Here is a 72089-nt window from a genome sequence, read left to right as displayed (position 1 = left end):
TATAAATTTCCTTACTGTAACAGGGATACAAAGGATACACTACTTTTGTATCCCATAAATTTTGGTATGCTATGTTTTCACTTTCACTCATAAAGTATTTTCTAATTTCCCTTGTGGTTTCTTCTTTGTATCATTGGTTCTTTAGATGTAGGTTGTTTAATTCTCCCATATGTGTGAACTTTCAAAATTTCCTTTTGTTTTTTATTTCCTTCCATTGTGGTTGAAAGGACATATTTTATATGACTTCAATCCTTTTAAATTTATTGAGACTTAATGGCTTAACATATGGTCTATCTTGGTGAACATTTCATGAGTACTTGAGAAGAATGTGCATTATGTTGTTTTTGCATGGAGTGCGCTACAGATGTCTATTAGAGCTAATTGGCTGATAGTGTCATTCAAATCTATTTCCTTGCTCACCTTCCGTCTACTCATCTATTCATTATGGCAAGTAGGACATTAAAGTCTTATTATCAAAGTGTTATTAAAGTATTAAATTAAAATTTTACTGTGTTGACTATTTCCCTGTTTAATTTTGTCAGTTTCTGCTTCATATATATTGAGTTTCTGTGAGGTACATGTATGTTTGCATTTATGACATTTTCCTGGTAGATTGACCTCTTATCACTATAAGATATCCATCTTTGTCTCTAGTAATACTTTTTGTCTTTGAGTCTGTTTTGCCTAGTTTTAGTCTCAGTTGATTACTGTTTGAGATATCTCTTGTCCACCCTTTTATTCTCAACCTATTTAATATCTGGATCTAAAGGGAGTCTCTTTAGGCAGCATACTGTTGGTTTATGTCTTTTAAAATTTTATCTGCCAATCTCTACCTTTAAATTAAATTAAATTAAAGTATTTAATTCATTTACATAATGCAATTATTGCTCAGATAGAATTTATTATCTAGAGATGTCTAATATTCTATGCATAATAAAATCTATCTGCTTTGCTATTTGTTTTCTATATGTCTTATGTCTTTGGCGTTTCTCAGTTCCTCCATTACTGCCTTCTTTTGTGCTAAATAGATATTTTCTAGTGTAGTATTAAAATCTCCTTGTGGTATTTATCTTTTACTATATATTTCTGAGTTTTCTTAGTGGTTTTTCTGGGGATTATCACTGATATCTTTTTGGTTTTGTTTGTTTGCTGTTTGTTATTTGGCCATGCTATGCTGCACAGCATGTGAGATCTTAGATCCCCAACCTGGAATTGAACCCATGCCCCCTGCAGTGGAAGCACAGATGTGTAACCGCTGGACCACTAGGGAAGTCCCTACCATTAACATCTTGAGGTCAGCTAATTAACAACCTTAATTCCACCTGTAACTTTAATTCCTCTTTGCCATGTAACATCATTTATTCACAGGTTCCAGAGGTTTGGATGTGGAAATTTTGAGAAGACCATTAGTTTATCTACCACTGAAAGTCAATATATCCAAGACCTTTTCATTAAATGTATGCCCACAAACATATACACTAACAGACTCCACAAAATAAACAACTAGACAACAAATTCCTGGTGTTCTTCCAGTGCTTCCCAGTCGAGTGGCTAGCTGAATCACCTGTGTTGTTGTGTAAACTAGACCTTCCCCTCTCTCCTCTTCAATTTATCATTGAACCCTAGAGATTCCCCATCCCCCAATTTCCTATATTTCTGCATTTCTACTTCCATCACCATAATCTAAGCCACTTTCATTAACCTTTATTTTATTATTATGTTTCAAGAAGACCGATTAGGCATTTTTTTCTAATTTTTTCCGATTGTTCCACCTATGAAATGTAAATGCCACAAATATACTGGACAGCTGTGATCTATATATAACAAGAGTAATTATAAAGCTTACTCTTTATATTCAGTAGAGGATTAAGAATGGCTAAGAAAAATGCCCAAGTTAAAAGGTCAGAAGGGCTATCATCCAAAAATCAACAAACCAAAAAGTTTGCACATAATAAATCATGGAGAGAGTGTGGAGAAAAGGGAACCCTTCCACACAGTTGATGGGAATGTAAACTGGTGCAACCACAATGGAGAACAGTATGGCTGCTAAGTTGCTTCAGTCGTGTCCGACTCTGTGCGACCCCATAGACGGCAGCTCACCAGGCTCCGCCGTCCCTAGGATTCTCCAGGCAAGAACACTGGAGTGGGTTGCCATTTCCTTCTCCAGTGCATGAAAGGGAAAAGTGAAAGTGAAGTCACTCAGTCGTGTCCGACTCTTAGCGACCTCATGGACTGTAGCCTACCAGGCTCCTCCGTCCATGGGAGTTTCCAGGCAAGAGTACTGGAGTGGTATGGAGGTTCCTTAAAAAACTAAAAATAGAACTACCAAGTGACCCACCAATCCCACTCATGGACATATACCCAGAGAAAACCATAATTCAAAAAGACACATGTATCCCAATATTCATAGCAGCGTTATTTTCAATAGTTAGGACATGAAAGCAATGTAAGTGTCTATCAACAGGTGAATGAATAAAAAGGATGTGAGATTACACATACACACATACACACATATATATAGGGGAATATTACTCAGTCGTAAAAAGAAATGAAATAATGTCATTTGAAGCAACATGGATGGACCTAGAGATTATCATACCAAGTGAAGTCAGTCAGACAAACATCCTATGGTATCACTTACATGTGGAATCTAAAAAAATGAGACAAATGAACTTATTTACAAAATAGAAATAGACTCACAAACATAGAAAATGAACTTGTTGATAAATCTCTTATTGTGCCTAGTTTATAAATTAATCTTTATCATAGGTATGTATGTATAGGAAAAAACTTAGCATATATAGGGCTCAGTACAATCTGAGATTTCAAGTATCCACTGGGGGTCTTGGGATGTAGTCCCCATCAATAAGTGGGAAGTGGTCTACTGTACCTCCTTCTTGCCTCTCTGATCTGTTCTCTCCTCACAGTATAGAATGATTTTCCAAAACATAAACCTTGATCACCCCACCTCCTTCAATGCTTTCAACAGCCCTCAGAATAAAGCCAAGATGCCTAACACTGCCTATAAATCATTCATGACCTGGTCTTAATTCACATCAATCTCATCTAACATATTCCAAACTTGTCCACACTTCAGCAACACTGATCTTCATTTCACTGAACCACTCTCTTGCCACAGGGCCTTTGCACATGCTGTGCTGCCTGAAAGCCCCTTCTCTGCTTTTTTCACTTATTTAAAGGCTATTTTTTCAGACTTTTGTTTAATTATTCCTTCCTCAAGACACCTTTTCTGTTATCCCCAATTTAATCAAATCTGCCTTTAATAAACTGTGATATCACCATACCCTCCCTTAAGAAGCACTCATCAATTGGTAATTTTATACTTATTTGTAATATAAGTCTCTACGTTTTATGTCTGGGTTTTTTGCCAGTAGCTAGCATAAATCTAGAGAAAGCACTGACAACCCACTCCAGTACTCTTGCCTGGAAAATCCCATGGACGGAGGACCTAGTAGGCTGCAGTCCATGGGGTCGCTAGGAGTCAGACACGACTGAGTGACTTCACTTTCACTTTTCACTTTCATGCATTGGAGAAGGAAATGGCAACCCACTCCAGTATTTTTGCCTGGAGAATCCCAGGGATGGGGGAGCCTGGTGGGCTGCCGTCTATGGGGTCGCACACAGTCGGACATGACTGAGCGACTTAGCAGCAGCAGCAGCAGCAGCATAAATCTGGCCCATAGTAAATGCTCCGTGAACATATTAAATGAATGAACATATGAAATGAATGATGAATTAATTATTTTAGTGAACTCAGTATTTCAAAGAAGTAAAAAAAAAAAAATCAAAGAGAGCCATTTATAATAGTCAACAAAGGCTTGATGAGGCAAAAGTAAAACTATTACAACAAGTATAAACTATAAAAACAAGCATTATGACTCTAGGCCTTTAGTCTTCATTTAAATTGTATTCCAGAAGTCTTCAAGTCCAATTAAACAACTTGTTTGGTTGTTGAGTTGCCATATTGTCACCTTAGAATGCTATCATATGTAGTAAATGCTACAACTGTTCCAAATATAATAACTCGTTGATCCTGCATATTGTATCCTGGAGAGCTGCAGTGCCTTGGGGACATCATTTGCAAACCACTATCATCACAGCACAACTCAGCAGTCACGGACAACGCGAGCTTTTTTCCAGGGATCTGTGAAAAATGCTGCAGCAGTATTTTGCTTCGCAGCCTTCTGCTGTGTCTGGGCTGACGACTGTGCCCTGGAGAACAAGCTCAAGCAGAAGTAGCTCTCACATGCCTTAGGCGGTGCAGACAGCCACTAACTTCCACCCACAGAAAATGACCTTCGTGCCATTTACGGCACAGCATTTAATGCTGTCCACTCTGAGGACAGCACTAATGACAAGCATGACAGGTTTTAGTTAGAAATTGGGAACTCAGCCCTGCCTCTGTCATTAACCAGTTGCATGACCTTGGAAAATGCATTTGACCTCTTTAGACCTCTGTAGAATGTTAAACCAGATAAACAGTTGAAATATTTTCACTACTGAGCTCTTCTGCTAATAATTTTTAACCATGAACTTTGTGTTCCAAAATATTGTGTCTAGAAAAATCACTTAGTGAACAATAATTAAATGTTTCATTTTCTGCTTTTTTTTAAAAATTCTGACAAACCTCTAAGGGGAATTAGAAATGGTGGTGACACAAAAATGGGTGAAATAGTAAGAGGCAGAGAGTAAGGTACGTGATTGGGCCAGAAGGACATGTCAATTTTATCAGGTAATTAAGCAACAATTTGATGTCCTGTTTTCATGGAAGAAAGACCTATAAAACTGTGCACATCAGGGCGGGGGGAGAAGCCCAGCAATATATGATTGCATTTTGCAGTATCGAAAATAGCTCATGACACCCATTAACTACTTCTGTAATTATTTAAAGATCAAAGGCTAGACCTCACTGCCCAAGGTGATCCCTGAAGTCCCTAGGAAAAGTGTGCTCCAAAATGAAATTTTATTAAATGAGTTTTTGGATCACTGACTTTTGTAATCAACTTAGGGAAAATTTTTTTAGAGGGGGGCAATTTATCCCTTGTGCATATAAACTACATACAAGAAGTCAAAATATTTTAAATTATACAGTTTAAGGGGAAATATGTCTTTCTTGCAAATATTCATTTTATAAACATTTTCTATGAGTGGTATAAGGGCTTCTCAAATGGCATAGTTGTTTACGTTTGTTTCTCATGCTCTTGTATGTGAGTTGGACTTTGAGAATTAAGTAAAAATACTTTCTCTTTCATTATTTAACTTGACAAAAATTGTGTGATACAATTTTAATGATGTCAAGTGCTGAAAAGAAAAATGTCAACAATCTTGGCATGAATATCCAGCAACTAAATTAAAAGTTATATTTTCAAATCAAGCAAAAGTCTAAGGTTAATTTAAAACAGCACAGGAAAATACAGCCCAGACAAGAATACTGGAGTGGGTTGCCACTTCCTTCTCCATATTATTTTTTAATAACATTAAATGGAGCATAATCTATAAAAGTAGTGAATCACTACATTGTATACCTGAAAGTAATGTAATATTACAAATCAACTATATTTCAATAACAAACTTAAATTTTAGAAAACAGTAAGTTAATGGGGGGAAGAGATAGGGAGTTTGGGATGGACATGTACAAACTGCTATATTGAAAATGAATAACCAACAAGGACCTACTATATAGCACATGGAATTCTGCTCAATGTTAGGTGGCAGCCTGGATGAGAGGGGAGTTTGGGAAAGAATAGATACATATACATGTATACAGATGAGTCCCTTCACTGTTCACCTGAAGCTGTCACAACATTGTTTGTTAATCAGCTATACCCCAATACAAAATAAAAAGTTAAAAACAAGTTTACTAAATACACACACACACACACACACACACACACACACACACACATATGTATGGGATTCCCGGTTGGCACAGTGGTAAAAACTTTACTTGCCAATGCAGGAGATGTGGGTTCAGTCCCTGGGTTGAGAAGATCCCCTGGAGAAGGGAATGACTACCCGCTCCAGTATTCTGGCCTGGAGAATCCCATGGACAGAGGAGCCTAGCAGGCTACAGCCCATGGGGTTACAAAGACTCAGACACAACTGAGCCACTGAGGGTGCACATGCACGCACACACACACACACACACACACAGACACACACACACAGACACACACACACAGACACACACATATATGTATACATTATGTACACATATTTAGGATCTGTCCCCTCTATGGAATTTAGTTTGTTTAAACTTCTTTGCACTCAACAACCATTTATCTTTTTAAAATGGTTTTCTTAGTTTATCTAATTTTTTTCTCTTTAAAGATGAAAGTGATTTTTGTCACAACTTTCTACATCTTATCTGGAGCAAAATACCATTTATTTTAATTTTGCCAGGGAAAAGGGGAAAAAATTAATACTATCCAGGGATTTTATGTTCGATTTAAGCCTTTAAGGCAGGAGGGGCATGCCAGCATCTGAAGTGAGGATTACTTCTCCAGCCTAGTAACACACTAGGAAGTTTACTGTGAAAGGGATCTCAGGACATGGAAGTATCCAAAATGAAATATTTATAAATGGGTTACAGAGGGAGGGGATATGTGTACATATATAGCTGATTCCCAGATGATGCTAGTGGTAAAGAACCTGTCTGCCAATGCAGGAGATATAAGAGATGCAGGTTCAATCCACAGGTCAGGAAGATCCCCTGGAGAAGAAAATGGCAACCCACGTGAGTACTCTTGCCTGGAGAATCCCATGGACAGAGGATCCTGGAAGGCTACAGTCCATAGGGTCACAAAGAGTCAGATACAGCTGAAGCAATTTAGCACACACGCATAGATGATTCACCTTGTTGTACAGCAGAAACTAACACAACATTGTAAAGCAATTATGAAAAGTGAAAGTGAAAGTCACTCAGTCCTGTCCGACTCTACTGGAGTGGGTAGCCTTTCCCTTCTCCAGGGGATCTTCCCAACCCAGGGATCAAACCCAGGTCTCCCACGTTGCAGGTGGATTCTTTACCAGCTGAGCCACAAGGGGAGCCCAAGAATACTGGAGTGGGGTAGCCTATCCCTTCTCCCGAGGATCTTCCCAACCCAGGAATCAAACTGGGGTCTTCTGCATTGCAGGTGGATTATACCCCAATAAAAATATTAAATGAAATAATAAATGAAAAACATGGGTTACAACACTGGGAACCATGGTGGTGCTCAGACTGTGGGGCAAAAGCTCTTCAAATCCTTCTTACGTAAAGTCACTTGATCCTCGGCTTATAACTAACATTTCCCATGGTTTCCTCTTAGGACCAAAAGCAGACGTGAAGCCTCTTGAGAGCCTTTTCTCTTTGGTCTAGTAAGAGATGTTGGTCAAGAGAGTGTAAATTGTCAAAGTAGATTAAAGATCTCGAAGGGGGTTTCTAATGTCCCTACAGAGTGGCCCTATGTGGAGCACAGGTTATAAAGGCCCAGAGTTAGGCAGAGGAGATCTCTTTGGGAAGTGGTGTGTTCTGATACGTGATCATTTCCCTGAAGTGAGGCATTCTTGTACTCCAAGTAAAGAAAGTGATGAGTTAGCTGAGAACTGAGTTTAAAAAACTCTGAATAGGAAAAAAAATACATAATCATTTTGCTACATAAATAAGATTTGATTTATTTATAACCTCATTCACATTAAAGCTTTAAAAATTTTGTTGGAAACTGCTGATCATTTCTCAAAGCTTCCCTTCAAGTCCAGTGGCATAAGTAAAGCTCTTATAAACTCCGATCCCCAGTCCTTTGGGAAACGGAGGCCGAATGAAACTCCCATTTTGTTTAGGGTCCAAAATACAACAAGTTCTTCTCAGTTCAGTCCCTCAGTCATGTCCAACTCTTACAGTCTCATGGACTGCAGCATGCCAGGCTTCCCTGTCCATCACCAACTCCCAGAGCTTGCTCAAACTCATGTCCATTGAGTTGGTGATGCCATCCAACCGTCTCATCCTGTCGTCCCGTTTTCCTCCTACCTCCAATCTTTCCCAGCATCAGGGTCTTTTCAAATGAGTCAGCCCTTTGTTCGCATCAGGTGGCCAAAGTATTGGAGCTTCAGCTTCAGCATCAGTCCTTCCAATGAACATTCAGGACTGATTTCCTTTAGGATTGACTGGCTTGATCTCCTTGCAGTCCAAGGGACTCTCAAGAGTCTTCTCCAACCCCACAGTTCAAAAGCATCAATTCTTCAGCACTCAGCTCTCTTTATGGTCCAACCCTCACACCCATACATGACTACTGGAAAAACCATAGCTTTGACTAGACAGACATTTGTTGGTAAAGTAATGTCTCTGCTTTTTAATATGCTGTCTAGGGTGGTCATAGCTTTCCTTTCAAGGAGCCAGCGTCTTTTAATTTCATGGCTGCAGTCACCATCTGCAGTGATTTTGGAGCCCAAGAAAATGAAGTCTCTCACTGTTTCCATTGTTTCCCCATCTATTTGCCATGAAGTGATGGGACAGGATGCCATGATCTTTGTCTTTTGAAAGTTGAATTTTAAGCCAGGTTTTTCACTCTCCTCTTTCACTTTCATCAAGAAGCTCTTTAGTTCCGCTTCACTCTCTGCCATAAGGGTGGTGTCATCTGCATATCTGAGGTTATTGATATTTCTCCTGGCAATCTTGATTACAGCTTGTGCTTCATCCAGCCCGGCATTTCACATGTTGTACTCTGCATAGAAGTTAAATGAGCAGGGTGACAATGTACAGCCTTGATATACTCCTTTCACAATTTGGAACCAGTCCATTGTTCCATGTCTGGTTCTAACTGTTGCTTCTTGACCTGCATACAGATTTCTCAGGAGGCAGCTAAGGTATGCCCATCTCTTTAAGAATTTTCCAGTTTCTTGTGATCCACACAATCAAAGGTTTTAGCATAGTCAGTGAAGCAGAAGTAGATGTTTTTCTGGAATTCTCTTGCTTTTTTTATGATCCAATGGATGTTGGCAACTTGGTCTCTGTTTCCTCTGCCTTTTCTAAATCCAGCTTGAACATCTGGAAGTTCTTGGTTCACATACTGTTGAAGCCTAGCTTGGAGAATTTTGAGCATTACTTCGCTAATGTGTGAGATGAGCGCAATGTGAGGTAGTTTGAACATTCTTTGGCATTGCTTTTCTTTGGGATTGGAATGAAAACTGACCTTTTCCAGTCCTGTGGCCATTGCTGAGTTTTCCAAATTTGCTGGCATATTGAGTGCAGCACTTTCACAGCAGCATCTTTTGGGATTTGAAATAGCTCAGCTGGAATTCCATCACCTCCACTAGCTTTGCTTCTAGTGATGCTTCCTAAGGCCCACTTGACTTTGCACTCCAGGATGTGTGGCTCTGAATGATCACACCATCGTGGTTATCTGCATCATTGAGATCTTTTTGTATAGCTCTCTGTATTCTTGCCACCTCTTCTTAACCTCTTCTGCTTCTGTTAGGTCCATACTGTTTCTGTCCTTTATTGTGCCCATCTGTGCATGAAATTCTTGTGAAATTTCTAGTCTCTTATTCTATTGTTTTCCTCTATTTCTTTACATTGATCACTGAGGAAGGCTTTCTTATCTCTCCTTGCTATTCTTTGCAACTCTGCATACATATGGGTGTATCTTTCCTTTTCTCCTTTGCCTTTCACTTGTCTTCTTTCCTCAGCTATTTGTAAGGCCCCCTCAGACAACCATTTTGCCTTTTCACATTTCTTCTTCTTGGGAATGGTTCTGATCACTGCCTATGGGCTTCCCTGATAGCTCAGTTAGTAAAGAATCCACCTGCAGTGCAGGAGAAAGTGAAAGTCTCTCAGTTGCATCCAACTCTTTGCAACCCCATGGAATTCTCCAGGCCAGAATACTGGAGTGGGTAGCCTTTCCCTTCTCCAGGGGCTCTTCCCAACCCAGGGATCAAACCCAAGTCTCCTACATTGCAGGCGGTTTCTTTACCAGCGGAGCCACAAGGGAAGCCCAAGAATACTGAAGTGGGTAGCCTATCCCTTCTTTAGCGGATCTTCCCGACCCAGGAATCAAACTGGGGTTTCCTGCATTGCAGACAGATTCTTTACCAACTGAGCTACCAGGGAAGGACCCACTCCAGTATTTTGGTCTGGAGAATTCCATGAACTGTATAGTCCATGGGGTCGCAAAGAGTCGGACATGACTGAGCAACTTTCACTGTCACTTTCTTTCACTTTCCTATACAATGTTATGCACCTCAGTCCATAGTTTTTCAGGCACTCTGTCTATCAGACCTAATCCCTTGAATCTAGTTGCCACTTCCACTGTATAGTCATAAGGGATTTGATTTAGGTCATATCTGAATGGTCTAATGGTTTTTCCTACTTTCTTAAATTTAAGTTTGAACTTTGCAATAAGGAGCTCATCATCTGAGCCACAGATCATGTTTTTGCTGACTGTATAGAGCTTCTCCATCTTTGGCTGCAAAAAGTATAATCAATCTGTTTTTGGTATTGACTATCTGGTGATGTCCATGTGTAGAGTCATGTCTTGTGTTGTTGGAAGAGAGTGTTTGGTATGACCAGTTCCTTCCCTTGGCAAAACTCTGTTAGCCTTTGCCCTGCTTCATTTTGTACTCCAAGGCCAAACTTGCCTGTTACTACAGGTATCACAACTAGGCTTTTTTTTTTGCTTTGGGTCAGCCTCTTCATTCTTTCTGGAAGTATTTCTCCATAGAATATTGGGCACCTATCAACCTGGGGAGTTCATCTTTCAGTGTCCTATCTTTTTGCCTTTTCATACTGTCCATGGGATTCTCAAGGGAATAACACTGAAGTGGTTTGCCATTCCCTCTCCAGTGGACCACATTTTGTCAGAACCCTCCTCCATGACTCGTCCATCTTGGGTGGCCCTACATGGCATGGCCTATAGTTTCATTGAGTTAGACAAGGCTGTGATCCAAGTGATCAGTTTGGTTAGTTTTCTATAATTATGGTCTCCATTCTGTTTTCCCTCTAATGAATAAGGATAAGAGGCCTGTGAAAGCTTCCTCATGGGAGGGACTGGCAGTGAGGGAAAGTGGGTCTTGCTTTGATGGGCGGGGTCATGCTCAGTAAATCTTTAATCCCATTTTCTGTTGATGGGTGGGGCTGTGTTCCCACCCTGTAGTTTGGCCTGAGGCCAAACTATGGTAGGGGTGATGGCACTTATGGGGACCTCCTTCAAAAGGGCTTATGCCAGGACTGTTGTATTCAGTGCCTCTGACCCCACTGCAGGCCACTGCTGACCCACACCTCTGCTGGAGACTCCTGGACACTCGCAGGCAAGTCTGGCTCAGTCTCTTGTGGGGTCACTGTTCCTTTCTCTTGGGTCCTGGTGCACACAAAGTTTTGCTTTTACCCTCCTAGAGTGTTTCCCCCAGTGCTGTGGAAGTTCTGTAATCAAATCCCACCGGCCTTCAAAGTCAAATTCCCTGGTGGTTCTCAGTCCCTTTGCCAGATCCCCAGTTGGGAAATTGTTGTGGACCATAGAACTTTTGCAACAGTGCAAGAACTTCTTTGGTATAACTGTTCTCCAGTTTGTGGGTTGTCTACTTGACAACTCTATGGTGGGTAACACTGTGTGACCCAGGTCTGATGCAGCCAGAGCCCCTGTCCCTGTGGCAGGGCACTGCTGTCCCATGCCTCCGCAGGAGACACTCAAACACTCAAAGGCAGGTCTGGTTCAGTCTCTTGTGGGGTCGCTAGGTCCTGGTGTGCACAAGTTTTGTTTGAGCCCTCTGAGCATTTCTGGACAGTACAGAGCTGGATTCTAAATGTGATTTCACCCCTCCTACTGTCTTACTGGGGCTTCTCCTTTGCCACTGGACATGGGGTATCGTTTTTTTGCTGGAATCCAACGTTCTCCTGTCAATGGTTGTTCAGTGGTTGTTCAGCAATTTTGGAGTTCTCACAGGAGAAGATGAGTGCCCATCCTTCTACTCCGCCATCTTGAATCGATTACAAAAGTCCTTCTGAACTTAACCAAAGTGTTCAAGGCTTTAAAACTTGTTATACTGTATCTAGTATTACATGGTTGGACCTGATATTAAGGAACTGTCCTGGCATCTGGTCCCCTTGGTAGCCAGAATGATGTATTTGTGTGACAGTTGGCCGTGGTGAAGGTCACTCTGGCTCTCGTACCTCAGTTTTGGAGAACTTTTAAACTAGGAAGCACACTGTCTAGCTTCCATGAGGTTGACAGTTAAAGCAAAACCCACCAGGGTCTTTGGGAAGCTGCCAGGCACAGCCCAACACCTCTGTTTCCATATGCCCAATTAATTACTAATCTTAAGGCTTAAAGAATAATCTTAGTAGTAGTTTAGTTGCTAAGTCATGTCCGACTCTTGCGACTCCATGTACTGTAGCCTGCCGGGCTCCTCTGTCCATGGGATTCTCCAGGCAAGAATACTGGAGAGGGTTGCCATGTCCTTCTTCAGAGGATCTTCCTGACCCAGGGATCGAACCTGAGTCTCCTGCATTGCAGGCAGATCCTTTATCCACTGAGCTATGAGGGTAGCCCTAAAGAATAATCTTGAGGCTTAATAACTATATCTAGACACATCTGGCTATTGTTAATTGCCAATGGAATTAACTGAAAGTAAATAAACGCCTATCAAGAATTTGGGAGAAATAGATTGTCAAAGAAAGAGCAAACTTAGAAAACCTCAAACTGTTTAATCTGCAGAGCAATCCTTGGGCACTCAAATCCATGCCAAGAAGAGGTGGGATACCAAAGTTTATTGTTGTTGTTGTTCACTCACTAAGTCATGTCTGACTCTGTGACACCATAGACTTCAGCACACAGGCTTCCCTGTCCTACACTATTTCCCAAAGTTTGCCAAAGTTCATGTCCGTTGAGTCAATGATGCCATCCAACCATCTCATCCTCAGTTGCCACTTCTCCTGTCCTCTATCTTTCCCGGCATCAGGGTCTTTTCCAGTGAGTCAGTTCTTTGCATCAGGTGGCCAAAGTATTGGAGCTTCAGCGTCAGTTCTTCCAATGAATATCCAGGGCTGATTTCCTAAGGAAATCAACTGGTTTGATCTCCTTGCAGTCCAAGGGGCTCTCAAGAGTCTTCTCCAGCACTGCAATTCAAAAGCATCAATTCTTTCCTGCTCAGCCTTCTTAATGGTCCAACACTCACATCCATACATAACTAGTGGAAAGACCATAGCTTTGACTATACAGCCCTTTGTCAGCAAAGTGATGTCTTGGCTTTTATGCTAAAGCTTAGCAGCTTCCAAATGGTATGAGCTCTTCAATGCCCACATAATATTGGCCCTGTAGGATGTAGCACAAGGAAGACCTTTTCAGAGGGCAGAGTCAGGGAGTATGTAGAGAAAGTGGGCATGGGAGATCCTTCTGGATATGAGACCTTGCCATCAAGGCTGCCAGATGAGTTAGTCAAAGAACTTAGGTGCTAGAGAATAAGCCTTGTCTACCAGTAGCAATATATCAGGTGTTTGAGAAGCAGGTAACTTGGCTACATCCAGACTCAATGGAGAGGACTGAATAGCTCCTGGAGTCTTGGACTTTGAGCTGGACAATGTAAATGGAAGAGATGGATGGAATTTGAGAGGCTTCTCCCAGAGGGTGAATCTGTTCTGTGTGTGAATAAAGCCTGGACACGGGTGTTTAGATGGCCAAAGGAGGGCATTGTGACTGAGATGGTTGTATGTTCATTTTCTATTGTTGCTGTGACAAAGTACCATAAGTTTAGTGGCTAAAGACAAGGAGATTATGATCCTACAGTCAGGTCAGAAGTCCAACATGTCTTGCCACTGCACTAAGATTAAGGTGTTCCTTTTCAAGGTTCTGGGGGAAAAATCTGTTCCCTTGTTTCTTCCAGTTTCTAGAGGCCACCTGCATTCCCTAGCTCATGGTACCCTTCTTCTTCAGAGCCTGGAAGGAATCTCTTTCACCTGCCTTCTGACAACAGCCAGGAAAAGTTCTCTGCCTTTAAAAAAAAAAAATTTATTTTGTTTATTTATTTTTTTACTGTGCTGGGTCTTGATTGCGCAAGGGCTTTTCTCTAGTTGTGGTGAGCAGGGCTACCTTCTAGGTGCTGTGTGCGGGCATCTCATTGCGGTAGCTTCTCTCATTGCAGAGCATGGGCTCTAGGGCAGTCAGGCTTCAGTAGTTGCTGTGGCTCCCATGCTCTAGAGTACAAGCTCAATAGTTACAGCACACAGGCTTAGCTGCTCCGTGACATGTGTGATCATCCTGGATCAGGGGTAGAACCCATGTCTCCTGCATTGGCAGGCAGACTCTTTACCATTGGGCCATCAAGGAAGCCCAAGTTCTCTGCTTTTAAGAGTCTATGTGGGAAAAAAAAAAAAAAAAAAGAGTCTATGTGATTATATTGTGCCCACTTGGATAATCCAGGAGAATCTCCACATCTTAAGGTTCCTACTGAAAGGTCATTTCTCCACAAACAGTAACATATGCAGAGGAACACCCTGAGAACTAGGATGTGGATATCTTTGGGGGATAATTATTCTGCCTACCACAGGCATATACCTCAATATCTATTTTCCACTTCAGAAGTAAGACTTCCATGTTATTTACAGAAAGCAGGGACTATCACTGCCCAGAGTAGAGATCATGTTGCCCAGTTTCCTCCAACTTGCTTGATGTGACTGAATTCTACCGTGTTAAGTGATATGTGCAACTTCTGGAAGCTGCCTTAAAGAGAGAGGGCGTGTCTTTCCCTTTCTCTTTATCCTTCCTGCTGGCCAAAACGCACACATGAGGAGTGAAGTTGGATCAGGCATCGTGGAATATGACAGAGAAGATGCATAATAAGGATGACAGAGTCATGGGAGTCTGCATCCCAGTGGATTGTGAGCTATCATATTGACCCTATGTCATTAATGCAAGGAGGCGGGAGAAATTAACATCTATCTTCTTAGCTTCTGTTACCAGAGGGTTTGCATGCTCAATCAAACCTGCTCCTATCAAAGGAGGCAAAGTTGCTGCCAATCCAAAGTACAGGAAACAAGATAAACGAATAGGAAATTAGAAAAAGGGATTTGAAATTTCTCCAGTCTCTGGCCAGCTGAAGAAGAAGTCATGAGTATGACAAAAACAAAACACAACCTCAAGAGGAAAGTGTAACTGAAGGGACACAACAGAAGGGCCAGGTTCAAATGAAGCTTCACTAGGAGAACCTCTGATCAACGTCTCTCTCCGCAAACTTGGCAGGAGTTAAATTTTCATCTTAAAAGTTAAAACCTTACCCGTTTTCACTGGGGGAAAAAAGGACCCAAGATCTCAGTGCCTTAAAACAACAAAGGCTTATTTCTTGTTCACTGCACGTGTTCAATGTGGGCCAGCACAGAGCACCACTCATTTTAGTAATTCAGGGACTCGGGCTGAGAAAAGCTCATCTTAACATATGCCCTTTTGCTTGTCACAGCAGAAAAAAAGGCTCTTAAAAAATGGTGCTCAGCAAATCAGCACTATTCATAATGGTGAAGAGGTGGAAGCAACCCAAATGCCCATTAATGGATGAATGAATAAACAAAATGCGAGATACACACACAGTGGAATACTATTCAGCCTTTAAAAGGAAGGCTATCTTCTCACATGCAACAACGTGGATGAACCATGAGGACACTGTGCTAAGTCAAAGAAGCAGTCACAAAAGACAAATACTGTACACTTGATTCCAGTTACATGAGTTACTCAGAGCAGTCAAATTTATAGAGACGGAAAGCAGAATGGTGGCTATATGGGGCTGGGGGGAGGGGAGGATGAGGAGTCGCTGTTTTGCAAGAAGGAAAAGTTCTGGAGATCTGTTTTACAGACACTCACGTGAGTATGCTTCACACCACAGAAGTGTACACTTCAAAATGGCAACGACGGTAAACTGTACACTACCAGGTTTTTAACCACAACTTAAAAAAGGTTGCTTAGGAAAGGTGTCGCTTCTGTTCACAATTAATTAGCAAAGTAAGTTACAGTAGCTGCACCTGATTTTAAAAGTAGCGGGAGGGGAGGTATAAACCTAGCACGGGCCCATTAGCAGTAACGCAAATCCATTTGGTGAACAGTTTTGTTTTTTTTTTAATAATTTTATTCATTTTTGGCTGTGCTGGGTCTTCGTTGCTTCACAGGCTCTTCTCTAGTTACTCGAGCGCAGGCTCCTCTGGTTGCGTGCACGGCTTCTCCTGTGGCACAGGCTCTAGGGCACTGAGCCTCGGCAGCTGCAGCTCCAGTCTGCTACAGCACAGGCTCAATAGTTGTGGCACATGGGCTTAGTCGCTCTGAAGCATGTGAGATCTTCCCGGACCAGGGATCGAACCTATATCTCCTGCATTAGCAGGCAGATTCTTTACCACTGAGCCACCAGGGAAGCGCTGGTGAACAGTATTAGTTATTATCACAAGCTCTTCTTCTGGGTATGAAATATTTCTTTTATCTTCCTTCCTGCATATAAAATGCATTCATTCATTCACTTTCCAGGAAGTCCCAGTGATGGCATCAAGCTCAAAGCCCACAATCTCTGGGTGATGCCTGGGAGTTTTTGTATCAGAGGGGAATGTGCAACCAGCATCTCTCACAGGTCCAACTGCACCTGCTCTTGATCTACAGACCCAAGCCTCCCCTAACTCCACACACACACACACACACACACACACACTCCAGTGGTAGAGCAAAATCAGGATAACTTGAATAAACGCTTACTGACACTCCCCTGGTGGTCCAGAGGCTAAGAGAACTAGATCCTGTGTGCTACTACTAAGGCCTGGTGCAGCCTAATAAATAAACCATATTTCAAAAACTAAAAGTAAAAATAATAAAGATGGAAAACACATGGCAGTCACTGGCCTATTACAATCCTGATGGTAGTCTGCACAGAAGGTGTAGGACCCCACTGGCAGGGTGAGGAATTTTCCCTGAAGAGGTTTCATTTGAGTTTCCTAGGAGGGAGTCCCCTGTCTGTTAATCTCCACGGGACCTTGGGAGTTTCCTTTTAGGAGGCTCTTCCCTTTCCATAATTTTTCTTCTTGGCCTTGTCTGAAGTAGGTATCACAAAACACAGTCAGCCCTCCATACCTGGGGGTTCCGCATCTGAGGGCTACAGGTACCACACCATTTTGTACAAGGGGTTTGATCACCGTGGAGTTTGGTATCCACGGGAGATGTGGAACCAGTCGCCCAGTGGATACCCAGGGACAACGATTTTATCTATTGTAGAGGGTGAGCTGTCTTGTCAGCATACTTCTTGCCCACTCTGATAGGAATCAAGGATCATTTTAAGTTTCAAGTAGCCCCAACTCCTTTAATCCAAGTTGGTATCTCTTTAACAGTAAAGCTGTTTTTCAGATTAAACCTTGTTTGACTTCTTACTTAGCCCCATGTTTCCTTTCTAGACATATGTCTTTGCCATATTTCCCTGCTCTCTCTCCCTCTTTCTCTGCCTCCCTCCCTAATTGGTGGTTCCTTGAGCTTAGCAGTGAGAGCAACAGCTCTTCTCCTGAACCGTGTTTAAGTCATTTTGGGCCATTTGGTCCAACTCAAGGGGATATCAGCCACTACACCCTAATCCATGTTCACTGTTCTGGTCCGCACTGCAATGCTGGGTTTTAATAGACTTCATGGCTCAAAGTATCAGTTTTATCTTTTATTGTTTGGGTTGAGAAGCCATTGCCTTTCCAACCTTGTTAAGTCCTTGAATTTGCAAACTCTCTTGTCTCTTTTATGCATCTTTACCAAAACTGACCAATCTTCTCCTCATATCTCTTTCTTGCAATATCTTGTCAAACGTAGTCAATAGCAAGCAAGTAAACAGTAATAATAATAATTTGCTTTCAGTCTCTTCCCTAAAGTTAGTTGTGCCTTTTACTTTCCAGTTTACCTCTGGTAACACTCTACTGACTATTTTCCCACTAGAAAACATGGATTTCCAGGGATTTCCATGGTGGTCAATTGGCTAAGACTCCACGCATTCACTACAGGGAGGCATGGGTAAAAATTTATTTAAAAAAACAAACATGGATAGATTTTCAGTCCTTCAGGAATAGTTTCCTCGATTCCTTCGACCAGCGGTTAAGCCAAATGCCACATATTTCAGGGTTTATTATTAAAGCAGTAGCTCACTCTTCCAAATTCTGTGTCATTTCAGAATAAGATAATCCCATGGTGACAAACTCCCCCCCCTACCAATATCAACAGCTTAAATAAGAGGTTTCTTTTCTCTTGTGTCCCATGTGCATTGGAGGGGTCTTGGGATGATTCTGTTCAAGGTGGTCCCTCAGGCACATACATGGCCAGTCTCCGTCTCAACAACTGCTCCCTTAAGCAGAGCTCTGGGGGGAAGAGAGGGCGCCTCTTAGAGCTGGAAATATTTGGTAAGCAGCAATCTGCCTGCCAGGGCAGGAGATGCAAGTGACACGGATTCAATCTCTAGGTCAGGAAGATCCCTGGGAGAGGGAAATGCAACCCAGTCCAGTATTCTTGCATGGGAAATCCCATGGACAGAGGAGCCTGGAGGGCTACACTCTATGGAGTCACAAAAAAATCAGACATGACTGAGCACACATACACAAGAGTAGAAGCTCTATAGCTCTGAGTTCAGATGCAGGGAACAGAACCCACTGTATCTAATTCAAGGAGGAAGAGAGAGATTCGAAGATTCAGTGGCTTGTGGACAGCTGGAGAAATAAAGAAGTAGATTGTAGGTTGAGCTTTCAGAAAATTCTCCCAAAGTCACACCGCAGAACCAGGTCATCAACGGAGCTGTCTCTCTCCTGCAATCAGGAGTCCACTAGCATCAGGACTCGTTGAGGATGAAAACTCTCTCTCTCCATCAGGGAACGAGCATTGCCATCAGTTCTAGACCACACCACACCGGGCACCGTCTAGGTCCACAGGCTGGGTGCCGGGAGGCCTGCCTCTCAGAACCCACAGAGCTGGTGCCTGGTATCTCTGCTGATACTGTCACAGGAAAAGACAAAGCAGCAGACAGGACAGACAGACGCAAGTGTGGCCTTCTAGTCTCGACTTTCTAAATCCATGCTAGTGCATCTGATTGGCCAGATTCAAAGCACGCCCAGAACCTGACCTGCAGTGGGCTCTGGGATCTGGTTTTTAGACTCTAGCATCTACAGACATGGAGGCCCACCACCGCGAAGATGAGGTTGTTAGGCAACACGTCTATCCTTTACCACTCGGCAGCAGGCCACAGGTAGGGCAGCAGGTGCTACAGCAACAATAAAACTTGTTTATAATTTTCACATACCCCCAGGCCCCACCTACTTTCAGAGGTTTACACTGAACATCCAAAGTCAGGCCCTTAGGGATTCTGGAAAAATTAAAATTTTTTTGTGTTATCTTTTACAATCTATGGGGAAAGATATGTACACTTAAAAAAAAAAAACAAAAAACAGGTTTTGTTTTGACCTAACGTCTCTATTGAATTTGTTACAATATTGCTTCTGTCTTTGTTCTGGCTTTTTGGGCATGTGGGATCTTTACCTCCCCAACCAAAGGTCAAACTGCTGTTCTCCGCCCATCACTGGAAGGCGAAGACCTAACCGCTGGGCCAGAGAAGACCTGATAATACCGTTTCATCGAACAAAATATGTGAAGGACTGTGCTTCAGGCTTTTACGCACTCCCATAGTTTAGTCTCCAATTCTGACACCAACTCTATGAGGTCGTGTATCAGCGAGGGATTGTGTTTAGCTATATGTCACAGGCACCCAGCTACAGTGGCTTGAACAAGCAAAGTGTTAATTTTCCATTTGTAATAAGCAGTCTCCATGTGTGTATGCTCAGTCATGTCTGATTCTTTGCCACCCTGTGGACTATATAGCCCACCAAGCTCATCTGTCCATGGGATTATCCCAGGCAATAATATTGGAGTGGGTTGCCATTTCCTCCTCCAGGGGATCTTCCTGACCCAGAGATTGAACCTACATCTCCTACGTCGCCTGCATTGGTGGATTCTTTACCACTGAGCCACTTGAGAAGTCCTAGTAAGCAGTCTGCTGGGAGCAAGCCAGGGCTAATACAGGGAGCCAAATGCCTGTCTTTCTGCTCTTTCTTTAGTCCTAATCTTCTGGCCCTGATCCTCACGGACATAAGATCACCTCCAGACATTACTAGCAACTTCCAGAATGGAAAGGGGAGGTTCAAAGGCAGAAGGCAGCTGTGGGGCTAGGTCTGCCCAGTTACAGGTGGTGTTTACACTACAACCTCTTAACTTCCACACACATCTCATTTCCAAAACAGTGTTACATAGCAACTCTCTTCTGGGGAACTGGGGGACTAAAGGTTTTGCTTTGGTGACATCTATTACCAAAATCAGAATTCTGTTAGAAAGAAAACCAGTTTGAATATTGGGCAGGTAACTGGTAGCGTCTGGCTCAGATAAACATTATTTTCATTCTACAACAAGGAAACCAGGGTTCAAAGGGGTTGAGTAATGTGATCATAGCTCAATGACTTGGGAATTCAAGCTCTGTAGTGCAAATTCAGGGCTTTCTGATAAGAATTTATTTATTTGGCAGGAGGAATTTTTTTTAATGAAGTATAGTAAATCTGATGGACAGAGAAGCCTGGTGGGCTAGTCCATGGGATCGAAAAAGAGTCAGACACGACTTAATGACTGAACAATTAACATAGTTAATTTATAATGTCGTGTTAGTTTCAAGTGTACAGCAAAGTGATTCAGCTGTACATATACATACATATTTTCTTTTTCAGATTCTTTTCCATTATACATTATTGCAAGATATTGAGAATAGTTTCCTGTGCTGTACAGTAGGAGCTTGTTGTTTATTTATTTTATATATAAGAGGGTATATCTGTTAATCTCAAACTCCTGATTTATCTATCCCCTCCCCCATAATTTCTTTGGTAACTGTTTGTTTTCCCTGTCTGTGAAAGAATTTACCTTTAAAATAGCTAAAACAAAAATATTTTGACCTATAAAGGGGTAAACTGAATTATTCAGAAAACAAACAAACAAAAAAGAAACTATCTGCAAAATATTCTGGAGAAATGAAAGTAGGAATGAGAAAGGGGGAAAGGATGAGATTTTCGGTAGGAATAGCACAATCTCATGCTTAAATGATAAAAACCCTCCATGCTTAAAAGCAACCTTAAAGATTATGGCATATTTTCAGGCTAGTTTCCCACTGCGGGTAAAAATTGTCTTGTGGCTAGAACTCATTGCCTCTATTAACTCTAACCTAATGCCTGAGAATTAGAGCAGCTCTTAACCAAGTTAACTTGAAGATCAACTCCAGTTGCTATATGGTGTTTTCCAGAATGATTCATTTGATTCTCATTTCCCTAAACCTAGATATTTTTGTTTGTTGGTTGGTTGATGTGTTTTGTTTTGTTTTGTTTTTGCTACCATTGAGGAAAGGAAATGGTTTGATCTGCCCTGAAAGGCAGAAGCTCTGCGAAGCTCAAGCCTGACGGGGGTGGAGCTATTGGATGTTTTGTACAAGCTTGCAAGGATTTTGAGGTTTGAAGAAAATGCAGAAGACATCAGAAATGGGTACCAAGATCCCAGCTGGGAGGGCAGAAGTGGGTCTGCTTGAGAGTGCATTGCCCTGGCCATAGTTTGCGAGAATGTGCAACTCAGGGGAATTCCCTGGCAGCCCAGGGGGTAAGACTCTGCAATCCCAATGCAGGGGGACCTGGGCTGGATCCCTGGTTGGGAACCAAGATACTGCACGCTTCACAGTGAGGCCAAAACAATAAATAAATAAAAATTAAAAGACACCAATTAAAAAAAAATAGTACAACCCTGCCTGGGAGCCTGACAACAACCCCTAGCTGGCCTTGGGCACCTGGCAGGCTGTGGCCTCTCCCTTAAAGGGATAGGATGCGTCCTTACTTGGCTGTGTCCTTGCCTTGAACCTTGGGGATTCCCCCACTGTCACCACCTTAAACTTGGCTGGCTCTCGGCACAGGACACGTGGACCATCCAGCCGAAAGGGATGGCTGAACGAATGCTGCCCAATCCCTGGTTCTAGTTACAGAGCATGGCTAATTTCTGCCCAAATAGTCTTTGGAGAACTACAAAGAGCAAATTAATTACACTCCTATGAGTTTAAGCAGCAACAAGAAGGAGAGGTAAATAACACAGACATTGAACCTGAAAAGGACCGGGGGCTGGGGGGTGGGAAAACTGTGTAAACCACATTTGTCCAAGGCTGGGAAAACAACAAGGGGGTTACTGTTGGAAGATCACAGAACGCCCTGGGCCTCCTCGTTAATGCAGTTACAAGGTGTGCTTGTCCAGTTGCTGAAATAGAGCCTTGGAGGGCATGGCTTGTGGGGTTTTGCTCAGGTTGGGTTCCCTTGGAGGATGCGGGGCCATGGAATTTAACCTTGCCAGAGACTGAGGAGCTGCCTGGGAACTGGGATGAGATGCTTTTCTAAGATCTCAAGGTGGGAAGTTTTTACTCTCCTTGCAACTAGAGAAGAAGGTAGGTAGTGCCCGGTAAAACTGGAATTGAGCAGGGATGAAGCCCAAGCACAAGATGAGGTCTGCGGGGGTAAGTTTCACGCACAGAATGAAGATGCTACTTTGGAAGTGTGTTAATTTTAGAGGCTTTCACAGATATACAATCTAAGTACCAGCATTCAGGCCCAGACTAGAAATCTCAAACTCTAATATAAACAACACACAAGAAGCTTGTTTGAAACATACATTCCCACATCCAGCCATAAAAGATTCTGATTCAGTCAACTGGGGTTAGAGTGGAGGAACCCCACAAACTTCACAAAGAACTCCGACTCTTTGTGACCCAGGAACTGTTGCCCACCAGGCTCCTCTGTCCATGGAGTTTTCCAGGCAGGAATATTGGAGCAGGTTGCCCTTTCCTACTCTACGGGATCCTCCCGACCTAGGGATCAAACGCAAATATTTTGCACCTCCTGCACTGGCAGGCAGGTTCTTTACCACTGCACCACCTGGGAAGCCATGGACTGTCCTGGTTACTTTGTAAAAACTATGGTCTCTTCAAAAAAAGCACTAAGTCCAATTAGAGACTTGACTGATACCAATACCAAGAACAACAACAACAAAGGAGTATTCTTCTGCCACCTCTTGTTCATTTACTTCTGGAGTTCTTTGGCCTATTCACTGAAGAACATTAACTTATCCAGGAATTACAGGTCTATCAGGAGCAACAAAATATGATTCTACTTCTGATTTCTCCACAGCTGCCATTAATTCGAGCAAAACCTGCCTGTGCCTGCCTGAAAGAGGGAAGAAGGGACAGAAAAAGGTGGTGAGCCTTTCAATTTCTTTCCAAGATTTGAAGATGAAGCATCTTTCCTCTAGAGGAAGAAATTGCTGGAGCCCCTCAAGTCCACAAGATTCATTAGGGCTATTATTGTTCAGTCACTCAGCTGTGCCCAACTCTTTGTGACCCCATGGACTGCAGCATGCCAGGCTTCCCTGTCCTTCACCATCTCCCAGAGTTTGCTCAAACTCATGTCCATTGAGTCGGTGATGCCATCAACCATCTCATTCTCTGTTGTCCCCTTCTTCTTCTCCCTTTAATCCTTCCCAGCATCAGGGTCTTCTCCAATGAGTTGGCTCTTCACATCAGGTGGCCAAAGTATTGGAGCTTCAGCTTCAGCATCAGTCCTTCCTGTGAATATTTATTAGGGCTATGCAGTAGCTTCAAGGTTTTTCACCAAGACCCCTCCTAAAAATACATTTCAAGTCACAACCTAGAACACACGCGCACACATGCACGCACGCACACACACACACACACATACACTCCACATATGTGTATCTATGTGTGGCATGTGTTTACATGAAAACATATGCAAAATGGAAACACTTTCTAAAACATGGCTTACCTTTATCATGTGAAGTGCACTCTGGTATTTTCTACCCTCTGCCCTTTTTTCTTTTCCCTTCTCCCTCCCCTACCTTCCTTAATGACAGTCACGGTACCAAACATGGTTTTATCTTGCTGTTTGAAAAGTGCTGGGGTCCGTGCAAGATTCCAACTGTTATGGGAAGGAAAGAAAGGGAGAGGAGTTGGAATTGGAAAAGAGGTCTGTTCACTCATTTTTCCTTCTTTCTTCCTCAGGCAGTAACCCTCTTCATTTATCCTTTGTCTATCTTGGCTAAAACAGCAACCACAACCTACAGAGAAGACTTTACAGTCTTAGAGGTTGATTGGTCAAAGTAAGTGAAACACTCAGAGGAATTTACTGATACATCAAGGAGTCTCTTCTTACCAGGTTGGCCTTCTCGCTGTCTTACAGAGGGCATGCTCACTTCTGCTTGGCTGTCTTTACCTCCTAATCTGACACCGCAGCTACCTGCAAAATCATCCTCCTTGCCTGCCCCTACCCCCAGGGCTGCCAGTGAAGGCTATTGAAGGCACAGGGTGAGCCCTTCCTTCCCTAGCATCCTGCTCAGGCAGGTACAAGTGCCTTCATAGTAAAAAGAACCAGTGCTGTTATTTATTTTTACAACTAAAGCCATTATTTTCATCACTTGTAAATGAATTCTGGGGCTCAAAGGACCCAAGGTCCCCACAGTCAACCTTTATCCAATTAGCAACGCTCATTTTCATTGAATGGCTATCCACTCCAGTATCCGGGCTTGGAGAATTCCATAAACCAGTGCCACTATTTAATTATATGCAGTAAAAACAGTCACAATTGTGTTTGCTGTTGTTGGTTGAGTGGTTAGTCTTGACAAACATCAGCTAAAGCAGCCAACTTCATGAATCACTTTTCATCACAGAGGGGAAAAAAAAATCACTCCAGTCCCACTTTTGTTGTGACATCATTTTATCTCCATAAAGAAAAACAATTCAACCCAGATTTCAAGTGCTACTCAGCATCCTTCCCACACGTACCTTATTTTAAAATGTTTTCATTGGTTTAAAAAGCACTTTGCAAGGACTTCGCTAACAGTACAGTGGATAAGACTCTGTGCTTCCAGTGCAGAGTTTCATCCCTGGTCAGGGAACTGAGACCCTACATGCTGTGCGGTTCGGCCAAAACAAAAATTTTTAACTGAAAAAATTAAAAAAAAAGCACTTTCCAAGTTAACTCTCTTTCAAAACAATTTCATTATAAATTAATTACCATGGTAAAATTATAAACAAGTTCCATCCAGTGCTGAAGCAAAGAACTTGTTTTATCCCAGTTCTTTTGAGTGTATTGTGATCCACTGAACACCCAAAAATAAGGAGTCTATCAAAAACAATTGGGATCATGTCAAAAGTATACAAGCACTAATTTGAAAAAAGTTTCTCACATTGGAGCAATATGAGTATCAAAAAAAGTAATAATGGCAACAGATTGAAGCATGCCAAAAAAACCCCATGCATTCCTAAAGATATTACAAAAAAAACCAGCCATTTGATCACTACTGCAGTTTTCTAGGATACTAATTCATTATTGTGAAAATTAACAAAGAAAAATGTCAAGCATTAAAATTAATTATATACTTGATGATGCTATTTAATACACATTTGTAGCCTTTGTGTAACTAAAGTGGATTTGGCCATATTTGTAGTATGAGGTCTCATTAGTGTTTTTCTGTAATGTGAACTTTTGCCTTCCAACATGATTATAAAACTATGTGTAATTTTGCTTTAAAAATTTTCGTATAAGTGGAATTATTCATTATGGCCTTTTATACTTGCCTTCTTTCACAAAGCATTTTGTTTTTGACATTCATCCAGGTAGGAATATTTTGTTCCTCTTCATCAAGTTGAGTAGTATTCTATTGTATATAGTTACTAAAGTTTGTTTAACCATTCACTAATGCTTTTCCTGTATCTGTTGAAAAATTGTTTTTTTTTTCCTTGATTCTATTAATATGTTGAATTACACTGATTGACTTTCAGATGTTAGACCAATTTTGCATTCCCAGGATAAACTTCACTGGTCATGAAGTCTTCTCCACTTAAATGTTTCTGGATTTGACTTACTAAAAATAACTTTTTTTTACTGAGGTAGAGCTGATGTAGAATATTATATAGATTCCAAGTAGTCAACATAAAGGCGATTCACAATTTTTAAAATTTATATTTCATTTATAGTTATTTGATTTACTAAAATATTATTCAAGATTTCATGTCTGTTTATGAAGGAAATTGCTCTCTAGTTCTCTTTACTTTTGAGGTTTATCACTGGTTATGGTATCAGGGTAAGAATGATTTCATAAAATAAATCCAGAGTGTTTATTTTATATTTTATATGAAAATACTTTACATTTTATTTTATATATTTTATATTTATATTGAATGCCTTGCAGAACTTAGAGAAACATTAAATTGTGCATATTTGAACTGTTATTTAAATACGTTCCAAAAAATAAAATAATCTTATCTGACCTTGTTCAGCCTTTTCAAAATTCCATAATAAACATACTCTATTCACCTTCGAGCCTAGTTTGCTGGTGACTGAATTAGTAAGCGATATGAAATCAGATTTTAGGAGATTATTCCTAAGCAGTTTTAGAGTTTACTGTCACTAGAAATCTAGAAGGGGAAATTGAGACCCTTAGAGATTGCCAGACTCTCAGAGCAGAGTACCTTCCCACTTTCAAAGCTCTGCACCACATAGCACTCATTACAAGCTTTTACAGGAAACATATAAAATGCTTGCTGTGTACACATTTACCTTATAAAGTTAATGTGTCCATCCTTACTCTTTTTCCTCCTTCTGAAGGCCCACACTTCCTACTGATAACAATCCAAATAGGGAGCAACAAAACAATGAAACTCCAGGATCCCGTGGCTTGCGAGGGTTACTAGTTGAACTGGGCATGCTCAGTCGCCAGGCAGATTTTTCGGTGAAGTGGAAACTACAACAGCGCGTACCGAGCGCGCGGAGGTGGGCGTGCCCTCGTGGAATTTAGAACGTTGCCGCAGCCAATGGGGCCTCGCGGCCGGCTGCCGGGGCTCCTCATTGGAGGAGCGGGGAGACTAGCGAGTAGAGGGGCCCTGGAGGGAGCCGCCGAGGTTGAGGTCCCGGAGGCCGGGCTACGCCAAGACCTGCGCGTGAGCAGCTGCGGCGGCGGCAGCATCCAGCGGCGGTGCCAGCAGTTCCAGCCTGTGGCTTTACTTTTCAGCTGCACGAATACAGTCATTATGCCGAAGAGAAAGGTAAGTCTTACCCAAAAAGATTTCAAAGGCCTTCAGACTGTGAGAAGAGCAAATCTTGCCATTGCTATGGATGGCGCGGAATGCACTCGGTAGTAACTCGGGGGCGGCGAATCTCTTCGCTCCTTCACGCTTGTTTTCAGGTGCCTGTTGCAGATCTTGCTCCCCCCGCTCTGTTCCTCATCGATCTCTTACTGTTACTTTCTTTCCGGCGACGCGACTTCCCTTCTTTTCGAACTCATTCTAGCCGGAATGGTTTCTACCTCGAACAAGAAGCAAAAGCGCTTTTCACCCCCCCACACCCCCCGCCGCTTCCAGAAGGGGAGTTTTCTCTTTGCAAAACTGCCAGGTTGAGGTTTGTGTGCAGGAAAAAGCAGCGAGACTGGGGGGAGGGTAACAAGTAACACGCACAGGGAGGTCGAAAATGAATCCAGTAAGTCCGGCAGATGTCGGGGTTATTCCCTTGTGGGCCGTGCCCACGCCGGTGCGCCGCGAAGGCGCTCAGGCCACGGGAGAGGGAAAGCCATCTTTCAACATAGCGCTCACCCCGCTGCCGCCCCCGCTGCAGACCCGTATGTACCAACTCCAGTGTCGGGCAGGGCCGGGCGGCTGGACCTGCGTGCAGTTGGCTGCGGGGACTCGCGGAGTTGCCTCTGCGCAGGAACGGGACGCCGCCGGGGGCGCGCGCAACTGTGGTTGCAAAGGGCAGGGGTCACCGGGTCCGATTCGGCGACCCGAACCCACACTCGGTCCGGGAAGGCGGGCTCCGCGTGCTCTCTCTCCCATGAGTGCGGAGGGGCGACCTGGGGTCCCTCCTGGAGGACTATTATGTGTCCCCTTCCGCGCAGGCCCCGGACACCCAAGTGACTCGCACCGGGGACGCACGTTTCCCTCGGAGTCCGGCTGCGACTTGTCATTGTCCCAGGGAGGGAAGGGAAGGCTTTCCTCCACCCCGAGGAGAAACTGCAGTGTGGAGGCTGTTTCTAAGAAAATACTTTGCACCCTCCCACCGCCTGACCTCACGTGTCCAACAGTGTTAAGCAGTGAGGGTATTAAATTGGAAGCAAAAGGGCAAATAGTATGTTGCTATATCAGTTAAAGATGGTGGAATGATTTGTGTTTGTAAGTGATAACATTATTTTCAAAATCTTGAAGCTTGAAAAATACAGAGGGTTTTGCCTTTTTATCTGTCTTTACTTAGAAGTTGGTGGCAACTTGTCTCCTCCATTTGAAAAAAAATATTATAATTAAAAGTTTAAAAAAAAAATCCAAGAGTTTATTGTGCACATACTATATGCTTCATACTGTGGGTGGAGTTTGATTTAACGTCGCATTTAATCCTCAGAACCCCTTGAGAGGTGGTACTGCCATTGAACTGGGGCTTTAAGACAGGAATTACCTAAGGGTCTCAGCAACCGATAGCTAGTACCAAAGGTTTAATTAGATGCTGTAGATAAAGACCTTATTTTCAGACATTGTTGACTCACTTTCTTTATTCACTCATTCATGGGTGGTTGAAGAGGAATTTGAAATGCAAAGAAACGCCCAGCCTGAGAAGATGAATGGCATATTAAGAGTACTAATACTTCAGATTCATTAGTTGAACTTATTATGAAAGTACGGTTTTTCCAGTACTACAATAGGGATATTGGAATGATGCCACCATTTTCAGCATTTTATCTTCGGTTTAATGATGAGGTTGGGAGTTCTAGTAGAGTCACCAAGAACTGGGTTCCAGAGTGAGTTGATATCATCTCCATTCTGAGAATTATTAACAAATGTAGACAAATAATTAGATTGTACAAATTCTTTATTATAAGAGATCCTGATGTGCTGGGATCCTGTTGTCCAGGAGTCAGAGATGGTGAAACCATTACTCCTACTTATTCTCACTGCCCTCCTCTCTTAAGGGAACAGAAGGGAAGAACAGAAGAGCAGTAGAGAAACTGGCTTTTGATTATTGTTTTATTTCCCTAGAAAGCAGAGAAGAAGATAGCCGGGCATCCTGGGACTCAGGGCGGACCTGTCTGCAGGCACCTGTGTGTCAGTCTTCTTCGGAGATAGGAAACTTCTCCTTGATTAATAGAAATTCTTTTCATTTATACATACAGCTCAAAGACCTGGGCTGTTACTTGGATAGGAGCAACCACAAGTTAAACTTGGCTCCCATGGCCATCCCGTCCACCAGGCAAACCTTGATGCTGCCTCGTGGAACCCTGGAACTGCCTCATGGAACCCTGGGGTTCCCTGAAACTTACACAGGAAACTATAGTCATTAGATAAAGCATGCCTAGGTGCAAAGAAGAGAACTGGAGACAATCTGTGCGTTGCTCTTGGAGATGTGTAAAGCTGGGGTATCTGCCAAAGCATTTACATACTACGCCACGATATTTTTCTTAGCTAAAGCACTGCCTGTTTTACATTGTAAGTTTCCAAAGTGCCCTCACAATACTTTATTTTTTTTTTTTTTACCTTCTTGGCCCCTTTTTTTTAAACTTTTTCCAGAAATCAAGAAATGTCATTTAATGAGCACTATTGAGGCTGCAGAGAAAGAAATGGCACTAACAAAGTCAGTAGAAGCATCTGGAATCCTAGCACTGCTTGAATACCATAGAAATACAAAGTTTGCCTTCGTGGAGCTTCTGTTTAATTTGATGAGTAATGGGCACAAAACAATTAAATAATATTAAACCTATATATAGGTCCCAGAATATATAGTATAGATTCTAAAAACTGTAGGATAGATAAGGAAAGAGGTTGAATTGAGGCCAGTCTTGAAAGTGTATGTGTGTGGGGGAGACTCAAATGTACAAAGAAAAAATCAGTCATTTTCTATTTTCAGGCATTTGAATGCCTCTTCTGATTGTATCTAACGTGACCGGGCCTCAGGTATATGCCTTGGAGGCCATAGTGTCCACATTAATATAAAACGTTTTTATGGCATTTCTTTTTTTGAAAAACTTTATTATTTTTTAAAAAATTTTATCCGGTTATAAAGGTTACGTTCCATTTACAGTTGCTGCAAAATATTAACTGTAGTCCCTGTGTTGTACAATACATCCTTGAGCCTATCTTACCTTTATGAGTTTTCTCATGAAAGCAAGTGGTTTTGGGAACTGGAGTAGTATTTTTTGATGAGTATGTCACTCAGTAGTAACAAGTTCTTCAGTTAGTGATACATCTCTTCCTGAGTCGGTGAGATTTAGATAAACTTGAGTTTCCTGTATTCATTACCTGATGGGTGGTGAGTGACCACCCACTAATTGTGAATGGAGCAGCCGGGAAAATGATAATGTTCCTGGACTCAGGTGGTGGTGGGACAGTGAGTGACTGAGTTCCAGACTGTTCCGTCAGACATCCACGAATGCCTAATCACATTGAATGCAGTGATCACGTTGTTATGCAATGACCTGATGGTCTACAAAGAGGCCTCAGCCAACGAGCCCTCGAGCCGTAGTCCTGGCATGACTAGCAGGCACATTTTCACATCCTTCTTTTTATTTTTCCAATTCCTCATCACTGGAACTATTGGAAATGTCAAGTGTTTCACATCAGAAGTTTTCTCTAATGAGACAATTTTCCAGGAATTTGGGATGTCAACACTAGTCCCTCTTTACCCATAAAGATTTAAGGCAGAAAAGTCTGTCTGCTTCCAGCTTTGAGATTTGAAATTATGTTTTACCTCTTTTCATAAAATGGAAAGTCCCAGTAATGCTGGGCTTGGGACAGGGGATGCTTCCCTAACAATACTCAAGGTTTCTGACTAATCTTTCAAAAGGAGATTGCATAGTATAACACCAGAGACAGACTCTGTAAATGAAAATACAGATAAATTTGACTACATGAAAATGAATATGTCAATATGGCAAAGAAAAAGAAAACCCTGTTAACAAAATTTTAAAACTCATGAAAAACTGGGAAAAAATATTTCTACCACATACCACTGAAAAAAGTGTGCTACTTTAAAAAAAGATGAGAAGATGTCCTTATGAAACAGATGTATATCTCTATAAGAAAATAACAGACCCAATAGATGAAAACGTTTAGTTTGACTAGAAATCAAATAAATTATATTATTAAGGATAATAAGATGTGCGTTTTTAAAAGCAGTCTGGTTTTTAAAAAAAGGTTGACTGTGTCACTGTCCAGTGTTGAGTGACACTGACGGTTCAGCAACTCTCAAGCAATATGGATGGGGCTGTCATTTCCTTAAAAAAAGAAAAAGCTTTATTGAGGTATGATGTACTTAACCATAGAGTCCATTTATCTATACAAAGTATACAGATCAGTGACTTTTAATACATTTGTAGAGTTGTATAACATTTACTATAGTCCAGTTTTAAACCACTTACATCACTCCAGAGAGGTCTTCTCCATTGTTTGCAGACAGTCCCTACTCCCACCCCAGTCCTAGGCAACCACTGATTACTCTCTCTATAGATTTGCTTTTTCTGGAAATTTTATATAAAAGGAATCAAACAATATGTAGTCTAATTGTGTGGTTTCTCTCACTCAGCACAATGATTTTGAGGTCCATCCACGAAGTAGCATGTATACAGTTCTCCATTCTTTTTTATTGCCTAATAATAGTCTGTTGTATGAATTTTTGACTTTTTGTTTATCCTTTCACAAGTTGATAGACATCTGAATTGTTTTAACTTTGCATTGTTACAAATAATGCTGTCATGAATGTTTATATGTAAGTCTTTGCATGGACATAGTTTCATTTTCTCTTGGGAAGTTTCCTGAGGGTGGAACTTACAGGTGGTATGAAAGTCTATCTTTAATGTTTTAAGAAGCTTCCAAACTTATTTGATGGTAAGGTAATTGTATCATCATTACATGAGGGTTCCAGTTTTCTCTGCATCTGTGCTGATAGCTAATATTGTTGGGGTTTTTTGCTTATAGCTCTTTAATTAGCCTAATTTACATTTCCGTAATAAATAATGATGATGAGCACCTTTTCATGTGTTCACTAGCATAATAGATACCTTAGGTGAAATGTCTATTCAAATGTTTTGCCCATTTTTAGATTGGATTTTTCGTCTTATTATTGATTTGTAAGAGTTCTTCATATATTCTGGATACAAGTTCTTTATCAGATATATGCTTTATAGATCTTTCCTTCCAGTCTGACTTTTTAAAAAGTATTGTCTTGATGTCTTTGGAAGAACAGAAGTTTTTTTAAATTTTGATGAAATCCAGTTAACGTCCTATCTAATAAATCTTTGCCTAATCTGAGGTCACAGATATTTATTTCTAGAAGTTTTATAATTTTAGCTCTGATATTCAGGTCTATGATCCATTTTGAGTTAAATTTGTAAACAGTGTGAGATAAGGGTTTCAATTTTACTTTTTTTTGTTTTTGGTACATGTGGATATCTGCTTGTCACAGCACCAATTGTTAAAAAGACCATCCATTTTCCACTGAATTGCCTAGACACCTTTGTAAGAAATCAGTTCATCATAAATGTAAAAGTTTGATGTCTGTGCTCTGAATTGTGTCCATAACCATATGTTAATACCACATTATCTTGATTAGTGTGGTTTTATAGTAAGATTTGTTACTGGTAATGTCAGTCCCTCACTATGTTCTTTTTCAAAATTGTTTTGGCTTTCATATAAATATTTGAACCAGCTTGTAAATTTCTACAGCATGCCTGCCATGAATTTTGATAGGGCTTGAATTGAATCTATAAGTCAATTTGGGCTTCCCCAGTGGCTCAGCGGTAAAGAATCCACCTGCAATGCAGGAAATGCAGGAGACATGGATTCCATCCCTGGGTTGGGAAGATAACCCTGGAGGAGGAAATGGCAACCCACTCCAGTATTCTTGCCTGGAAAATCCCATGGACAGAGGAGACTGGCGGGCTGCAGTCCATGGGGTCACAAAGAGTCAGACATGACTTAAGCAACAGAGCATGCACACATGCCATTTTGAGCTACCCAGTCTGAATATGAAAGGGCTTGACATGTAGTATGTAGTATGCCATCTGTAAATACTTGCTGAGTTTAATTGAGTTGATACTTATATGAAACCTGTACTTGAGTAAAGGCTTCAAAATGTCAGATACATTTTATTCAGCCCTTCACTCACTTCATGTGAAATAAACATTCATCAAGCATCACCTTAATGCAGCGTACCATCACCTTGGGAAAGTAAATGAATTATTGACATTACAAACTCGCTGAAAGGAATGAGTACAGGCCCTTGTTTTTAAGGATCTTTCAGCCTGACAGGGTAAGTAATGTAAATATGACAGTATTTATAATTCATGGCAAGAAATGATAATGAGCCACAAGAAAAACTATGAGCTCTGAACATTCTCAAGTTTGGCCAGACTGCATATCCAAAGAAAAAACACTGACAAAAAGTTGTTCCGTTAAAAGGGTTGGGGGTTACCGCTTTGTTTTTCTTAATCTCAAGGGGATCATTGCTAGTTTGTTAATAGAGGTGGTCTGTGAAGTCTTGCTTTGTTTCAAGTAGAAGGAAGTTAAATTCAACTTGTTACATTAATAGCAGTTGAGGTTAGATTGTGCACAGTAGGTACCCTCCCTCATTAGTGAAGATTTAGTGGCTTCCTGGCCCAATGCTTTTCTTGTAACCACCCTCTGGTGTTTAAAAGGTAAGGACTATGTTTTTAAATTGACATTTTATTGATTACCTAATTTTGAATTAATTTTGTAATCCTTCTAATTTCACTTGACCATGAAGTCTTGGATGGCTCTGGTCTTTTTTTAATCCCCGCCACAGCACTTAGCACAGGTGCTATAACTGTTTGTTGAACAAGTGCATGAATGACTTGTTTTCAAGAGAAGAAAGTAGTAACTTGAATTACTTCATGTCCTTGTTGGGGAGATTGTCCAGTTTGACCTGACTTTACTGTTTACTAGCTGTATGATTTAGGGCAGGTTGCTTAATTCTGTAAGCTTCTCAGTTCTCAGGTCTCTGAGACTCAGATTTCTCATCTGTAAAACTGGGCTAAAGATATATTCTACCTTGTTGGGTTATTGGAGATATTAAACAAGATGGTTAATGCGAAGTTCTTAGCACAGGGCCTGACATGTGTGAAATAGTCAATGGATGTTCCATATTGTGAGGCCGGTATGTTTTTTTAATGGATGTATAGTTGATTGACACTGTTGTGTTAAATTCTGCTGTATAGCAAAGTGATTCAGTTTTATGTGTATTTATCTGTATATACACATATCAATATATATTTTCTTTTCCATTATGGTTTATCATAGGATACTAAATGATAATTTTAATTATTAAGAGAAAATCCCATGGACGGAGGAGCCTGGTAGGCTACAGTCCATGGGGTCGCTAAGAGTCGGACACGACTGAGCGACTTCACTTTCACTTTTCCCTTTCACGCACTGGAGAAAGAAATGGCAACCCACTCCAGTATTCTTGCCTGGAGAATCCTAGGGACGGCGGAGCCTGGTGAACTGCCGTCTATGGGGTCGCACAGAGTCGGACACGACTGAAGCGACTTAGCATAGCATAGCATAGCATAGCATAGTAGCCTTGTAGTAATCCAAGCTTCCGTTTTACAGGAGGACCAGCGGCACTTAGATCTCAGTCTGTATGTCCTGCAATTAATAGGAGTCGATATTCAACAACCAGATAACAAATGTAGTGTTTTTAAGAGAACACAAGCTTTCATCTGGTGCATTTTTACATGGTCGATTTTTCTCACATTAAAAAATTATGCTTAAAAATATCGCCATATACCATTAAAATTCCCTTGGCAAATCAGTTATCAAGTGACCAACTTCTCCTGTATTTTCCCCTAAAGCACTTCCTTTGTTTATACCAAATTTAAATATATTCCATTTTCCTGCAGGTTACAGTTTGGAAATGGCGACTGACATAAACACCATTTAAGCTGTCTGCTTTCAGAGTACCTAGTGTGTTGAAATACGATGTTAGTCTCCTGAGTAATTTAAAAATTAGTGTTGAAGATAACAAACCAAATCAAAATGTTGAATTTTTTTCCCCCCGCTGGCTGCTTATTTATTGTGCATTTCACTGCCTTCTAGAAGAGTTCAATCGAATCATGTATTGGTCGCTGGTCAAGGTGTTTATTGAGTCCAGTATTTTTACATCTTGTGGGCATATCCAGAAAACAGGGCCATTTAGATCTGCCCAAAGCAAATGCTTGTTCAGTCACAGAAATTAAATGGTATGCATAATCAGAAGTAGGGAGGTAGAGAAAAAAGGTTTTAAATCTCAAAATTGGTTCCAAAATGTAATATTTTAAGAGAAACTTACCAGTAACAACATATGCATATATTTATTACCATTAAAATTTAAATAGCTACCATTTATTGAATGCCTGGCTGAGCTTTGTGCTTTATAGTCATTAGACACCTTCTTTTAAATAAAAATATGTGAAGTTGTTAGAAATAAACCTGGGTGGGAAGCATTATGGAGTAATTTCATATTATTTCATTTTATTCTCCCTGCAGTTCTGCAAGGCTGGCCTCGTCTCACAGAGGATGGTATTGACAGCCACAATAAATAACATTTAGGTGGCTTTCTATGACTTAGGCACTGTTCCCAGCACTTTGCATTAATAACCTGAATCATCTAAGCACCCGGTCAGGGGTGTTCTCCACAATGACATCTTCAGAGGTAGGGGGTGGCCGAGCCAGGTCTGCCTGCAGTCTGTGTCCTGACCCACGGAGCCTGCAGCTGGTCTCAGCCCCAGACACAGTGAGAAAACTTGGACTTAGTCAGATGAAGGCATTTCCCCTGGGTCACACAGCTGGGAAGTGACAGAACTAGGAATTCCACCTCAGCCCTCAAGCATTTTGCTCCTAACTGTGACACCACGGTACTTCCCATAAATGTTCATTTCTAACAATCTCAGGTGGTGGTCCTTGTTCAGTCTCTAAGTTGTGAAAGTTGTGTCCGACTCTTTGCGACCCCATGGACTGCAGCATGACAGGTTTCCTGTCCTTCACTACTTCCTGGAGTTTGCTGAAATTCACGTCCATTGAGTCAGTGATAGGTATTTGTATTTAAATAAAGGTGCCCAATGAATGAAACAAGAAGGACTCAAGAGTAACGTAAATAAGTGTGTCCATCTGTTTAAAATGTTGTCTTTATTAAGATATAGGCTGATGCCATTGCTTCTAGGCACCAGTCAGAGGAAGTTACCCCACAAGTCATTATTATTCGTGATCACACCCTAAGGCTGCCCTCAGGGTCTGGACCTCTGACTTCTGAAAGATGCACATTATCATGAAGCCTTCTGGGTATTTCAGGAACTAATGGACTGTAGGCCCCTACACAAGGTATATATATATGTGAAGTTTCCATCCCTAAGCATTGGCATTTTCGAGTATTGAGAGTCTAAAACTTCATATTTTCTCTAATTCCACCATGAACTGGTGGATTTACTATTTCCAAGATATATTGTCTTTGTTGTTATATTTCAAATAACAGGGATATTTGCCTGTCACCAGAAACACGTAAATACACTTGCATCAGTTTCAGTTCAGTCGCTCAGTCGTGTCCGACTCTTTGCAACCCCATGGACTGCAGCACGCCAGGCTTCGCTGTCCATCATCAACTGCCAGAGCTTGCTCAAACCCATGTCCATTGAGTCGGTGATGCCATCCAACCATCTCATCCTCTGTTGTCCCCTTCTCCTCCTGCCTTCAATCTTTCCCGGCATCAGGGTCTTTTCCAAAGTATAGTTTACAACTATACTTCAATTAAAAATAAAAATACCGGCCTCACAATATGCAACGCCCATTGACTATTTCACACATGCCAGGCCCTGTGCTAAGAACTTTGCATTCACCATCTCATTTAATGTCTCCAATAACCCAACATGGTAGAATATATTTTTAGCCCAGTTTTGCAGATGAGGAATCAGAGTCTCAGAGACCTGAGAACCTATTATATAGTAATATTGACAGGTTGTAATAAGTATACGAAGCCCCCATTGCTTAGGCATTGGATTTAAAAGCAAGCAGGTGCATTTGTGTTTGGAACTCATCAAATAAGAATAAAAGCCTCATAGCTTGGAAAAGTGGAGAAGGCAATGGCACCCCACTCCAGTACTCTTGCCTGGACAATCCCATGGATGAATGAGCCTGGTAGGCTGCAGTCCATGGGGTCGCCGAGAGTCAGACACGACTGAGCGACTTCACTTTCACTTTCCACTTTCATGCATTGGAGAAGGAAATGGCAGCCCACTCCAGTGTTCTTGCCTGGAGAATTCCAGGGACGGGGGAGCCTAGTGGGCTGCTGTCTATGGGGTTGCACAGAGTCGGACACGACTGAAGCGATTTAGCAGCAGCAGCAGCAGCTTGGAAAAGCTGTTGGACCTAGAACTGAATGGATTTTTATTTCAGAGTTCTGGATTACCAGCTGGTTAATGTTTTAATTACAACAGTTATTTTTAAAAGGTATGAAGTGACATTATTTTAAAATTATATCTTTATTATTTTGACCCCATACAAAGATAAATACAAAGTTTACCCCAAAAGGTGGGTTTGTTTTTGTTTTTTTTCTTTTCTGTCTTTCTCTTTTTGGGTATAAACTGTGGCTTTTTACAATACTGGACACAATTAGTTAAATTGTACTTTGTGGGAAGTTGCTGTGAGTCCTAGACCCGGTGTATGTGGGAGGTAAACACACCAAAGACTTGAGTGTAAAGCTTGAAAGACGACTTCTGACGTTCCAAACATATGCCATAGAATACATTTTTGAACTGTTTCTTTTCTGTCTACTCTTCGTTGCTTTCCTTTATCTCTTTTATTTACAGCGTGTAATTTTACTGTTCCCCCTTTTAATGGTCACACGTCCATCACATCAGAGCCGGCTGATTCATTTTGCAAAAATGTAAGGAACATTATAACTTGTTTACCATTTAGTAGAAGTAAATTCGTATGTTTACCATTTAGTAGAAGTAAATTCGTATCTGAGCAAATAGGAAACTAAAGAAGTCTGATAACATCCCTTTAAAATCCCGGGTGTAAAAGTTGAAAGACTGGGGTCTAGGGTGGTCTCCCCCACTCTTTAATGGGGGAACGTCACTTGACCTCTTTGAGCCTCTAGTCTTCATCTGTAAAATGGGAATATTGAGACAGTCCCTGTATATCTCCTTGGAGAAGGAAATGACAGCCCACTCCAGTATTCTTGCCTGGAAAATCCCATGGACGGAGGAGCCTGGTGAGCTGCAGTCCAGGGGGTCGCTAAGAGTTGGACACGACTGAGCGACTTCACTTTCACTTTTCACTTTCACGCATTGGAGAAGGAAATGGCAACCCACTCCAGTGTTCTTGCCTGGAGAATCCCAGGGACCGGGGAGCCTGGTGGGCTGCCGTCTGTGGGGTAGCACAGAGTCAGACAAGACTGAAGCGACTTAGCAGCAGCAGCAGTAGCTGTGTATCTCAGTGCTGTTGAGATGATCAAATACAGCAGCAAGGTGAATGTACATAGAAAAACATGAAGTGCTATGAAAATGATAGAAATGCTTTGGTGTTTTGTCTTTTAATAGTAAGATGAAAGTGCTTGTAGCCATGGGTATGAACATTTAAAAACCTAGAATAGTAAATTTATGTGCATCTCAACATGTAATATTTTTATTTTTTCAGAATTATCTAAGTTTTATTTTATAATAGGTTTAGTCTTTTTAAAATTTTTATTTTTTCATTTGCAGTATAGATTATATTGCAGTATCGTTGATTCACAACATTATGTTAGTTTCAGGTATACAGCAAGGTGATTCAGTTATACATATACATATATCTATTCTTTTTTAGACTCTTTTCCCATGTAGCTTATTACAAAATATTGAATAAAGTTCCTTGTGCTATACAGTAGGTCCTTGTTGGTTATGTTTTATTTGTGTATAATGTGTATATGTTAATCCCAAACTCCTAATTCATCCCACCCTCACCTTTCCCCTTTGTTTACTGTAAGTTTGTTTTCTGAGTCTGTGAGTCTGTTTCTGTTTTGTAAATAAATTCATTTGTATCATTTTTACAGATTCCATATATAAATGATGTCATGATATTTTTCTCTGCCTGACATTTTGCTTAGTGTAATAATCTCTAAGTCTGTCGATGTTTCTGCAAGTGTCATTATTTCATTCTTTTTATGGTTGAGAAATATTCCATTGTATATATACACCACATCTTTTCTTTTTTTTTTTTTGGATTTATTTTGTTTATTTGGCTCTGCAGGTCTTAGTTGTGACATGCAGGATTTCTAGGTAGGGCCTGTGAACTCTTAGTTGCAGCGTGTGGGATCTAGTTCCTTGACCAGGGATCAAATCTGGGCCCCCTGCATTGGGAGAGAGGAATCTTAGCCACTGGACCACCAGGGAAGTCTCCACACATTTAGCCATTCAAATGGACATGTAGTTCCTTAAAAAACTAAAAACAGAGCTACCATATGATCCAGCAGCCCCCCTCCTGGTCATATATCCAGAGAAAACCGTAATTTGGGAAGATGCGTGCACCCCACCATTCACTGCAAATAACCAGGACTCAGAAGCAATGAACATGTCATATTTCTAATGGGAAATGTTTCTTGTTCTTCCAAGAGGCTCACGAATGAGGCAGAGGAGGAAACACTCCATTACATATTATGTGCTGCTTGCTCAGGTCCACAGGTTAAGATGCTTCCCAGACTGGAAGCCTCCTGCTGCCCTAACGTGCCAGCTCTGCACCCAGTTTTGAATCTAGCAAAGCCAGAAGAAAGTGCGTAGAGCCTGTAGTGGATGAGACGATGAACTCTGAGCCCGTCCCCCCAGGTCTGAATCCCACTGTGTTGTCTCGGGCAAGTTACCTAAACCTCTCTGGCTTCAGTTCCTCATTCATACAATGGATATGATGCTGTTTACCCGCCTCACAGGGTTGTGGTGAAGGAGATTAACTCATTTAGATCACTGCCTTGCATGTGAGTGCAGTACAGAGTCCATGTTTGTTGAGATTAATGATGGTTGCCTGGGTCTTTTCTCGTATCCCTTTCCAAGGCTTCAGTACCTGACGTCTCTGTAATACACACTCCATAGTGTGATTAGTATATATTCGAGTATCTCAGCAAGTCAGGCGAGTGAGATCTTTGGGTCCAGCCTCTTAGTCTTCCTCATGAAGAAAGTCAGGCCCAGGGACATAAGATACAAGCCAGGTTGGGGTCAGGCTTCCAGCCTCAGCCAGGAGCGTCCTCCACCATCCCATTCACCCAACATATGGGAAGAGGTGACTCATGTAAAAGGCAGCTCAGACCAAAGAGCTGTGTAAAATTTTTAAGTTATTTCATATTAATGATATATTCCCATTATTAAATTATGTACATTTATACTAAGAAAATTTCGCTGAGCATACTTGCAACACAGCTTTTGTTTGCTTTCAGTTATCTTTTGTAATGGAATCCATGAGATACTTTCCTTAAAAGTATCCCTCAGAACACAGAGAGTTGCTGTTTATTTCAGTTCATCAAGAGTCTTTTTAAAGCAGAGTCCTTACTCCCTTACTTTTATCTTGAACAACAAGATTTTATTTTGGGAAGACATATTAGCCTCGTGGCCTTAATAAGCTATTTGGGTTTATAGAAGTTGATGAAATTAATCGACATAAGCCAAGGAGGAAGAAATATGACATTGGTTTCATTATTAATCCTTTGCATGTGACCTCTCATTCCCAAATACTGGATTTTTTAAAGGTTATTTTAACAGGCAAGGCAGTATTGGACTTCCCTGGTGGCTCAGACAGTAAGCGTCTGCCTACAATGCAGGAGACACGGGTTCAATCCCTGGGTCGGGAAGATATACTGGAGAAGGAAATGGCAGTATTGGAAGATCCCAAACATACACTTAGAGAATGAATGAAAGACTGCCATGCTCATGTTAATGGCCATGCTTATGGCTTTGAACAAAATTTTCAGTGTCTGTTTCATGTGTCAAATTCAAATACGTGCATAGTTGAGTTTAAGGGAAATACATGTTATTTGGAAAACTTAATAAGAATTTCATGGACAGTGCCCTCATTTGTGGAGAGAAATTAATGCTGCCTTAGTCAAGTAATTTGATTAAGGTATGTTGTCAATTTTAGCAGAAGAGTGAAAACTGAGTTACGGACACATTTCAGTCTTTCTCTGGGTGGGTTATTTGAATTTTTGTCCTCGAATGGTTTTCCTCTGCTAACCAGCTCCCTATTGGACTGCTTTGTTTTCCCTAGCTTTAGATTTGTAACAGAAAATGTAAATTAATTTTAAAAGAAAATGTTTTAAAAATTAATTTTAAAAGAAAAACAATACTAATTTAAACATACTGACCAGCAAGTTAAATAAGGGTCCCCTCAAAGTAATCCATTCCCCAGATGAAAAGAAGTGACTGTTCGTTTATTTTCTGTGTTCTCTCTGCTCCCAGCTTTCCTGCATCAGCATAGATAATCCAGCAGTTGAGTCTGGATTTGTTCTATGGCAGCTGGCTAATGGTTACCTGAATTTTGTACATACGCTAAGATCTCAGTGAATTCACTTAAGTTAGAAAACAATAACCCTTGTCACTTGATGTCTTGGAAGGAAAAGTCTGAGAGCCTGCACTTAGCAGTAAACACTATTTGGAACTTTAACACAAGGTCCAGCACTCGTTGCTGAGAATCCTGAGCACTTGTCTTTCTCCTGCAGCTGAGAAGCACTTCCCAACTTCCTGCCACACCCTCAGTATTTTTCTCAGACGTGACAAATTTGGAAGCTAGGACCATCCAGAGCTGTTTCCAAGCAACTGTTGAGGGCCGTAATGATTCTCTCGTCTTTGCAGATGCCTTCCTGAGTTGGGAGAGAGAAAGCTGGGCTGATGGTCCCCATAAGAGCCCCTGAGTAAAGTGGTAACTGCTGTTTTTTCAAGGAGAATCTCAATAAGTGGGCATTTGTTCTGTTGATTCCTATGGATGTGGTCTGCAGAATGAAAATTCCAAATTTCATTTCCTTCGTTTCCCAAGAAGGACTCCTCGTCCTGTTGCAGTCTGAAGGACATGTGATTTTGTCCCTTCAGTGCATTCTCGTGTCCTCAGATGCAGGACTCTGGCGTTTTTGTAAGATGGGAGAGTGGAGACAGTGAAGCTGGTCAGCTGCTGAAGGAACCCTGGCTCCCTTCACCAGCTCTCCTCCCACGCCCGCTCAGGAGGACAGTTCTGGTTCGTGTCTCTAATGATCTTGGCTTCCCATCTTGCCTGACTCCAGATTCCTTCATATCAGCACAAATGAAATGACTGAATTATATGTTTTGGCCAGAAGAGGAAGAGGGTGGTGTCTGCCCAGACTTGTAAGAAATACAAGAAACACTAATAGTTGTGGAATTTGTGTTGGCAGGAGATGTGACACTGCCAACTGGGCTTTACTTCCACCCCCCACCCCCCTGAATATTGATACTACTTTGGGGGTTTTAAATACAGAAAAATTCAGGAAATAATATAACATGCCTATTTGCCCATCATTCAGAATTCATGCATTTGAATAATTTTTATCCTCTTTGCTTCAGATCTTTCTAAGAATAAAGTGTTATAAAGTTTAAGTTCAAAACACCCCCTTGGTTCCCTTCCCTTGTGAACTTCCCTGAAGATAACTATGATGATGAATTTATTGTATATCCTTGCAGGTCATGATTTTAGATGTTCATGATGTATATGTCATATATAAATCCATAATATTGATTTGTGCATGTTTGGAAATTTACAAGTAATCACATATTGCATTCTATTTCTTGTGTTATTTGACATAATGAATGAATGTAATTTGTTTAGGTATATTATGGTAACTAATATATGTGAACTTTTTCTAATGTCTTATTTTGTGGTTTCTATTTATCATGTGTTTTCCTTTTTTTTTTCCTACTCTTTTCTTCCCTGCCTTTGGTTTGTAAAATTTGCTGTATTTCACTCCTCCTGATTTGTTAAGTGTATAGATTCGTTTTATTTTGTTAAAAAACGTAATGCCTGTCTTTAAATTTTTAATATGATCTAAAATGATTCTGTGTCTGTATAACCCTCCAGAACAGAACCAGGACCCTCCCATGCTGGAGGTGGGGATGCTCCGTTCCCCCTCCCCTCATCTTCCGTGGTGGTTCTTGTCCAGACCTGTGCCACCCAGTGTGGCAGCCACTAACTACATGAGGCTGTTAGCCACTGAAAGAATGAGCCAAGTTTTTAAATTTTCAATTTCATCGATTTAAATTTAAAAGCTGGTATTAGATTCAGTTATTGGGAGGTTTTAAACATGTTTGCAACAGCCTGGATATGTGAAACTACAATAGAGTTTATGACCTCTAAATATGGTCAGGTGTTCCTAGTGAAAGCTTAGCATTTGAGTGGAAATGTGCTGTAAACGTAAAATACATGCCAAGTTTTGAAGATTTTGTGTGAAGAACGTTTGTCAGATATCTGATTAATAATTTGAATCTTGATAGCATGTAGAAATGATAAAGTTGTAGATAGCTTCACCTAAATGAAATATATTATCAAAATTAGTTTCACCTGTGTCTTTTTACTTTTCTTCATATGGCTATTAGAAAATCTAAAATTACATATTATAATTCTATAGGGTAACACTAGTCTGTGATTTCTATTGAAATATTTTAAACACACAAAAAATAGATATTAGTATCTACAATTAATAGATTTGCCAATATATTTTGTACTTTTTTCTTACACATTTTTCTTTCATCTCAATTCTCTTTTCTTATTGCTGAATTTGATCCTTTAGTTTTAGACCCTTGTTGAAAGAAAGACTCTGTTGGCAGTAAACTCTCTTAGTATTTGTATTCTGACATCTCTTGAATGATAGCTGGGTGTAAAATTTTAGGCTGACAGTTTTCCTCAACTCCTTGAACATTTCTCTGGAGTTTCCTATAGTTTACAGGTTCTGGTGAGAAGTTAATTCTTTGAAAATAATCCATCTCTTAATTCTGGAAACTTTTAATGACTTTCTTCATTTTCTTTGACCTTCTGTAGTTTTATTATGTCTCGTTGTATATGTTTGCTTTGCTTTATTTCCAGTTTGTTCCTTGGTGTGAGTTTTTCATCTGGAGACTCATGACTTCAGTTTGGGAAAATTCTCACCCATTATGCGTTTGCTTTCCTACCATTGTCTCTGTTCTCTGCTTCTGAACGTCTTAAACTTATGTGGATCCTTGCAGTTAACCACCATGTCTCCTGACCTCTCTTTCATACTGTTATCTCCTTATTGCTGTTTGTTGCATTCTGGGCTAGTTCCTCAGCACTCCATGACAGTTCATTATTTCTTCTGCTGTACCTGGTCTAGAGTTTATGTTTTGAGTTCTTTTTAATTTCAAGGAAGCTCCTTTCATTTTAAGAACTTGTAGTTTTAAAAAGTTCAGCTACCTGTTGATTTTTGCCATACACGGTGCTCTTGGCTGATTCTCTTTTTCCATTGGGTTACCAGGTGTTCAGTGATCCAGCTGCCTGCTGACGTGTGCAGTCTACCACCCAGTGGTAATTCTGACTCCCCCAGAATCCCTGCTGTGCCTTCCATCAGGCCACCCCATGTATCCCCTACCCCTTGCTGATTCTCAGTTCAGTCCCCATCCACTTGGATGCTGAAGGAGCCTCAGATATGTGAATAAGATCTTTTTTGTTAGACCGTGGTTTTCTGCCGCCTTGACCATTCTGCGTTCAAACTAGATGAGCATGGCTCTGCCCTGTCTGGGGGGGTAGGGCAGGAACCCCTCTGCCTTGGAACCCCCTGCATCCTGTCTGACTCACTTCATCCTTCCCTTCTGCTCACAAGGTGGTTGAAGTATATCTGAGATCATCTGTGTACACCCTCAAGCCTTATTTCTCCCTTTTCTTCGTTTTTATTCCTCAAAAGCTCGGACAAAAGCTTCGGGCTTCTCTTTTGATTCCTTCATACCATGACCTCCTGCTGTGTCCAGCCTCATGGCTAAGTGTTAACAGTGTGTGATAAGATAGCCTGAAAGATGGTAGGTCTTTCTGAAATCATATACCTGTTACTCCATGTAACAGAAACAGATGACAAGGTTGCAGGGAATCTGGATGTAAGGAATTGTGCTCAACCTCAAGGCTCTATTGAATTTAATATATCATATTTGATAATTTACAGACTCATTAAAACGAACACGGCTTAGTAGGTATGACTTAGTCGCCAATATGGAAATCTAGAATTTCAGGATTAAAAGGTGGTTCTTTATTTTACCTCTCTACTCAAATAAAAATTGTTACTATAAAAAAAAGTCATTAAGATCTTACATGTTTTGTTGTATAACATCTGTGTAGCCACTCAGTGTGTGAAATGCTCTCCCTAATATCTCACTTGATCGTAAACATGACCCTTTGAGTTAGATGTCATTATCATTGATCAGAGAAAGAGACGGAGTCACAAGATCGGGTCACTGTCCCAGACCACACGGCTCTGAGGTGGAGAGCCAAGAGTGAAGTGGTGTCTGGACCTGCGTGTGTACCGCCGAACCCCACTGATCCCAGGGTGAAGATCATCTGGGTTGTTCCTGCCTACCAGTTTGCTATGTGCTTGTTTATAGAGTGATCTTAAACTCTATAGTTTAAGGGGTTTAAGTGGAGTTGTTGCCAGAGAAACCAGCTTTGCTACAGTGGTCTCTCTTCCCATCTCCAGTCTTAAGCGTATTCATTCATCTGGAAGCATTAACATATTCAGTTATACCTGCCTTTTTTGGGGGGTGAGGGGAGTGGTTTCCAAGTTTCTTTTTCAATAATTTGCATCCAATTGAATAGTATTAGGTAAGTTTAGAGAGCGATCAGTCATATTGCTCTCACAAATCCACTGCCTGGAAGCATATTGAACATAATGTCATTAATATCAGTTTAAGAAAAAAAAAATGTCAGTAGAAGCTGTGTGGAGACTTCTCTGGAAGTCCAGTGGTTAAGGCTCCGCACTTACAATGCAAGGAGGGTGGATTCAGTCTCTGGTCAGGAAACTTAACATCCCACACAGCCAAAAATACCGAAGTAGTAGCTGTGTGCTGCTGCTTTAAAAGCCTTGTCAGTTACAGGTAGAAGGTAGCCCAGATGGGATCTACTGAGTGGCCTGATAAGTAAGAAAGAGAGCCCCGCACTTCAGACAACAGAGCGACTGGTTTGTGGCCAGAAGGGTCACATTGGTAAATGGGGAAATGGGCAAAGCCAAATGGCTCACCTATTAGATTTTCTAAGATTTTTCTGTCTCTAACTCGGCCGGCTGATACAGCACAAGATCTATGAGCCAGACATTCCTGTGCAAGAGAGTGGGGCGAGAAAAAAGAAGCTCTGTTTTCCTTGATGATAGAGAGGATTCCATGGATGAGGGGAAAATAGTTGGTTGATGTGGAGACAGGCAAGAACTCCATGATCTGGGAGGTTCTGAATAGATTAATCCGTAGACTGGGTAACAGGCCGCCCCAGGGAAGAAGACGTTTACTGTGTTGTTTGCATCGAAGAAAAGCTTTTGTCTTTCTCAAAGACTTGATCTACTTCTGACCTGACTTTTACGTGTTACTTTATAATCTAAGCGTTTATTTATTAATATTTTTTTGGCCACACTGTGCAGCTTCTGTGATCTTCGTTCCCCTACCCGAGATTGAACCCAGGCCCTCAGCAGTGAAAGTGTGGAGTCCTAACCACTGGTCTGCCAGGGATTTTCCTATAATCTAAGTGTTTAAATTTAATCTTACTTTATGTGGAATTTCCATGTGTTCGCATAGCTTAACTATTTTTAATCCCATTACATTAATACATTGTTTATCTAAACATTTGTCTGGTATTTACTGACCCTGTGAGTTGTTTCCAGTTATTTCATATTAGAAAGAAGACAAACAAAATGGTATTTTTACAAAGTTTCTTGTTTCTTTCTCTGAGTCTTGGTTCCAAAATCGGAATTATTCTCATTACATGGTAAGTCCTCTGTGTCTTTTTTATATTGCCAGGTTGTTCTTTGAAAATGTCATACTAATTTACAGTGTCACCAACCCCAGCAAACAGTGGGTTTGAGGAGGTTTTAAATGTTTTTCTCATTTTATCAGACTAGGCATTACCACATAGCTGTTTGATTTTCCTAAGCCATATATTGTGTCAAATGTCAGTTTGCTATTTGTATTTTTTTGTTCCGGGAACCCTATTCCTGTGTGTGTGTTAGTCACTCAGTTGTGTCCCACTCTTTGCGACCCTATGGAGTATAGTAGCCCCACCAGGCGCCTCTGTCCATGGAATTCTCCAGACAGGAGTACTGCAGTGGGTAGCCCTTCCATTCTCCAGGAGATCTTCCCGACCCCAGGATCAAACCTGGGTCTCCTGCATTACAAGCAGATACTTTACCGTCTGAGCCACACTGTTCCTGAGTGCTTGTCTGCTAAGTCACTTCAGTTGTGTCCAACTCTTTGCCACCCTATGGACTTTAGCCTGCTAGGCTCTTCTGTCCATGGGATTCTCCAGGCAAGAATACTGGAGTGGGTAGCCATTCCCTTCTCCAGAGGATCTTCCCCACACAGGGATCAAACCTGCGTCTCTTAAGCGTCCTACACTGGGAGGCAGGTTCTTTACCACTAGCGCCACTTGGGAAGCCCACTTTATTCCTGTCTTGTGTCAAATAGTTTTAATTTTCTGATTATTTGAATTGTTTAATCTTATTTATTGTCTAGCCAGTAAAAATATATTGACATAATTGATTTGTCTTATAAATCTAAGTGTATTTATGGAGTTTGGAAAGGAGTCAGGTTTGAGCTATCACAAGAGTGGGCAGATGCTGCCCGGGGGGATGGATCAAAGTCTGGAAAGAAATCAGCTAGGGTACCTGAGTGCTGGGCCCTTCCGCCAAGGCTGGGAGTATGGGAGAGACCCTGGAGTTACTGATGGAAAAATGGGAATTCATGATAAATGCGTCAAGTCTTATCAGGAAATGGGCTAGAAATCAAAGCTAGGTGAGTATGGGGTGAAAATATAGTTTTGTGCTTGGCCTGGGCTTTTCCTGCTCTCATCTTAGGGCAACAGAGTGGCTATTGGCTCCCTGTTCTTTCCCCCAGTGGCAAGAGAAATCAATGAAAATTGCTTCAAGTGAATGTACACTGAGAACAGGGGCTCGGATCAGTTCTTGCAACAATTCTGGTTTAATATTAGAGCAGTTATGCAGGTAAATGCAATGTGTGTGTGTGTGTGTGTGTGTGTGTGTGTGTGTGTGTGTACAACGTATCCTCTTACAAATTTACTTTGCCCTGAAGATTATCATTAGCTTATGTGGTCTTTTAATATGCATTTTCCAACTTAAATACAATTCACCCAAATATTTTCTTTTTAGTCTCCAGAGAATACAGAGGGCAAGGATGGATCCAAAGTAACTAAACAGGAGGTAAGTGTATCTTTGACATCCTGTATTTAATTATTAACTGGAATTGCTAGTATTGTTATGATTGTCTGCATCTGAATGACTCCTCTTCTGAACTGGATTGTTGAGACTGCGTAAACTGTAAACCGGAGATAAAAGCATGGCTGTGTCACCGCCCTTAGCCTGGGTAGATGTCAGTTAGGGGCGCTCAGGAGGTGTTTTCCGCTTATTATGTTCTTTATGTTCCTACTTGTTGGTACTGCTGTCTGTTAAAGCAGATACTGAGAATTCCTTCTGGGCAAAGAGTGAGATAATAGGTAAATTCATCAAGGAGAACAAAGTCCGCCTTTCACAGTAAGGAAATGAAAGACTGTTGATTTAATAAATTCTCCACTCCAGTGAGTGAATTATAAATTACCATTTGGGTTCTGAATATTTGCCTAAAAGCAGTCGTATCTAAAGTCAGAAACTACAAAAGATATGTAAAATGTCAGGATTTTCAAGTTTTTTATTTTTAACCAGGAAGATTCGTAGGGTTTGGGGTAATTAGATAATAAGTCAAAGAAGCTCTGTATGAAAATACAGGAAACTCCAAAAAGCTAGGAACTTGGAAGAGATACTTGCGTTTGACCTTCCATGGCAATATCATGAACTTCTAAAAGGAGACGAGCTAGCAAAGCAACAAATGGCATGGTAACTGTGATGACAGCAGTTCCCTTTTGCACAGAGCTTTACAGTGTGTGGAAACACGGCAGCTCTTAACCCTTGAACTTATAAACTAAAGGGGGTCATGAGAGAGACGAAAACAATATCTAGTTACAGATTCTTTGATTGGGTGACTCATATTGTGTTAATAATTCAGAAGTTGTCATGAGAGCAAAACCCCTACACGTGATTTGTAAAAGGAAGTTCGTTCTGCCGAATGGAAAATCTTCAACAGAATCTGTAAAGAAATAATTCAAAAGCAGAACAAACAGAACTGCTTATAGCCAAGTCCCTGCCATGCATTTACCCAGTTTTCAGAGTCTAGCAGAGTTTGGGAGGTAAAACTAGCAATCCAAGGTCAAGTCACTAAACAAATGGTAGAACCAAACAAAAAAATGTTATCGTAGCAAAGTTCCAGTGCTCAAATTTTCTGGAAAATGGTGAAATATAATCTGTAGGACAGTTGACTAAGTGTAATACGCCTTAATGTTTTTAGGTTGGAGCACAAATGCATTTGGGTTTATCCTTGGGGACTGCTATTTAAATTGATCTGTCAGAAAACCTAGAAACCATTACGTACAACAGATTATGGATAGTGAAAACAACTTTTCCCTCCTTTCAACACTAAAAGTCAGCAAGCTGGTTAGACTATATGAAAAAGATTTTTGCTCATACAACTGTATTATGCGTATTCTTTTAGCCTCAGAATTTTTATTACTTATATTTTTATATTATTATTTTTAATATTTTATCTGATTGCATGTGTTATCTTACTGCTATCAGAAATCTTCCCCAGGAAAGACTCTTCCTATCATTTAAATCAAGACCAGATTAAAAGTTATGATTTGTCTTCAGGACACCAACACAATTGTTTAAAAAGTGAAAAGGTTGGTTAATTAGAAGTACTTTGGGATAAGAACAGTTTGATCATATATTGATTGATTTTCCCCACTGAATTGATGGGAATTTCTAGTTATGTCACTGAGTGTGCCCAGCCTAGTCTACCGTCAATAAATATCAGTTACAAAGGAGGATCCCCTTTTGAAAATCTCCTCCACAGTATTTGAAGGGCATAATGCAGAGTATAGTAACTGAACAATAAAGGACCAAAGTGATAGGCTATAGTCATTACACTGGGCAGATTCGTAAGCCCTTTCACCTCCATTGTTTGAGCTGTTCCTTAATTTAACCCTGGAACGAGAGCCCGTTCGGGATTTCCGTAGAGACATTTGGCCATGCACAGAGCCGACTCATTGGAAAAGACCCTGACGCTGGGGGAGACTGAGGGCAGGCAGGGAAAGGGGCGACAGAGGATGAGATGGTTGGATGGCATCACTGACTCAATGGACATGGGTTTGAGTAGACTCTGGGAGATGGTGAAGAATAGGGAAGCCTGATGTGCCGGAGTCCAGGGGGTCACAAAGAGTCAGACACGGCTGACTTAACGACTGAACAGTAGCAACAGCATTCTGACCAAAGCAACCAAAAGACAAGGAGCACTTGAATGCACCAGGCTGTGCAGACTGCACAGTGAACAAAGGAGCAAAGGCTGCCTTCACAGAGCTTCCACTGGAGAAGGGAGAAAGAGAGAGTAAATAAAATGAGCAGAAATCTGCTATGAAGAAAAAGAAAGCAATCAGAGGCAGTAATTTATGTCAGAGAAGCACTGTTTTGGTCAACAGAGGCACGAGTTATTATCCCCATTTAACAAGAACAAAGGTTCTCAGAGAAATAACATACGTTTCCCCCAGGTGTCACACCTTGTCAATAGCAGCACCAGGAAAGCCGTCTGAGTCTTCTGACACAAAATCCCCTGCCCTCATGCCCCTTTTGGGGTCATCATAAATCTGGTCGTGGGACTTTGTGGTGGTCCAATGGTTAAGATTCTGCACTCCCAGTTCAGGGGGCCCGGGTTCAATCCCTGGTCAGGAAGCTATAAGATGCCTTGTGCCACACGTCACGGCCAAAAAAAAAAAAAATCTGATCACTCAGTGCCTTTTCTCTGTCTTCTCCATCCTCCAGTCAAGACCCTGATACGCATCCTGCTCCACTTCTCAGTTCTGCAAAGAAGGGAAAGTCTGCCTAGCTCTTCATTTGTTTTTGAAAGTTAAAAGCAGCTTGACTTGTGGGCTTTGCTTGGAAGTGCATAGTGAAGCACAGAAGCATTAAAAAATCTCATAAAAATAAGTATACTTCTGAATTCCACTGGAATGGCCCATATGTTTCGAGCAGTATTCAGCTAAGTCCAGTGATTCTACTTGTGTCCAGCTTTCCCAGGGAATCCTGTCATATTGAGATCAGACTTCTGTGTTGCTTTTGCAACCAGGACATTAAAGACTTCATATCTTTCATAGTAGCCTTCACTATAATTTTCTCCAGCCGAGGGAGTTTATCAGGTAATCAATAAATACTTCCTGAATAATTCCATTTTGTCTGGCACCTGTGTACCACAGTAACAAACCCTCACATTGTTTCTATAACTCTTAGTGACCCATTGTTCTGAAAGCCTTCCTTTTTTCCCCTGATAACTGCTCTTTTGGCCACTTTTCTTGTAGATTCACAATCAACAAATGGAGAGACATTCTTTTCTTTTTGTTTTTTTAATTGATGTGTAGTTGATTTACAATATTGTGTTTCAGGCACATAACAAAGTGATTTGGTGATGCACATATATATGTATACATCTATATTCTTTTTAAAAATTCTTTTCCACTATAATTTATTACAAGATATGGAATATAGTTCCCTGTGCTATACAGTAAGCCCTTGTTTATTGAGAGAAGTTCTTATCTTTTTTTTAAATAGTAGTTCTGCCCCTCAACCTGAGTCTCAAATGAATACTTTGAGTTCTAGTGTTTGAAAGAGGGGAGAAGAGCAGCCTGGTGTATTTTATATCCAGTAAATACAGTCCAGTCATTTATAGGAAGATTTGTGAAATGTGATGAAACTTTCCAGGAAGGTATATACACCTGGTGCAAAGTCAGTACCACTGACTGTGAGTGAAAGTTTATTTCGGCCTCCCCTCTCTGCAGTGAGAAAGAGCATCTCTTAGGATGGTTTAAGAGAAGAATATTTAAGAGACGTTCGTTGGTTTTTTTTTTTTTCCTCCCTAACATAGAAAGAAGAGCTGGTAAATTTTAGGCAGGAAGTCATAAAATCATTTTACTGTAAAATATATGCTTTTTAGATATGGCTCCATTTAGATAGCCTAGAAAGGCAGACTTTGTTTTGCATGCGTTTTGTAGGCTTTTTATTTTGAAACTCTTGTACTGGACCTGAATTATGAAAAGGTAGTGAGTCATTGGGATCAGAACAGCTGGCAGGCCAGGGCTCTGTTGGAATGACTCTGGAAATCCCGGGGTGGGGTTGGGGGTGGGGGTGTGACATCACTCTGCCTCTTCATGTGTTCCCCTCTTCGCCTGGGGAGGGAGGGAGCAGAGAACCATCGAGTTGGGGAATTTTTCACAAGATCTGGCTTCTCTTCAATGAGATCTTACTCAGGACAGCTTGTTGGTTGATAGGGAGGCAGTTGTAAATAATGGTTAACCTGTTGGCCCCTTTTCAGGCTCCAAACTGGATCCTAAGTAACTGGTGGCCTTGGCACCGCTCCTTGCGAGTTCACTCTTGCTGTGCGTGTCTGGTGCTCACCCAATCCAGTCACCTCCATGTTTGCTGAGGGCCCCCGCTAGGCATCAGAGCTACAGAAGTGCAAGAGAAGATGGTTCCATGCAGAAGGGGTACAGACAAGGGCGGGAGGGAACACCCACATCGCCCCCGACCCTGTGCGGTGACGTGTCTGCATAGTCTCCTGACTCGACACTTCTGCCCGCCCGCCTGAAGTCCAGCTCTGAGCTGTGCACACGAACCCAGGGTTAAAGTTATTCCTGGAGGCTCTGGCCCTTCATTTCCTTCTGTAGTTTAAAGACAGACGGCTTTAGCTTCCTCTGGCTATTTTCAGCAAGAAAATTCTTCGATGTGGAGATGGCAAGAAACGCTCCAAGGCCCTTTGGCCTTGACCAGCTCACCCAGACTGACTTGAGAATTCCATGTTTCCTTGGAATTGTGACCCAGATTCCTGCTGACCATTTGCGCTGACCCTCAAAAAGATTATTTGAGACCTTTAAGCTATTGTTGTGAGGCAGAGTCTGCATAAGGCAGCACATTAGGGAAAAGCTTGAGTTTGTTTTTTGGTTTTTTCATGAGTATTCTTGCATATCCACTATATGTTAGGTGGTACACTGTTCTAGTAGAAATAGAACTGTGAACAGAAGAGAACTGGCGGAGTGTTTGCTCCTGGAACACTTTTAAAGAAAGGAGTTGTACTCGTACAAAGTGAAATCCCCTTGAGGCTCCAACTTTGGCTGGTGAGGAGTAGAGTATCAGTTGTATGTGTGTTTTTCTGAAATATGTAGAGCATTTCTGCTCTTAGACATTTTCTTTGCCATCTCCTTTGATGTGAAGTTGCACCATCCTTGAGGAAGAAGATTTCCTTGAAAAATTCTGATCTCAACAGGTTCTCTAACTTTGTAAACTTCCAGATGAAAAGAGCTTTTTACTCTATTTAAATCTTTCAGCGATGTGCAGTTCATAGATCAATCATTGTGTTTATTTTGATACAGGTAAAAGGAAACTGTGGCTGTTAACTGCCTAAGATTTGTAGCCATTCTCTTTTCTAACATAGTAACCAGGGAGGGGACTCCTACTATTTCGGTTTCTGCACAGTTATATAAGTCTCTTTTTGGATAAATTTATAAGCTTCGGTTCCGTTTGTAAGGAATGCGTGTCAGACTGGACTGGTTCTTAAATAGTGCCTCAGCGCTCCTGCTGCCCATTTTATCACAGAAGTAGATGATGATTTGGGTTGGAGCCTAAACGCATCCTCCTTGCCTTGCCCATGGCACCCTCCACTGTGAGAGGCCGTTTCCTTGAACAGTGCACCTTTTTGCAGACACTTCTTCTGGAATGTTCCAGTGCTCAGGACACTTGGGGTATGTTTCACTGTGCTCACCGGGGGTGGGAGTGGGGGATTAATGGGACTCACGTGTTCTATTCTTTCAACAAAGTAAGACAGTAAGAATGAATTTGTAAAAAATCAGCTTGATTGTGCATAATCACAAAAAATGATGTTCTGTGTTTCTTTTCTTTGTAGCCCACCAGACGGTCTGCCAGGTTGTCAGCGGTGAGTACTTTGGGCCCCACTGTTGTTAGCTCTTACGAACACACATTCCCTCTGTCCACAGCAGCAGAATGAAGACTAAGGTGGTGTTTCCCTTGAGCTTTATTTAATTTCCTTTTTGAAAATTACCTGGGTCAGAATTTCGAGCAGTTTTTGACAAGTGTTGCCAAGCAATTCACTTGATCAGATACACTGGTGAAAAACAGTGGCCAGCCCAGTGAGCAAGCATGCAAAGTCCAGGAAGTTGTTTGACATGGCTGGAGCCGTGTGAGGAAGAAGGACGTTATTAGCAAAGCCCTCATCTCCTATTCTACACCTACCTGATGTACCAAAGGAGACAAGAAGTCTGATTCTCTCTCCACGAGAAAGAGAGAATTCATACCTTAGTCAGAATGTTCTCTTAAGTCGTTTGAAACCATAGGCTGTAGCCTCACTTCAGAACTAGAGAATCTTGAAAAAAGGAACCATTTCCACTCTGCCACCTGGGGTCTCCCCCTCTGGGCCAAGCCCAGGGAAGGGTCGTGGGTTAAGATCATTGAAGCTGGGATGGGCAGTGATCAAGCCTTGACAAGACTGTGCCCCAGCCCTCCTCACCCCACCGTGCTCCTGGCTGAATCCTGTGCTCCTCCCGCCCACTCTGCTTGTATCCAGGCCTCCTCCTGCAGAGACCGTCAGCCCGGCTCTCTGGAGGAGGACTTGGGCTGCCCACTGAGATGTAGGGGGAAAGGCATTGACCTCTTGGCTGACAGCCCGTACTAGATGGCACTGGGACCTTCAAGGAAGCCTGGCTTTCTTCCTCAGCCCACACCTGTGCCTGGCACAATGCAGGGAATCCAAGCCAAAATGGATATTGGAAACTTTTCACAAATTAAAAAAGTATATATCAGTTTCTGGCTTTTCTTCTCAATATATTTTTGCTCAACTTGTTTCACAAATTTAAAAGAAAAGGAAAGAAATAGGATTTGGGACCATTTTCAAGTTCGGAAGTATAGCCAGGTTTAGGTTGGGTTGAGCCAGTGTTCCATATGTGTGCATGCTAAGTCCCTTCAGGCGTGTCTGACTCTTTGCAACCCCATGGACTGTAGCCTGCCAGGCTCCTCTGTCCATGGGGTGCTCCAGGCAAGAATACTGGAGTGGGTTGCCATTTTCTCCTCCAGGGGATCTTCCTGACCCAAGGATCATGTCTCCTGTGTCTCCTGCATTGGCAGGCAGATTCTTTACCACTAGCACCACACGAGTCCCAACCTAAGAAGCAACATCAGAGTCACCTGGAAGGCTAAGACCTGGGAGGTGTGTTTGTGTGTGTACATAGTTAATCCAGATTCTGCTACAATACCAATACAATACACCAACACAAAAGGTGTTAGGGTAGTCCAGTGGTGTACTTTTCACCGTGGTTGAAAAGCTATGTCTTAACTCTTTTAGATGTCACTGTAGATTATGCTGAAAGCCACTGTATTGCATGGATATCTAGCCTATCAAGGGGGTAGACCTTTTAAATCAAAAACCAAAATATAAAACAAGGCCTTTCCTGAGCACCAGGATCCAGCAATATAATACCTTCCACTGACATCATGGCCCACGGGGCTGACGCAGAGCCTCCTCGGAAGCCAGTGGGGTTACAGACTACAAAAACGTCACCATTTCCTGTCCCATTAAAACACCAATACTGAGTTTAGGGGGAAAAGGTCCATCTTGCTGTAAATTGAGAAAACAAGGACATGTTAGTACAGTGTATCAAAGCCTGAAGTAAAATGTTTTATATCCTGAAAATTTAGGAGCTATGCAAGCTGATATATTTGGGGAGCAAATTTATGGTGGTCAGAAGATGAAGGAAAACAGCCCCTGCTTTTCAAGCTCAATTTCCTTTTCTTATTTGAGAGGTTGTGTCCAACGACCAGTCTTCCGGAATTGAACTGATTATAATTTTAGTTTATGACCTTGATGGAAAGGGCCAGATTCGGTATGATCCTGAACACCTGGAGGCATTGGGGAGAAACACGTGTTTTTCTCCACAGCGGGGGAGGGGTGTGGGGGGTGGGGTGGCGGAGGAGGTACTCTGGGCAGTGTTTTCTATTTAAAACCATGCTCTCTGGTGCCAGGAGAGAGGTATAATTTTTTCCTAGCTCGATGAGAAAGAAATATTTGCCCTAAGATAGCTTTAGGAAAACCACAGGTTTAAACTTCCCCCATGTCTCCTTGTGCCCATCTCCGGTCCTTAGGAAGCAGGCATGCTGAAGCCTTGTGTGGAGGGGCCTGGGGCCACAGGGCAGGGGGGCACTGCTCCCAGGAGTGGGGAGAAACACACAAGGCAAGAAAAAAAAGAAGTCGCCTCGTGGGCCCTTTGGCTCATAGGGTCTGTGAGAGATCTTGAACTTTGGGAGCTGACAGTGGATGTTGTGGGCTTCTCTGGTGGCGCTAGTGGTAAAGAACCCACCTGCCAGTGCAGGAGATAAAAGAGACACAGGTTCGATCCCAGGCTTGGGAAGATCCCCTGGAGGAGGGTGCAGCAACCCACTTCAGTATTCTTGCCTGGAGAATTCCACGGACAGAGAAGCCTGGTGGGCTACAGTCCATAGGGTCGCAAAGAGTTGGACACGGCTGAAGTGACTGAGCGTGCACACACACACACAGTGAACATTGCATCGTTATAATTGTGTTCCTAATAACAGACTCTAGGGAGCCCAAGGTCTGGGTGGCCAGGAGATGCTGTTCACCTTGAACTGGCCTTGGAAGAGAAAAGTAGGAAGCTGCTCAAGCTCAGACGGGCATTTGAAGCCCGCGTCAGAGGTGGGAGAATTTGGAACTGGTTTTGGAATACTTCACGGGCAGCCCTCTTCATTCCCGAATGGGCTTCGCCTGGGATGGTGCGAGGATTTCTAGACTGTTCAGAAGGCCGGTGTGAACCGAATTCATGGAGTCATTTGGCCGAGGGCCTGAGTCATTCCTCTTGCTGCATTGCTGTGATAAAAGGAAATAAAGAGACATCAGACAGAAGCTTAAACATGTTCCCAGAGAGGAGTTCTGGCCCAGGGAATAATGGTGAATTGACTTTCAGATCTCACCTGTCGTTGACTTGAGAACCCAGAATGAAAATAGTCATGAAATGCGGAGGTCTTTTTGCTGGTGCTGAAAATAGGACGACATTTTTTTCTTTTGAGATGAATGTCGTAGTCAAAATGGACTGTTGTCTTTGGCAGCCTCGTTGCTCTTTCTTTTGGTGCTGAGGGTTGTCTCTTTCAGTATTTGTATAACTTCATTTATCTTTGCAGAAACCTGCTCCCCCCAAACCTGAACCTAAACCAAGAAAAGCATCTGCTAAGGTAAGAGGTGCTCCCTCCCCCGCTTTGGCTTTTTCACAGTGAATAAATTATAATTCCATATCCCAGAGTCATCCGAGGAAAGATCACATTTAATGATTCAGGCTCAGTGCCTGGACTAGAAAACTCACCCGAGCTGGAGACAGGCTTTCTCGAAAAGCAGAGAGCACAGTTTTCACACTTGACTGGGAGTGTGTTTTCCGTTTGGTCCATACAGCAAAGGAAGTCAGAGCATATGCTGCTCTGAGAAGCCTCATGTCCAAGGTGGAGTGTGGTAGCTGCTTCATGAAACACACAGTTCAGATGGTTCTCCGGAGCAGTGAGCCTGGGCCTGCTGCCCACAGCTGGTGGAGGACTTGTGAGGGGCTTCTGGCTTCCTAGAACTGGTCTTAGGAGGCCAGTCTGCTGACTAATAATTAATCAATACTACCAAATAATTAAGGCTTCCTTGGTAGCTCAGACAGTAAAGAGTCTGCCTGCAATGCAGGTAAGTGTAAGTGAAAGGCGCTCAGTCGTGTCGGACTCTTTGTGACCCCATGGCCTATACAGTCCATGGAATTCTCCAGGCCAGAATACTGGAGTGGGTAGCCTTTCCCTTCTCCAGGGGATCTTCCTAACCCAGGGATTGAACCCAGGTCTCCCACACTGCAGGCGGATTCTTTACCAGCTGAGCCACCAGGGAAGCAGGAGACCTAGGTTTGATCCCTGGGTCAGGAAGATCCCCTGGCGAAGGAAATGGCAGCCCACTCCAGTATTCTTGCCTGGAGAATCACATGGACAGAGAAGCCTGGCAGGCCACACCCCACGGGGTCGCAAAGAATCGGACACGACTGAGCGACTAACACAGTAATAATAATAACACCCTGCACATAAGTAACACCAGCAAACAGTTATATGGCCCTTGTCCTATGTACGTGTGTACTCAGTCGCTTCAGGTGTGTCCAACTCTTTGTGACCCCATGAACTCTAGCCCGCCAGACTCCTCTGTCCATGGGGATTCTCCAGGCAAGAATACTGGAGTGGGTGGCCATTTCCTTCTCCAAGGGATCCTCCCGACCCAGGGATCGAATCCACAGTCTCCTCTAGCTCCTGCATTGCAGGCAGATTCTTTACCCACTGAGCCACCTGGGAAGCCTCTTGTCCTATGCCAGACCCTCATCCTATGCACGGGCTTTCCTGGTAGCTCAGCGGGTCAAGAATCTGCCTGCAATGCAGCAGGCCTGGGTTCAATCCCTGGGTTGGGAAGATCCCCTGGAGAAGGGAAAGGTTTCTCACTCCAGTATTCTGGCCTGGAGAATTCCATGGACTGTGTAGTCCATGGGGTCACAAAGAGTTGGACACGACTGAGTGACTTTCACTTTCATCCTATGCATAGACACTCACATCAATCCCACTAAGGTTGGGACACATATTCTGTTTGGCAGATGAGGAAATTGCAGTGCAGAATTATTGGGGGTAGGAAATTTACCCCCAAACAGCTTTTCTTTACTCTGCCCTTCAGAGCGTCATCCCTTGTTGTATGTACATTGTTTGAAATGATGTGTATTGTGGTGTGAAAAGGTGATTGTGAAGCAGAACTCATTTCTGTGGCTTTGGTCTCTTTATTTTTTTGGTCACACCTCATGAGGTGTGGGATCTGGGATCTTAGTTCCCAAGCCAGGGATGGAACCTGGGCCCCCTGCTTTGGGAGCGCATTAGGGTCTTAACCACTGGACCACCAGGGCGGTCCCGGCTTGGTCTTAAAATCAGGAGTTTTTCTTCCTCTGGGCCTGCCTTCTCAGGGGCTCTCCCAGCCTTTCCTGCTTGTCCGCTAAGCCCCAGGTCCTCAGGGGCAATGTTTCTCCTGCTGGGTCTGCCCTGGCTTCACTATGTCCCCTGCAGCTGTTCCCCCCACGGCAGGAGCACCTCTCACTGTATCAGGAGAGGATGCTCACCAGACACACACTTGAGGAGAATTCGGAGTCCAGTGGATTTCCTAAGTTGCCTCTTAGGTTTTCACGGGAGCCTCCGTGTAACCCACTCAAAGCTCAGCGGAACCGGGTTCCCGTTTTCCCCTGAGAGCCACCCCATCACCCTTGTTTGAGCTTCTCCTTGCGTTTGGATGGAGGCTGGCTGAGTTTACACAACCTCCCACCTTGTCTCACACACTCTGTCTCCCTGTGCTTTGATCCTCTGTTAGAAAGATCCGGCCACAAAGGTTAGCAAAGGTGTTAAAGGGAAGAAGGAGGAGAAGCAGGAAGCTGGAAAGGAAGGGACCGCAGCACCGTCTGAAAATGGTGACACTAAAGCTGAAGAGGTACTTTCCCCAAACACCTCCCGCTGATTGAATCAGTGTCTTGAAAGCAATTGCTGGATCCTTCAGCTGGCGACCGCACGTTCATAATGTGTCTCTTTATTGCCCGTAATGTGATTGCAGATCCGCATCTCTCGCTCAACTGTTAATGTCTCAGCCTCCAGAGGTACCCCACCCAGCACACTGTCAGTAAAGGGGCAGATTGAAACAGTGAGAGTTAAGGGTACAGTAGACAATTCTGCACGTTTGCAGTGACTAGCATCAGATAGTAGTGTGGTGTTCTTTTTCTTTAATCATGAAGCGCGGGAGCCCCACAGGCAAAGCTTCTATGGTCGTTTGCAAAGCAGAAAGCAACAAATGCAGCCAAGTGTTTGTGTCATATATCCCTGCCTTGTCTGTTTTTACACCCAGAGTTGAACTCGGTTTTGCAGTAGAGCTGCTAAAAACAGATGTTCCAAACTGTGCGTGTTGCTCGGGTGGAGTCTTCTTTGGCTTATGGTAGTTTTAATAGTAACTCTGTCTTTTTTGTCTTCCTTTCTTTTTTCACAGGCACAGAAAACTGAATCTGTAGCTAACGAGGGAGAATGAATGGTCATGAAAATTGGGGTTGATTTTATGTACCTCTTGGGACAACTTTTAAAAGCTATTTTTACCGAGTATTTTGTAAATGCTAATTTTTTAGGACTCTACTAGTTGGCATACAAAAATATATAAGGATGGACATTTTACCTTCTCATTGTCGTGCTTTTTGGAAATTTCCATCATCCTTGAATGAAATAAATACCAGTTTAATATTGGAAGCTGTCTATAAAATTGATTCAGCATTCCATGCACTCGCTTTAAAAATTCAGTCCTGTGCATACTGTGGTGCTTTCACTGTGCGTATTTGGATTTTTTCATGCCGTTTTTCTAGAGCAATAATCAGTGGTGCTTTTGTACCTAGGTCTTATGTGATTTTAATGAAACATGGATAGTTGTGGCCACCTGCTGATTATTTGTGGTTTAAAATAAAAGGTTTTCCTGCCTGCAAAATACCTGCCTGTTAGTAGTGTCTTTGCTAAATTTAGGCAGTGTTTCATTTTATTGTTGCAGAAGATGGAAAGAATTTCTACAGTCTGTCCCACGATGGTCCCTCTAATAATTCATATAGGGTTGTTTCTTAATTTTCTGGCCTTTAAATATGTTACTTTAATAGAATCATCTATGAGTGCCAGTGTAGAATTATTTCTAATATCCTTTATACCAGAAGTGGTCAGCAATAGTCACCATATAATAAAACTTAATGCAACATTATTTTGTTGAAATCCTTATAAATAGAATAGCATTCTGCTAAACCAGAACTAGTGAAAAACCATAAACTCAGACTCATCCTTAAAAATGTTCCCACTTTCAAAATAATACTAAGTTGTGCTGTGTTGTGCTAAGTCGCTTCAGTTGTGTCCGACTCTGTGACCCTGTGGACAATAGCCCACCAGGCTCCTCTGTCCATGGGATTCTCCAGGCAAGAATACTGGAATGGGTTGTCATTTTCTGCTCCAGGGGACCTTCCTAACTCAGAAATGGAACCCACATCACTTAGATATCCTGCATTGGGCAGGCAGGTTCTTTACCACTAGTCCCACCTGGGAAGCCAATACTAAGTTGCATTCATATTAAAACACTTTCCCATTTGTTGAGAATGTCACAGTTTCAAATGCTCTTTACCCAAGTGACCACATTTGGGAAAGGAGTTGGCCTAGGTATTATTAGAGCACTCTCTAGGCTAAGAAGTAGGAGGGTATATGACTTACTCCACGCCCTGAGGAAAGGGAACAATCCAGAAATGAACCTGATCTTTTGAATAGCATCTGTCTTAGTCTGTTCGAGCTGCTGTAACAAAATACTGCAGACCGGGTGGCTTATAAACAGCAGAAATTCTTTCTCACAGTTCTGGAGGCTGGAAGTCTGAGATCAAGTGCCGGCAGGATCTAGTGAGGCCCCCCCTCAGATCTGAGACTTCTCACTGTGTCCACACATGGGGGAAGGGGCTGGGGATCTCTCTTTTGTAAGCAGTGATGCCATTCATGGGGGCTCCAGCCTCATGAGTTAAGCTCTTCCCAGAGGCCTCACCTCCTACTACCATCATCTTTGGGAGTTGGAATTTCAACATAGGAACTTTGGGAGGACACAAGCATTCAGGCCATAGCAGTGTCTGTCTGTTTCTGGAAGGACCAAGGAGCAGAAGAGCTGTTTTCTAAATGCAAATTTGTTGTTTGTTTCCATTCCTGAGAAGTTGGGTAACTGCATGAACACCCCAGAAAAGCTGAAATCTGCGGATTCCTCTTGGATGAAAAAATGGAGAATAGTTACTGCCTGTGCTGCTCTGGGACTCTTGCACAAAGGCTGTTGTTCCTAGGGCCTTCCATGCTTTTCTCTTAACAACAAGAACAAGTTCCCTCCTCCAAGGTATATTTCAGGACTCAGAATTTACACCTGTGTCATTGTCCCAAGTTTGGCATTAATCTCCTGCAAATAGGAACCTTATTATATAGAGGATAATCTCATGGATAGTTTCTTTGGTTTCTGATTATGAAATGTACCTTGACTGATGAGTGTTAGATATGCCAAGAACTTTTACCCCAAAGGAAAATAGCTGATATCCTGTGACCACTTGACAAAAATATTTTCATCATGCAGTTAATACACAGTTGAAGTACATTTCTGGCTGGCTTCCAGTTCCGAAGTGAAGTGTGAACTTCATAGGTTTACATTTAATTTCTAAAGTGCTGCTGGTGATCTTTTTTAAAAAAAATAACATTACAAAGATATATAAAGTCAAACTCCTCCTTTTTCCCCTTCATATCTCCCAGAGATAATCATTGTCCATCATTTTCTCTATTTTACGCTGTGTATATGTGCATATATAAGCACTTGTGTGCACATGTGTACATATGTGCATATAATTTTAAAAGAAGGAATCATACTACACATTCTATTTTGAATTTAATTCAACCAATAAATTGTATTGGATATAAAGATTATCTCTAACTGCAGTATTGCCAGTAGTACTGCAGTAAACATTCTTGTACACAAAGTTTTGCCTACTTACATATTTCAACTCAATAATTTCCTAGAATTGGAATGTCTGAATCAAAGGGAATATATGTTCGACGTTCTCCCTGTTGCCGAAAAAGTGGTCCCTATCCACAGCATATAAATCCCATTTCTTCCTGCGTTTGTCAACACCCTTATTTTGGTTACTCTCATAAATGAAAAATATGCTGTACTGTTTTAATTTTTAAATTTATTACTAGTAAAACTGAGCTTTTCCTATGTTTAATATTGCTTTAATTTCTTCTATGAATTGTGATATTTTTCTCTTGGGGAATCAGTGTGTTTTAAGTCCTTATTTGCTATGACCACTACTGTCATTACTTTTAATTCAGACACACAAAGATCAGGGGTTCTGTAGGCCATTGGTATATGTCTCTTAAAGTTATGGGTATTATTACTACCACATTGACAAAGCAAGGGAATACTGTGGAGCAGACAGCTACCAAAATAACCCAGGAAGCCTGCGTTGCTTCCCAAGAACCTGAAGACCTCAGGATAACGCTACCAAGGGTATGAGTGCGCAGCCTGCAAATGCAGTGGAGGTTTGGGAATCCCATCCACTGCCGCACTGCTTACCCCTCAGGGAATGTACACAAGTTAGAAAAACACGTGTTCTCCAAAATACTTGTCTGCTTGTGTTCTGCTGTGCTGTGCTCAATTGTGTCCAGCTCCTGGCGATCCCATGGACTCGAGCCCACCAGGCTCCCCTGTCCGTGGGATTTCCCAGGAAAGCATACTGGAGTGGGTCACCAATTCCTACTCCAGGAGAAATGGCAACCCGTTTTCCCAGGCAAGAATACTGGTGTGGGTTGCCATTTCCCGATCTAGGTTTTGAACCCGTGTCTCTTGCATCTCCTGCATTGGCAGGTGGATTCTTGACCACCGAACCACCTGGAAAGCCCACTTGTCTGCCTAACCTGCTGGAAAAGCATAACTCTTTGGATCTACAGTGACTTTGAGTCAAATGGCATGGCCTTACGGTTGAGCAGTGCGCTGCTTGTCCATTCGTAAGTGATAGTCCTTAAATTCTCCCTGAGGCCAGCCCATGGATTGTGGTGGAATAAGAGTGGGCTTTGAGAAGCAAGTGGCTCTGTAATTCTCATTTTTATGTTCTCTGAAAAGATCGTGTGAACTGAAAAGTCAAGATACATCAGATACATCAGCCCAACAGTAGGTGAACTGTTTTATAACATCTTGGATGGACATTAAAATGATTAAGGAGTTGGAAACAGGTTTATGAATCGAAAGTTTTTTTCCCTGTCCTCAAGTTGTAGGAGATGTTTTTCTCGACCAAAGGTACCAGTGCTGTCCTTTAGGTTTCCAATCCCAGCAGATGTAAGGAGGCCATCTCAGTTTTAGCTGTCACCTATGCTAATGTATCTCTTTGAATGCCTCTCTCTTAATTGTGAGCGCTAAACTTTTATTATTTTCTATTATTTTATCCAGAACACTGTTACAAAATATCTTGCAATAATTATGATTAAGATAATAATTATAAGTAGCCACAATTTATTTAATACCCTGTAATAAGCACTTCATAAATTTGGGAGAAAATTTTTGAATTCTTTATTAATATGATGCTCCTATGCCTCAGTAAAAATGGGCCATTTTTTCCAGTGCCAGGTAGAGGTTCAGGCTCTTTTAAAACTGCAAAGGGAATTTGGGGTTATACATCTCTCCCTTGTATGAGAAGAGAAAGTGAAAACCGGTTTTAGTGTTATATTTATGAGTAAGCTTCATGACCTAAATTAGGCAGTGGTTTCTTAAGTATGAGATCCAAAGCACAGCAACCAAATAAAAAACTAGATAAATTGGACATCAAAATATAAAACTTCAAGAAAGTAAAGGTACAAGCCACAGAATGGGTGAACGTTTTTACAAATAATGTATTTGATAAGGACCTAGTATCCAGAACCAGAGAAGGCAATGGCACCCCACTCCAGTACTCTTGCCTGGAGAATCCCATGGATGGGGGAGCCTGGTGGGCTGCAGTCCATGGGGTCGCTGAGAGTCGGACACGACTGAGCGACCTCACTTTCACTTTTCACTTTCATGCATTGGAGAAGAAAATGGCACCCCACTCCAGTGTTCTTGCCTGGAGAATCCCAGGGACGGGGGAGCCTGGTGGGCTGCTGTCTATGGGGTCACAGAGTCGGACACGACTGAAGAGACTTAGCAGTAGCAGCAGCAGCAGTATCCAGAACGTATAATAAAATTTTAAAATCCAACGACAACTTTAAAATTTTAAATGGGCAAAGGATTTGAATAGACACTTCTCCAGCAATATGTATCAATAGCCAATATTTAAATGAAGGGATGCTCAAAATTATTAGGGAAATGCAAGTCAAACTCATAAGGAGACAATACTTTACAATCACTAGGATAACTTAAAAAATTGAAAGTAAGTGTTGGAGAGCACCTGGTGAAATTGAAGCCTTCATTTCTTGCTGGTGGGGATGTAAAATGGCACAGCATCTTTGGGGAACAGTTTGGAAGCTCCTCAGAAAATGAGAGAGTTACCAAATGACCCAGGAGTTCTACCCCTAGGTATATATACCCAAGAAAATTGAAAACATATTCACTCAAAAACTGGTGTATGATATTTTTATAGCAGTATTTTTTATTTTTCCCAAAGTGGAAGCAATGTAGGTGTCCATTCACTGATGAAGGAATAAAAATGTGCCTCGCGATGGAATATTATTCAACCATATAAAAGGATGAGGTACTGATACATACTGTCACAAGGATGAAGCTTGAAAACATTGTGCTCAGTGAAAGAAGGCTGTCACAGAAAACAATTATTTGATTTCATGCATACAAAATGTCCAAAACTGACAAATTTATAATGACGGAAAATAGATTCATGTTAGGTAGCAGGAGGGGAGAGTGGGAACTGACTGATAATGGAAACAGTTTCCTTTGGGGGAGATAATGAAAAGGTTCCGGAATTTAAAAATGGTTGTACATCCGTGTAACTATACTAAAAACCACTGACGGTATACCATTAAAGATGACATTTATGAGGCTACTAAAAGTATGGGACTTCAGGAGGTCACCATTGCTCACCTATGTGAAGCCAGCCAGGTCATTTAACTTCTGCTTCTCAGTTTTTCATCCCTAAAATAGAGATAATATCTGTTCGACAAAGCTGTTAGTGGTGAATGAGATAGTTACTATAAAATCACGTAATGCAGTGCCTAAAATGCAGTTGATTTTCCATAAATGCCAACTGAATGGAAATTGGATGAACACGAATGGGCCTTGTAGGTGTGGGCTGGTGCGTATATCAGATATGTCTGTCATAGGTGGTCACTCTCAGGTCTGTGCAAAAGGAAAAATTATGCTTCATGTCAAAGGCAATATAATATAATGGTTAAGCTTGTAAACTCTGAAACCAGACTGCCTCAGTTCAAATCCTGTCTTTATTTCTTACTCTCCATATAACCATGGACAGGTTACTTAGTCTCTCTATACTCTGCCTATCTTAGAGTTCCTGTCTGTAAACGAGAATAAAAATAGTACTTACTTTATTGGGTGTTAAAAGTGTTAAATGATACAAGGTAAGTGTTCAGGAAGTATTAAGAGTCAAACCATGCAGCAGGTGAGATGTTAGTCCCTGGGGGCAGTGAGGATTGTCTCTCTCACCTTTGTGACATACGGTGAAGGTGGAGTAAATGCGTGTTGAACTCAGTGTGGTTTTCAATAAACAGAAGAACCAAGCTCAGGATTTTATCATTGTTCTCTGTGTCTCCAAATTAAGCTGATTGGACAGTGTAACCCAAACATATAAACCGCAGTTCAGCCTCATATTCCTTGGAATTAGTGCAAAAATTAAATCATCTTTATTTTGTGTGGAAGTGAAAGTCGCTCAGTCGTGTCCGACTCTTCGTGACCCTGTGGTCTATACAGTCCATGGGATTCTCCAGGCCAGAATACTGGAGTGGGTAGCCTTTCCCTTCTCCAGGGGCTCTTCCCAGCCCAAGGATCGAACCCAAGTCTCCTGCATTGCAGGTGGATTCTTTACCAGCTGAGCCACAAGGAAAGCCCAAGAATACTGGAGTGGGTAGCCTATCCCTTCTCCAGCAGATCTTCCCAACCCAGGAATCGAACTGGGGTCTCCTGAGTTGCAGGCGGGTTGTTTGTATTTAAACTAAAGTCTTTTAAAATCCAGTTTTGGGCTTCCCAGGTGACGCTAATGGTAAAGAACCTGTCTGCCAATGCAGGAGACATAAGAGACCAGGGTTCAGTCTCTGGGTTGGGGAGATCCCCTGGAGGAGGGCATGGCAACCTACTCCAGTGTTCTTGCCTGGAGAATCCCATGGACAGAGGATCCTGGCAGGCTACAGTCCATGGGGTTGCAAAGAGTCAGACACGACTGAAGCAACTTAGCATGCATGCACGCAGGAACATCATAACTTTAGGAACATCTTTTTCGGTTGTGGTACTGTTGTTGGGACAATACTAGTTTGACCTGTGTACTCATTATTTTCTTTTTAAATTTAAACTCAGCTTCCCTTTTCTACAAAAATTACACCATGTTCTGTGTAATACCTTTCTTTCTAGCTTACAAATTGCTTAACAATTTAACAGGAAATATTTGCATAGAGGTAAATACACCTCTGCCTAGGTTGATGGTCTCATTGAGTTGCTTGAAGCCAAGTTATCAACTCTGAAGATGGGAAGAACCCCTGAGATCATCTTACTCCCTTCTAAGGAGGTTTAAGGTCCCCTTTACAGCATGACAAAGAGTTTCTTAGACTTACTGAGTTCCTTCAGTCTTGACATTGGCACTCAAACAGCTCCGTTTCAAAGTACTTATTGTTGAGCTGAGAACTGTATCCTTCTGGGTACCTGCTCAGTCGCTTCGGTTGTATCTGACTCTTTGCAATACTATGGGCTGTAGATGGTCAGTCTCCTCTGTCCATGGGATTCTCTAGGCAAAAACACAGGAGGGAGTTGCCATGCCCTTCTCCAGGGGACCTTCCTGAGCCAAAGATTTAACACACCTCTCTTAAATCTCCTGTATTGCAAGCGGATTCTTTACCCACTGAGCCACCTGGGAAGCCCTATCCTTGTACCTGCCAACTATTGATGTCAGGTCTCCTAGGATCAGGGACGTGTAGAACTAACATTCTTCATCCAGCGACCCTTCAAGGGTCTGAAGACACCTGTTACATCCCCTTGGAAACACTTTGGTTTCTCAAACTCCTCTATAAAGATAGGAGGAAAGATCTCTTTTTAAAATATAATGTACTTAAATTAGTCTCATAAATTCAGACTGATTGAGAAATGAGAGCAGAAAAAATTTTAAACAATCACATTAGGCCTAACTGTATGAAATGCCTGTCTTATTTTCTCTTTGGACCTTCAAAAACAACAATTTTGCATGATTCAACCGATCCTTTTCCTCCGTCTTTCCCCTTTGTGGAAATTTGATTAGTGTGTCTTCTGTGAATTCATCCTGATTTGTAAGAAGTGTGTTTGCAGGACAAAGGACATATCAGGGTTGCACCAAAGTCTGTCTTCCATATTCATCTATTCATCAAAAACATACTGAACATCTAAACGCTGGGCATTTTGCAAGGTACTAGGGATGCAGTGTTGAGAAGGTCATTGTCCTGCTGTTATGGAGCTCAGAGACTAGTGGGGAAGCTAACACTATTAGTTACTTAGTAACACAAATGTGTATTTATAAAAGCCATTACTGAATCCTAACCTTTTCCACCCTGAAACCTTCATATAATTACTCTAATGGATTTCATTTTGAGAACAGATTTTAGTCACAAACAAACATACATAAAACTAAGTAAGTTAATTTACCGAATAGCACTTTAAAATATTATTTACCTGGTTGCTGTAGAGTGCCTGTGAAAAATGACTCCTTGGACTTGGCATAAATGTTTAGCTGTATTTCCAGGAAATAATTGATCTTGAATAATACTTCTTGTGGCTCTTCCACTGGTATCTTTTTGGGCTGGAAGACTCCAGCCCATCACCCAATGACCTGTGGAATGGAGTGATTTGAAAGGTAAAACGGAATTTGGGGAGAATAGAGGATGGGAGGAAGGAAACTGAGGTTTAACTGACCTGTATGGGTACCTTTATTTTTAGAGCCAAGTCTCCTTTGAATTTCAAAAGAATTGCTTTTTTACCTGTGAAATTTTTAAAGTCTTTTCCTAGTAGGATCTAAATCAGGAGAAGGTAAATTTTTACAGTATTCATTCATTCTTTTTGGTTGAATTCAGCTTGAGTAATTGGTAATGAACAGGGCTCTTAAAAACTAGACCTTACTTAACATGTACGAAGCCCCCAAGAACTACATTTAACCAGCAATTGCTGAGCTGCTGCGGTGTTCTGAGCACTTTGCTAAAGAATTGATAACAACCCAAGAAGAGATGTAATTGGGGCTTCATTCTTACGAGTCCAGACAGACCTTTGGCCACATACACGTCTAGGTTTTTTGTTTTGTTTTCTTTTTTTTTTTTTTACAGTGAGTTGAATAATGATTAATAAAATTGTGTAAAATCTTCAGTTGATCAGTAGCTGTTGAGTGGCTACAATGTCCTCATGACGGAAAGAAAGAATTGGACACTTGACTGATCTTGTCAGTCACAATGCATTGCTTTGGCCTTTTGCATTCTTAGAGCACCTTCCTGACCTATATTTTATACTGAGTCCATTCTGTCTGATACTATAATACCATAAAAGACTCCAGGGTAAAAAATCAATGGTTATATATGTGTGCAATTCAGTCTAAAAAACTCTAGACCAGAGCAGGGAACCATTTTGAGTAGCTGTGGAAGGATTATGGTGGATCATGCACATATGCTCCTGATGTTTGAAGGAGGTCTGGATGAGTCGAGAGTAGCAGGAGAACTTGTCAGATGGGGAACAACCTTTATAAGGCTGGAGGGAAGTACATGGCATCACATCGGGAGTAGGTTCATCTCCTGAAACCATGTTTTGGGTACCTGAGCAGATAGATTCACTGTTGCCTGCTTCCATTTTTTTTCTGCAAAATGATAGATTGGGTTTGATTAATGGCTTTTTAAACTATTTTTCAAAGTAGTGCATGCTAAGTCGCTTCAGTTGTGTCTGACTCTTTGCAACCCTTTGGACTTTAGCCTGCCAGGCTCCCTTTGTTCATGGAATTCTGCAGGCAAGAATGCTGGAGTGGGTTGCCATGACCTGCTCCAGGGGATCTTGCCGACAGAGGGGTCAAACCCGCATCTCCTACGGATCCTGCACTGCAGGCGGATTCTTTACCCCTGAGCCACCAGGGAGCAGTAGGTTACCAATAATTCTCTTGGGATGGTGGTGAGGGAGGAAGACCCACCCTCGGGGCCATCACCTCGCCTCGCTGGGCGGCTCCTAAGGCTCACTGGGTGAGCCCATGGGACACAATTTGAAGACTAATGAACCAGGGGGATCCTAAAGGCCTGAGTGAGAGTTTGACTCCTCCTAGGTAGCAGTGTGCACAGTTTGTGCAGGAAAATGGAAAAATACCGTGACTGGAGGAGAGGGTTGCTGGTGGGAAGCAGAGAGAATTGGAGCTGGGCCTGGCACAGAGAAGGCACTAAGGAAATGACATGTCAGGGTCCGTGGGAATGTACTGTTGGAGGCTGGGAATGTGCTGTCCGCACGGTCAGAGAGGGCTTGAATTGTGGTCACCAGTAGCTTAGCTTTGAAACACGGAGCCACTCTGGATTCTTCCACAGGGGACTGACAAAGTGGACATGGTGTGCAGGGGAACGGAGCCGGTAATGAACTGGGTTCCTCACCTAACTCCTGTTTCCCCTTTAACTAGAATGTAGTCTGGATATTGCATATTAGGGAACTGCAGTTAGTTTTCTAAGGTAAAATAGGTATTGTAGTTATTCTTAGGAAATGTATGGTGTGCTGCAGTTTTTTGTTTTTGTTTTTTAGGGATGAAAGCTTCTGAGAGCTGCAACTTATTTTCAAACATTTCAGATATAGAAATATACCTATATCTACATCTAAATTGTTTGAAAATAAGTGTGTGTGTATATATATATATATATATATGTATATATATATAGGAGAAGGCAATGGCACCCCACTCCAGTACTCTTTTGCCCGGAGAATCCCATGGACAGAGGAGCCTGGCAGGCTTCAGTCCATGCGGTCGCTAAGAGTCGGACACGACTGAGCGACTTCACTGTCACTTTTCCCTTTCATGCATTGAAGAAGGAAATGGCAACCCACTCCAGTGTTCTTGCCTGGAGAATCCCAGGGACGGCGGAGCCTGGTGGGCTGCCGTCTATGGGGTCACACAGAGTCGGACACGACTGAAGCGACTTAGCAGCAGCAGCAACAGTATATATATATATATATATATATATATATATATATATATAGTGTATATACATAGTGTATATATATACACATAGTGTATATAGTATATATATGGGGCTTCCCAGGTGGCACTAGTGGTAAAAAATCCGCCTACCAATGCAGGAGACCTAAGGAATAATTTCGATCCCTGGGTTGGAAAGATCCCCTGGAATGGAAACTGGCAGAGAAGTAGGACAGAGGAACCTGGAAGGCTGCCATCCATGGGGCTGCAAAGAGTCAGACACAACTGAACACATAGTATGCATATGATGTATATACTATACGTATAATAATTATATAATATATGAATATGTATAATGTATATATAAGATATATGAATATATAGTACATGTATGTACAATGTATGTTATATATAGTCACCCATTTGTACACGTATATTTATCTACATGGATGCTACGAATATAGCAAAATGTTAATTGTTGGATCTAGTGGTGGGAATACAAGTGCTCCTTACATTGTAATATAATCATACCTATTAGGACTGTACTTAATGTCTGCCAGTAAAGAATCTGGCCTATGTCTCTAGCTCCTGAGGGGTAACCTTTAAACCTTTGGAATTCTTCAATTGATACTAGTGTCTTTGATATTCAGGGTGAGCCCCTGGGCCACGCGGTTTCCCTCCAACCAATTTGGGGGTGGGGATAATGGAAA

At 41.8% G+C, this 72089-nt stretch overlaps 1 protein-coding gene and 2 long non-coding RNA genes across 4 annotated transcripts in view; 2 read left to right on the top strand and 1 right to left on the bottom strand.

Annotated features, from left to right (window-relative positions):
• Positions 1-21367: 21367 nt before the first annotated feature.
• On the bottom strand, positions 21368-28065 carry LOC145521634 (uncharacterized). The gene is made up of 2 exons (XR_014065552.1): positions 26660-28065; positions 21368-24019 (listed from the first exon to the last, which is right to left on the bottom strand). It is a non-coding gene; the product is annotated as an uncharacterized LOC145521634 (long non-coding RNA).
• Positions 26815-61001, top strand: HMGN3 (high mobility group nucleosomal binding domain 3). 2 transcript variants are annotated; one of them, XM_081530391.1, is made up of 6 exons: positions 26815-27144; positions 48449-48499; positions 54330-54359; positions 57629-57679; positions 59856-59972; positions 60519-61001. In XM_081530391.1, the coding sequence occupies exons 1-6, from the start codon at positions 26914-26916 to the stop codon at positions 60555-60557; spliced, it is 519 nt and encodes a 172-aa protein (XP_081386517.1). In that variant the 5' UTR covers positions 26815-26913; the 3' UTR covers positions 60558-61001. The 2 variants fall into 2 exon arrangements, with proteins under 2 accessions (XP_081386517.1, XP_081386518.1); XM_081530392.1 differs by lacking the exons at positions 26815-27144; positions 48449-48499 and adding an exon at positions 50798-50812.
• Positions 61002-70275: 9274 nt separating this feature from the next.
• The window catches only part of LOC145521632 (uncharacterized), an 8916-nt gene continuing 7102 nt past the window's right edge, over positions 70276-72089 (top strand). Inside the window, exon 1 of the long non-coding RNA XR_014065550.1 lies at positions 70276-70348. This is a non-coding gene — a long non-coding RNA (uncharacterized LOC145521632). The remainder of the gene's footprint in view (positions 70349-72089) is intronic.

Source organism: Giraffa tippelskirchi, chromosome 9 (assembly GCF_054371585.1).
Source record: "Giraffa tippelskirchi isolate mGirTip1 chromosome 9, T2T-mGirTip1v1.2.pri, whole genome shotgun sequence".
Lineage (NCBI taxonomy): Eukaryota > Metazoa > Chordata > Mammalia > Artiodactyla > Giraffidae > Giraffa > Giraffa tippelskirchi.
The sequence above is the reverse complement of the archived record's forward strand: the minus strand, read 5'-3'. Positions and strand labels throughout refer to the sequence as shown.

Coding starts and splice junctions, on each gene's coding strand:
- HMGN3 (XM_081530391.1), top strand. CDS start 26,914: ATGGGGCCTCGCGGCCGGCTGCCGGGGCTCCTCATTGGAGGAGCGGGG. Junction 27,145..48,448: donor TCATTATGCCGAAGAGAAAG/GTAAGTCTTACC, acceptor TTTTCTTTTTAG/TCTCCAGAGAATACAGAGGG. Junction 54,360..57,628: donor GGTCTGCCAGGTTGTCAGCG/GTGAGTACTTTG, acceptor TTATCTTTGCAG/AAACCTGCTCCCCCCAAACC.